The sequence below is a fragment of the Paramisgurnus dabryanus genome, chromosome 7 (assembly GCF_030506205.2).
Source record: "Paramisgurnus dabryanus chromosome 7, PD_genome_1.1, whole genome shotgun sequence".
Taxonomy (NCBI): Eukaryota; Metazoa; Chordata; class Actinopteri; order Cypriniformes; family Cobitidae; genus Paramisgurnus; species Paramisgurnus dabryanus.
In genome coordinates, this window is record NC_133343.1 from 30678792 (window position 1) to 30750880 (window position 72089).

The 72089-nt window shown below is 36.9% G+C and overlaps 3 protein-coding genes across 7 annotated transcripts; 1 reads left to right on the forward strand and 2 right to left on the reverse strand.

Annotated features, from left to right (window-relative positions):
• Nucleotides 1–989: 989 nt before the first annotated feature.
• Nucleotides 990–13234, reverse strand: tfap2c (transcription factor AP-2 gamma (activating enhancer binding protein 2 gamma)). 3 transcript variants are annotated; one of them, XM_065279453.2, is made up of 8 exons: nt 13079–13234; nt 8467–8916; nt 8342–8393; nt 6195–6242; nt 5596–5812; nt 3766–3884; nt 2511–2652; nt 990–2362 (listed from the first exon to the last, which is right to left on the reverse strand). In XM_065279453.2, the coding sequence occupies exons 1-8, from the start codon at nt 13106–13108 to the stop codon at nt 2068–2070; spliced, it is 1353 nt and encodes a 450-aa protein (XP_065135525.1). In that variant the 5' UTR covers nt 13109–13234; the 3' UTR covers nt 990–2067. The 3 variants fall into 3 exon arrangements, with proteins under 3 accessions (XP_065135525.1, XP_065135524.1, XP_065135526.1); XM_065279452.2 differs by lacking the exon at nt 13079–13234 and adding an exon at nt 10056–10332; XM_065279454.2 differs by lacking the exons at nt 6195–6242; nt 13079–13234 and adding an exon at nt 10056–10332.
• A 534-nt stretch (nt 13235–13768) lies between these two features.
• Nucleotides 13769–52856, reverse strand: rtf2 (replication termination factor 2). 2 transcript variants are annotated; one of them, XM_065279457.2, is made up of 9 exons: nt 52674–52856; nt 51998–52092; nt 50733–50826; nt 49644–49783; nt 43487–43565; nt 21731–21844; nt 21550–21601; nt 21200–21274; nt 13769–14608 (listed from the first exon to the last, which is right to left on the reverse strand). In XM_065279457.2, the coding sequence occupies exons 1-9, from the start codon at nt 52740–52742 to the stop codon at nt 14415–14417; spliced, it is 912 nt and encodes a 303-aa protein (XP_065135529.1). In that variant the 5' UTR covers nt 52743–52856; the 3' UTR covers nt 13769–14414. The 2 variants fall into 2 exon arrangements, with proteins under 2 accessions (XP_065135529.1, XP_065135528.1); XM_065279456.2 differs by having other exon boundaries at nt 13769–14611.
• On the forward strand, nt 29133–34826 carry gcnt7 (glucosaminyl (N-acetyl) transferase family member 7). Of its 2 annotated transcripts, none has more exons than XR_010542535.2 (4): nt 29133–29458; nt 31622–32615; nt 32700–32850; nt 33071–33209. XR_010542535.2 is itself a non-coding variant. In XM_065279455.2 (4 exons), exons 2-4 carry the CDS (start codon nt 31658–31660, stop codon nt 33304–33306), a joined length of 1290 nt encoding a protein of 429 aa, XP_065135527.2. In that variant the 5' UTR covers nt 29141–29458; nt 31622–31657; the 3' UTR covers nt 33307–34826. The 2 variants fall into 2 exon arrangements, 1 of the variants encoding a protein (XP_065135527.2); XM_065279455.2 differs by having other exon boundaries at nt 29141–29458; nt 32755–32850; nt 33071–34826.
• Nucleotides 52857–72089: the final 19233 nt, after the last annotated feature.

Here is a 72089-nt window from a genome sequence, read left to right on the forward strand (position 1 = left end):
ACCTTTCGTGAGTACCGTACATTACGGGACCGTCCGAAGAGCTCGATGACGTAGGCTTGTGTCTATTTGCATACGGGTCTCACGTCGATCGACAACAGAAGGAAATGTCGTAAATTACTACGAGAGCTACTGTGCCTCAGTTGACATCTGCGCACGGCAGACGATCCAGAGGACGCGCAGGCGGTTATAGGTAACTGTGGGCCATTGCCAAGTGACACATCTGGTTCAACAGGTTTTAAGGGAGATGCTTGCACTTGCGCGGCTGTCAGTTAAGTTGCATGAGTCAGTCACTCAACGCACACCTGCGATTTCATCTCGAATGCTATTTTCAGGGCCGTGGGATAGAGGAGAGTCGATGGTTTTGATAAGGAGACGAGATAGCCGTGCATCTGTAAACCGGTGAGGAGATATCAGCCAGCTGAGTCTGTTGGAAAACGCATGCTTACTTTACCAGCAACTATTGGTTTTGCAAGCGAACACATGTTGCATTAATAATGATGCGTGATGGTAACGTTGGGCCTGTATTCTGTCACGGCCAAATGTTTATCTTTAACTCAACAGTGCTGTCACTTCATTCAAAACCGCAGTGAAACATTTAAATATGAAAAGCGCTATGCGGAAACTGACGCATCTTTACTGTTGTGCTGTCACGCTAATTTGAGACGGTCATTGTATTGGAAAGAGGGGAACGAACAGCCTGCGTAGAACAAATAACAAAGATTGTTATTCAGGTATGACGGCTGTTTGCTTGATCGTTCAAGAAACGTTAGGGGATCAAAACCTTCAGTCTCCGTTTGGTTGTTGTTTATTCGACTTCAGTCGACCTACTTTTTTAACACATCTTATATTTAGCATAATGACGGACATTAGTAAGCATGAGAATTTCTGCCATTTATTTCTGAAAGGGATCTTTGTACACATGAATTGGCAGTGTTCAACATGAGCACGCGTGTAGTGAAGTGAACAACTCACAAATGGGGACTCTTGGCAATGAAAATAAAGACTGTTGTGTTTTATTCTGCATGTCATCTACAGCTTTTAACCAACATTACACATATCTATAAAGAATATCATTCCCGTAGCCTAACCACTATATGATAAAAAACAAACCCCTTTATAAAAGCTTAACACGCCTTTTTTAAAAGTTAAACCAAACACCAGAATTGTACCAATATTTACAATTATCCCATTAAATTACAACATAAATTAGAAAATATTTACATTAGGAGAAAGACAAAAGGAACATTTAACTTCTAGTCGGACTTAGAGGCATGAAAAAGACAAAACACGCAAACAAGGTCAATCTCTCGTACACATGCACACGCACACCCAACAGCGTGATATCCGATGCGCTCACGCTACTCGTAAATGTCTCAAATTGAAGGATTTACGTATGCAAACATTTTAGGGCAAACTCAAAGGATCCTCCAGGAAACGGCAAAAATCCAAGATGCTTTGTTGATCAGTGGAAGTGGGTTTGTTTATCGCAGACACCCATGCACACAGAGCGATCATTCACGCCAACAACACTCTCACAAACAGAAACTATAACACTGCATCCAATGAAGTCAAGCTTAGAACAAGTTATAATGTCTCAACGTAATCAAATCCTTGGTAAGTCCGATAGGAGGTGCAGCACCACGGAAAAATCAGACTTCCTCCTCCCAGACTTGTAGGAAAACATGGTTAAAATCCACATAAACTCTTGAAATGGTGTCTTTGGGAAACTCAACAGCTTCCTCTTTGCGGTTCCCCTCTGAGAAAACAACTTCCTGATGCTCATCAGAAACATTGCTCATGCTGCGGCCCGCAGGGATCGCTCGAGAAGGAACTTCGGCGTACGCCTCTCACGAAGGCTGAATATTGAAATGTGTTTACATCTTTGCGGAGAAGAAAGTGCTGGAAGACGCGAAAGAGGGCACTGAGTTTAAGCTTAACCTGGACGTTCGACAAACGAAGCGAAACGGAATCAACATCTACAATAACGACGAGTCAATTCTGGTAAATACGTAAAAACCGCAATAAAAACGGTTATTGCTTTCAAACGGTCCCGTCCGGTTCCAAGTCTTACTTTCTATGTTTGTCCATCTTGTCTACTTTGTTGGTGCCGTCGGAGGAGGCCTGCGAGGGGTCTCCGCTTGAACTCACGTACATTTTGTCCACCTGCTTGAGCGCCTCGTTGAGGTAGTTCTGCAGCGAGGTCATGGCCGCGCAGATGGCCGGGGAGCCGAAGCCGTGGGTGATGAGGCTGAAGTGAGTCAGGCAGCTCTGGATCCCGGGTTCAAGAATGGGAGCCGGCCGGGAGTTTCCCAGTGGCGAACGGTCCTGAGTCAGCAAATCCGTGAACTCCTTACAGATTTGCCTGAGAGATTAAGTGAGGGCGTATTAGAATACAGTATTAGAGTAATTGCATTTTTTTTCTCACAGGAGGCATCCTACAACTAGAGGACTTGTTGCTAGACGAAATTAGCTTCTGGTTTTGTGATTTGGGACAACGGATGGTTACTTACTTGGCTGCTAACAGCATGGTTTTACGAGAGTTGATCTCATTGCGTTCCAAGTGCGGTCGCCCGAGGTATTCGGCGATGGCCTTCGCTGGAAACTCTGTCTCACAGACGTACCCAAAGTCTCTGGCCAGGTGCACTGCCTCACCTGCAGACAGAATCAGATGTGAATCACATGACTCACGAAGCACATGACTAAGCAACAGAGATGACTCAGAACAGTATCACACAAGAAGTCTAGATGTTAAGGGGGCCACGGAGATAATTTGGATAAATAGATTCTCTCTTGCGGTCACACTGCACGTCTTTAATGAGACTCCGTAGCCGAGGGCGTCTAATGGCCCGACAGACTCTTATTGATAGACTAGCACATTATTCACAGTTGTCTTTTTTAAGGTCAGTCTCTCCTCTTGGCTAGCGAACATGTGATAACAAGCCCCGATTCAGGTCTGTAAATAACACAGCCTTCCAGCCATGTTCGTGTTAGTGTGACATTAAGAGAAAGCTGAAAGTATTCAACATGGCTTCTGGTGCTATTTCACTCGTGATCTTTGGGTTAATGACTCTGTGACTCATCCTTTACTGTACTCATGTTAAAGGTAAATCTGGAGATAAAATGTAAAGCATGCTTTCTCCGTCTCCGCTCTCTTTAAATCTCTTTTAAGACTCTTTAAGTACACTACATGGCCAAAACTATGTGTACACCCCCCTTCTCTTTAACTGGTTTGTCTAGGTTGACTAATTCCAGTAAAGACAAATCTTAATGCTACGGCATACAATGAGAATCAAGAGTATTGTGCGATTTCAACTTTGTGGTCAACAGTTTGGGGAAGGGTGTTTGCCTCTGACAATCCCTCTGTGCACAAGACAAAGTCAAAATTATTTAATGACTAACGGAAAGCTAACATGTAACAGATTAAAGTGGGTTTGAGTAATCAATCAAAAACACATTTTGATCAGTTAGCACAGTGATTTAATGCAAGGAGGATTATGGGATTGGTTTGCAGAGGAAATTTATCATGTCACTGCGTTTCTTAAAATGAAGTTAAGTTTAGATGCAGGCCCAAACCTATTTCTTTGTCTTACCCCTTACCCCTACCCCTTAGTTTTGCACGTTGATGTGAGAGTAAGGCCCAATTGGGATAGCCCTTACTCCCACATCAACGTGCAAAACTAAGGGGTAGGGGTAAGGGGTAAGACAGAGAAATGGGATTGGGTCTAAATCTCCGTTATGTAGCTGGTTGTAGAGTACTAGTCTTACCTTCCACCAGAGCTGTTAGTAAGGTGACATTAGCGGCCTTTCTTCGACCGGCCGGCAGGTTTAGCCCAATTTTATCCAGTTTCTCCCTCAGGGATCGGCCGCCATTCTTCGACTTTGCCCTGTACAACAACATTAACAACACTTTATAAGCCAACCGAATGCACTAATTATTTTTCGCTAAGCCCCACCTAAAAAAATACAGGGTTTTGATCTCTGAAGATTTTAATCTTGTTATTGCCTAATGTAATAATTTCTTTAAATAAAAAATAAAAAGCTAAAAATTGTGCAATAACGCAAAGTTCTGCAAAGTTTCAGTTAATTGTAAAAAGTACAATTTAATAAACATGACAGTATTTTTAAGTATTTTAAATCATTTAGATTTACTTTTAGACTTTTACAGTATTTATGCATCATTGTTGTGCTTGCATAAATGCTTTTATAGATTATGTAAAAAGTCCAATAAAATAAACATGACCGTATTTTTTATGTAATACAGATAATATCTTATAGTAAATCATTTAGGAAAATAATGTGATAAAAATAGACTTTAAATAGACATAAATACTTTATTCTGATGCTTCATTTACTTTATTTTCTTATTTATTTGTCGCTTTTATGATCTTTAATGTTTTTCTAAGGTTCCTCCAGATGGTGGATATTAAACTACTGAATATAATATGTGAATAAAATAAGAACTTTTGGACAATTTTTTATTTCTTTTCATTTTCGGCAAAATGTGACCTGGACATGCAACCATAACCGAAGGGGGCGGAGCTTAGCGAAGAGTCTGCCATAGCAGGTAAAACATGTGGATTTTATTGTTTTTATTTGTGTACAGAGGTATTGAATAAACAAGAATAAACAAGCACACGAAACAGAACAATATCAAAGTTCAAGTGTTTGAAATACAGATAAACAAACATGCTTATATATGCAGACGAAATCCTAACTTGTCTTTTTGGCCTTCGTCACATGCATGACTTGAGTTGCGTTCTGACATCACCCTTTACTTGTGGGGTAAGAATTGTTAGCAGAAGGCACAAATAAATGCACCCCCCACCCTTCGACATCCCCCTATCCCCCCTCAACGCTTGTGTTAGATGACCTACTTAACTAATATCTGTGTTTGCGTCAGGCACATGGAAAATTCAAAATATTCCCAGTAAAAGGGGGACGGAGATGACATCACCATAATATAATATAAGGTCATGAATCTGCTGGATAACACACACATCAATTAACTCGCTTTCATAATGCATGCTGCAAATGCATTTTAAGAAAGCATGTCCAGGTCACATTTCACACAAAATAAAAAATGAATAAATAGTCCAGACGTTTTTATCCACAAATTATATTCAGTAATTTAATATGCACCACTCATAAAAGTAATACATAAATAAAGCATTACCATATAATCCATAAAGTATTTTCTATTTTTAACCACATTAATTTCCAAAGTGTTTTACTATAAGATATTATCTGTTTTACATTAAAAATACTGTCATGTTTATTTTATTGTACTTATTTAACATAATCTATAAAAGCAGTAATGCAAGCACAACAATAAATACTGTAAAAGTCCAAAAGTAAATCTAAATTATCTGCGTTTTTATTACAGTATTAATAATAAAACTTTAGTGTCAAAAATGTAAAATAGTTTTATGCGTGACAAGTCTTCATTTCAAATATATAAGTAATATACTTATTTCTTTTGACTTTAGGGAGTAATCTGAAGCGGGTATGTTCTTGACAGGTTTCATTAGATTGCTATTTGTATTTGTTCAATTTCTGAATTGCCAAGTGTGCACGTATGTGTGCGAGCTTGCTCACCTGCGCAATACTCCTCCAAGTAGAGAAGCGTTGAGACACTCGGGTGGAGATAAACGTCTCTGAACTTCTGCTACGGTCACTTTGTACTTAGAGGTGGAGCTGAGAAGAGAGAGACGACCAGGAACGGAGCAGAAGACCTCAGCGGGATTGGACACCATTCCCAGCAGAGGCTCTTTCTGAAATGGCATTCCGAACCCACTTCCCTTCGGCAGGGACACTGAAACAGAAATGAAGACAAATTTTTAACAAACCTGCTGACTTATAGTAAATACAAAGTTTACAGAAAAAAACACTGTTAGATCCAATATGTATTTTTAAGGTCATATAAATATTTGATTAGTATTTAAGAGTGTGTTTACTAAAAGATTGAATATTATCCGTCTCTTTACAAACTGAAGGCTGACATGGCATAAATGGAAATGCTTCACAAATAAATTATGGGATAAATGTGAGCCAAGCATCTGACATAAATTTTGATCTAAACCAGAACGGCCAGCACATCATGCATGCTATAATCATGTCTACTAAAATATTGACAGAGACATTCATTCACAAAGACATTCTGGTGACTCGAAAGAAAATCTTAATTACTGACTTACTAAAATGCTTGCCAGAAACTGTCAATCTATTCCTCGGAGAAACCCACTCTACAGATAGCAAACAAACAAACCTAATTATACTGTGAAAGACCACCAAGCAATCACAAAAATACATCATGTAAAATACCAAGTCCATGAAAAACTACACATTTGCATTCATTTGATCTTTAATGCTTGCGTGCAATCCATGTACACCGTAGTGCCTTTCATATGCATTATGTTGTATTTATTTTCTGCTAGTTTGTCACGTTTGCTCTGCAAGAATATCCCATCTTAAAAGTTACAAGAGCAGAACTAGTAGTGATAAAAGTATGCTTTGCATGCTTAAGTAGTGGTGTGTCACGGGTTTGTTCAAACGGTGACAGAGAGTACGCTGAATGCAAATAAAAGCATGCAACAAACCTTATAATCATACACAATTAGGATAATGAAATAAACAAATACAAGCAAATGCAACCCATATCTAATTTTGTTCAAAGCAATGCATCTAAATAAATGACTCATCGCAGGTTGCGTGACAAGCCTACATCCTAATTGACCATGAACAAAACTATGCAAGGTAAAAATAAGGTTTGTTTTACCAAACACTGTAATGATACTGTTGCAAATGTAAGGACATTTTCTTCACTTTTAAATATTGTGTTGGGTCCCCAATTGATGTCCAAAGTAAAACCTGGGCCCTGAAGCCGAAGCAGTTGAGAAGATCTGATATAAAACATTCACTTCAACTATAGTGCCATCACAAAACCAACAGACTTACAAACTGTCTATCCATTTTGCTTATTCAAGACGCTTCATGTCACAGCATATGACTAAAGCAGACACACCCTGACTACAGTTCATTCTTGTTTTCCTTCGTTTTTGTGTGTGTGTGTGTGTGTGTGTGTGTGTGTATCTGTCCAACTCTAAACTGACAGTGTTCAAAAGAACCGAGCTCTCTGAGCAAACACGCCGTTTTAAAGATTGCCCAACATCCACAACTCCAGCAACATCGACAATTCCTGCTTTTGGCTTTCCATTCATGCTGAAAGAGCGACAGTATACGCAGCGGATCACTGCCAGATTAGCAAAACGGACCACATGACCTAAAGGATTAGAGATATATGTATGAACCATGAACTTCAGCCCTGCCCACCACGAACCGTCGTCTCAAAGAATCCACATAAACTTTTCTTTGTACACATCTTACATGTATCTACACTCTTAGAGGATGACTGTAGCAACATTAAAACACTTTTTTTATCATATAAAACTATATTTAGACGTAGACCACATGCACACTGGCAGGACAATACTTCAAAATGTACAGCATAGTCACCACTGCATTTCAAAAGAACCACTTTAATTTAAAAAACAAATGTGTGTAACAATGCAATTTTGAGAGTAAAAAATACAAATGTACACAACAGACACTAATGTTTAGATAAATACAGGCCAAATAAATTCCTGCTAGCCCAATGAAACTTTAGAGACAAATAAGGATGTCTGTTTATAACATCTCTAAACATTTTACTAACTCTGAACTGAACTGAACAAATCTGAATGTCATGTTTATTTATGTTATGTTTTGGAGTCTCAAAGGCGTGAATTGGTTTGTTCAGATTTGGTGAATTTTTAAAAGATCTTTTGTTGTGGTCACATGGCTGCAAACAGTGGCTGATAAACGCCTTTGTGAATGCATATGCTTCAGTGAAATCAAGTGTAACATTTAAAGTGATTCAGATCAGTTTTGACATTTGTGTTATATTCACACGTAGAGCATTTGAGTCTCCAAGACCCTGAACAAACACATTAACATTGTGAATTTCCGTTAAACAACACGCAGCATTTTTGTCAGATCAACATATATTTTTATGTTACCTTAACTTTAAAAATTATGTTAAACAATTTCAACTTGATTTTATAAGTTATGTCAACTTTTCACAAGCCAAAACTTAAAATAGTAGGTTGAATTGACTTGCAAAACCAAGTTGTTTTAACTTGCATTTTTATACAGTGTGGGAGTGACACATAAAATTTCAATAATCAATTTACAATTCAATGCATTAAAATTAGCAAATATACTCTGTAATGATGTAAGCGAAAAGTAGTACTTATTTTATCCATTTCAAATACATCCCATGTAAAAGTTTGTGCTTCCAACTAACCTTTCTTGATGACTGTATGATCCTGAATGGCAACATTGTGATCACCTTCATGCTGTAATGAAATAAATGTATTAGCATATGCATTGAATTGTAAATAAATAATGATCTCATAAGTATGCGCTCACCTGCACCTCATCTAACCCGTGGCCTAACTCGTGCAACCCAATGTTATCTGCTATAGACTCGATCCCGTGATGGGAGAGAAGCTCCGGTCTCCTGAAACCATCGCGCCGCATACCGGACGAGCCGCCCTCCAGGCCCAGTATCGGACTGCCGAGCCCGCTGCGTCCATGGGTTCCGAGGACCTCTTGACCTTGTCGCCCGGGCCATGACTGCTGCTGGTTAGATGCTGATTGGTGTATCGAGTTGATATTAAACGGGTCACCCAGGTGGGAGTACGGGTCGCTGGACTGGGCGTAAGGCAGGGGCTGGTAAGGGGGAGGGAAGTACGGTGGTTGGAAGTCCGAGCTGGCCGTGTGCGACAGGGATGGAGGCGGGCTGTAGAGGTGCTGGCTCACCGCAGGGATGTGAGGTAACCGGGAGTTCCCGTTGCTGCTAACATCATGTCTTTCTTGCTAAAACACAGAGAAAGCACGTCATGTTAACATAACTCAAAATAAACTCTTTTTATTGAGTACTGGAGGTTATTTGATTGGTGGCGAGGAGCGCGCATGAATCAATGTGAATAATTCGTTAATTCATTTATTTTAGCCAATTACCAAATGCTTAAATGTCAGTTTTGCCAAAAGCATAAATGTCAATCAGAAAGCATATTTTTTGTGATCCAAAACTGTAAAATAATTTTTGTTTTTGTTCGCTTTTACTGTTAAGTTGAAGCTGTGTACGATTGCAAAGAATGCAAATAATTTGGTTTTGGCGTTTCACACAAATTCCTGATAAAAAAATCTTAAAATATCAAAAGTTTGCCATGCAAATGGAAATACACATGTGGACAAAGATAATATTATATACAGGCCTAAATACACCACAATAAACAGCGTAAAAAATATTGCACTTTTAAATTAAGCTCCTATTTCTAAAGCAATGCTATTATTTTGATAAGCTGTTCAGGTAATGAGTGACATCAATGTCGGGGTGTCTGCTATTGTCTGACAAGTAGGCCCATTGTCAGTAAAAACAAAAAATGAATGTCAATGTAAGAGACGGCCCATTTATATACAGTTAAACAGAGGCCACGTGAAACGCGAATGTGAAAAATATATCAAATAATATTAATAAAGATGCAGTAGTTTTAGGAATAATTTTGCCCAGCTTTATTTAACAAAAACCTTCCATTTAATATCGTTTTTTTTGTTTTTATTAATTTCATATGATCAATATTAGCCTATTGATGTTGCTGTATTTATACATATATATGTAGCCTACATTATTTTAACATTAATTATTTGTAGAAAATGTGTTTTGGTCATGTTTTTATGTCAGCTCATAATTCCATTGAAAATCTTAAACAATTAAATTAAGGCGCAACGCATTTTCTCTTGAGTAAAAAGTTTCGTGCATCCCATGCGCTTTGCTCCAAAACTCTAAGTGCATGCTCTTCAAACAGCAAAAACTTTGAAAATTAATTCCTGATGTGTTTTAAATAATGATAAGACTACACGTGCGTGTTTAATTCTCCAGTAAAGCAAGCGAAAACTCCAACGGAGATTTCTGGTGGTCGAAAGCGCATTTTCTTTTCGTTTCTCTCACTTACCTCGCACTCATCCTCATACTTCACGTTATCTGCTAATTTCCACAACATTGTGCCTTTCACACGCTTGAATCGTGAATGTGTGGATCTGCTGAGATGTTTGCCTGTAGTTTAGGATTTAATCCAGAGAGCGCGACGCGTGTTGAGCAGAAGTGAAGCATCAACTCTGTTGTGAAGCAGCGGGACAGATGAAGAGAATCTACAACAGTGCCAATACTCGACTCCCTCTGACGGACAAAAGTGTTGCTCTGTCCCTACTCGCCAATACTCACTGCAGGTCTCACTACTATATTTGCATGAGCCGCAGATGGGCGTGGCCCTATTGTGATGGCTACGTCAGAGTCAAGCGGTACGCGCTGCTGATTGGTCACTGTCAGATAGCTAGACCAATCGCAGAGCTGTCCGTCTGTAAAGAGGGTAAACTGTTTTTGGTCGAAATGCGTTTTGACATCGATTAAAAACAAATATGTAAAACACATTTCGATTATAATTATAGAACTTCATTTTTTTTTTTTTTTATCTTAAATATTTTGTGTTTTTTACATAGAGTAATAATAAAAAATGCGCTGTTGTTTCGGATCAAATATGGAATTTTTCTAGGTTAATTAAACCCAGCGGGTTTGTCCATATTTTATCCGACTATAGACTGAATCAACACATCATTTATAAAATGATAATAATGTTATTCGTTTAATACTTGAGATTTACCATGTTTTCTACAACTGGATTTTTTTCCACTGAAGTATACAAATGCTTATTTTCACATTGTGCTGGATAACATCAGATTTTGGGATTCCTGCTTAATTAAGTGTAATTTATAGGCCTACATTAAATATTAATAACATATTTTGTAAAATAATAATAATAATAATCAAAATAATAATAATCATATTGGATTTTTTAAATAGCCATAATATACCTGCATCATTTTACGAATACCATCAAATTATACCTAATGATCATAATATTCTCAAAATCCCATGGCTGTGTCAAATATGGACATTTTCTGGGTTAATTTAAACCAACACTTGGGTTTGTCTATACTTGGGTTGAAACAACGCACCATTTTAAAGTGTATTTTCTACAAAACAACAAACAAATTAAAAACAGAAAAGAAAAACAATGGAAGACAGAAATAAAGACTGATACACAATAAGCGGTAATCCTAAAGGTAAAACTCACCTGCCTGTTAATCCCATTAATACTAGTGAATTAAATTTAATCCTGCGGCCATAGCGCTCGTGGCTATTTTCACGCTCGACTCGAGCTCATGAAAGGGATGTCGCCTTTTATTATATCCTAACAGTATGCAGGTAAAGCCTACCGGGAGATTTAAACGCCTGTGTTCCAGTTAAACCGCAAAAACGGATGGGTTTCTTCTCTGTTTTTGGCGATGCTATTTTCGTTTGGTGCAAATACAGCAACCCTGAGGGACATTTTGGGTGGAGAACAATCTACTTATGTAACCCGGTCTAATCGAGCGTAAAACATCCACTGAGGACATAAAGAGATTTGAATGAATTTATACAATTATTTACTCTGCACAAAATGCACAACATTTGAAAGTTTGCTAGAAATTTTTGTTTTGACAATGCTGAATTGAATTATCCATTGCAATACAATTTAATGACTGTTCGATAATGACTTGATCAATCATCAATATTTAGCCTATTTTAAGTAATTCATTCTGATTAACTGTTAAAATTATTTTAAAAGAAATACTTTCAATTATTTTTATTTAATTAAATAATTTTAAAATATTAAAATGATGCGCAAGGTAAAACCTTACACATAAAAAATGCAGCATTTTTGTCAAATAAACATAATTTTATGTTACTTTAATATGACAAATTAAGTTAAATAATTTCAACATGTTTTTCTAATTGACTTCAAAAACCAAAGTTGTTTCAAATGCTGCATGTTTTACAGTGTAGTTAATAAATGGGTTAATTTTTGTAAAATAATAATCTGTACAATAATAATAATAATAATTGAACTAATTTCTCTGAGCAAATCTAAAATGTGTTTTTCTCTGCAGGCCTCTACACGAGCGCATTAGAAAATTTAAACACTTTGTTTTTAAAGCGCTGGACAAATTTAATCAAATTAAATGATCCTGCCTGTGAAAACCCAAATAAAGTCATTTAATACCGTTGTCTACAAATACATCTTACATAAAGAACATTCTGTTTAAATATAACATTGATATCTTGAATATTGACCTAGTAAGATCATGTCAAAGATTGAAATCAATGATTGAAGTCAAACTTTAATACTCCAAATCTCATCATTAGATTATAAGACTACATGCTCACGTATAAACCTATATATTGCTTTTAAACTGCACAAAAAATAAAATGTATTATGTCGTTATAACTTTTTATTAGTTTCGATTATCGTAACAGAATATCACCTACGCATTGTAAATGTGCAGCTATTTTTCCTCATTTGTAATACCACACTGGATAAAAATCGTCTGCTAATTCAACAAAACGTACTGTATAGTTTCAATATCTGTTTGTATGTAATAATTACATGCATTTGTTTACACATGCATCCGTGGCATTCAGTAATTATAACATGGAGAGAGCAAACAGGTGGTTAACTAGTTAAAGTTGTTCACATCCAACGATACAGGAAATACGCACTTATTACGCGATTATTATTAGGGTATTATTATTATTATTATAACCATATATTTATTTTCTTTAGGCTACACGTTCAGGAAAAAAACTATTGATGCTCCATGACGTGTCATTTAATAGATTTAATCAGCGAGTTTTCTAAGATCAGACTTAATTAGGCTACCCAGATTTAGATTGAAAACTAAACACATAATGACGAACCAAACGGGTTGAAGCTTATCGATGGAAATCTACAGAGATTATGTGTACAGGGTGTGTTTGTGAATGTGATGCAGTAAGTGTTGGGTTTTGTGTGTATATAATCAATCAATATAATCAGTAAGTCGAAATCAATTTCTCTCCATTAACCAATAAAGATTAAAATAAAATAAAAAAACCTACCCGCCAATCTAGCCTCTCCAGCAACGACATCTGCTTTGGTAGCTGTTGACTCCCCACCGTGAAGCAGTGAATGCTCACATCACAAGCACTTTGAATAGCTGAGTACACCTGGACGAGGACGCCTGGCAAGTGCGCATGCGCGGAATGGTGTAACACCTGAGGGGGGTTTGGAGCATTCCTATCGATCAAAATGATTAGTTGTCACATCACACACGCTGTTGCACAATGTCACTGCAATTCAAAAAATCCCAACATGTCATTAAAATTCAAAACAAGACGACGCAACTTGTCATGTGATACAATTTAAACTATAAAAACATATTACTTTAAATATTAGAGTCACTGCAACACTTTCAATGTCTTTTGACCGTGGGAACCCTAAACCTAAATGTAAATTATTAAACCCCTACAGGAACAAAACATAAAAATATAAAAGGATATTTTGAAAGACTTGCAGCAGATCTTGGAACTAGGAAAAATGCACAAAAAACCCTGCAAACGTTTTGGTAAATACTTTCAACTAATTATAATGACCATCTTAAACAATGGCATTAATCTTCCACAGAATAAACGCATTACACAAAACCCAAAATAATGAGAAATAAAAGAAGTTTCAACAGTATTGCAAACATATTTTACATCAGCTTCTCAAGCATTAATAAAACAAACACACCAATAAAGATACATAGCTGAAGATGTAGATGTTTATTTCTCAAACTGTCAATGCTACACCATTCATAACATTGGAAGAAAAGGCAAAAAGTAAAGAAATAACTACAATAGTTTGAGTCGTGTTTCAGTGGTAAACTGTGGAGCTCTACTGCCACCCTGTGGTCAAAGATATGAAGTGAGCATTTATACTACAAACACACAGAAATAATGAGTTACAGATCAGGTGTGGCCATAAACTGCAAGACTATGTCTAAACCTGAATCAAAGCATCAACAGATGTTTAAAAACAAGACATTGCAAGCACTAATGAGAGTATAATATAGTTATTTAAAATAATGGCAAAAAACATTTACCTTACCCGGTTTTGTAACAACTATAAACCAAATAAAGACAAGGTGAATAATATCCATCAATAGATTAGCATGCAGCGAAAGCACCGCCATTAAATTATCAATTATATGCCATCCAGATGAGCAAAAAAAAAACATTAGGGTAAAATTAAGTTGAAAATGCAATGCAAAAAAGAAACAAGTTATAAAATATAATTAAGCAACACTGCCTCTATCAATCATGTTGTGTGGTGCAATTAGTTGCTCATTCAGAGCATGACCACTAGAGAGCGCTGTCACTGTATATAAATTGAGCCCTTCTCTGAAGGGTGCACTTAAAAGTGGTATGGGGTGTGGGTGACCCAGTTAGAGATCTGATCTTTGGTACGTTTGGCAGAGCTGTGAGAAGTGAAGAGGGATTTGTAGGTCTCAGATTTATCCTTCATGTCCTGGATGGACCTCTTGCTACCCGTGACAGGTCCAGTCAGCGTCTTTACTGCCTTTGAGCTCTCACCCGAGGTCGAGGGCCCTGCTGATGAGGAGAAAAATATTCTGGATTATTCACTGAAGTGTGCATCTGTTGGGTTACCAAATTAAATGATTGTTTGTAAACAGGTTTTCAAGTCTGCTTAAAAATTATACCCAGGTTTTTAAGAATTCATTTTTTTAGAGTAATTTGTTACACTTCTAACATAGCATTATGTAAATGGGAAAAGCACAGGTTAATTTATACTGAATCAAAGAAAAGTCCTGTTGTTACATTGAGATATTTTTCACGTTTTGAAGATTATATTTTATGACACTATGGGTGGGTTGCACCAACAAGGATTAGTCTTCGTTCCTCCTGAGGAACACCTGACTTTACTTCAATATTTTGGATGTAAATGTTTATCAAATCATGACAAACTATATATCTTTGGAAACTATATATCTAAGCCTCTAGAATACAGATATTTTAAGTGTTTTATAAAATAAATTATGTAGGGAAAGTAATTGATTCATTTATAATAAGAGTGCGCCTAAAACATTGATAATCCTGCTATATTTCCTGTTCCACCTACGAGACGCCTACTGTTGCTTCAGTTTTTTGCTTATGAATTCGTATCTCATCATGACAAACTATATATCATTTGAAAGCTCTAAGAGTTTAGTTGTAATTTATTATCATCCTTTTGGGGAAAGACTGACAAATTGCGAGTCATTTTCTAAAAGGTCATGGGCCCATAGGTGGGACCACAATGTTATATATAATTATAAATATATATATATAACACTAATATACCCTAGTCTAAGCATAAAAATCTTGACAAACTATATATCTTTGGAAACCTTTAAGAGTGTAGTTTTCCTATTTCATCACCATTTTTGGAAAATTATGACGTATTGACGTATTATGACGTATCATGGGACACAGGTGGGCCCAATTTGTTATTTCATATTTGGAACACTAATACCCCATGATAAATCTAAAAAACCTTGACAAACTATATATCACTGGAAAACAATAAAAGTGTAGATTTCATTTATCATCTTCATTTTGGGGAAAATGTATGTTGTGAGAGTCAGTTTGTAAAATGTCACAGGGCCACAGGTAGGCCTAATGTGTTTTTAAATATTTCTAACACTAAACCCCTACTCTAAATCTAAAAAATCTTGATAAACTATACATCACCGGAAAGCTCTCAGAATGTAGTTTTCATATTTTTAGGTCATTTGATGATAGAAATAATGCAGTGACAGTTTTTTGTTACATGACCCCCCCCCCATTGGAATACATATTAATTTTATATATTCATAACACTATATGCTAGAATAAATCTTCAAAATTTTTGACAAGTTATACATCATTGGAAAGCTCTAAGAATGTGGTTTTATTTTAGCAATAATAATAATAATGCAGTGAGAGTAATTGAATAATTTGTGACAAGAGTATGCTGCAAACCATTGACACCTAGTGGCCTTTGTTGGTAAAACGACTAAAAGAGAGACACAACGCAATTTTTTTGTGATTTTGACTTTAAATTTGGATCACAACTACTTGAGACTTATGGCTTCACATTTAACTTATTTATTTTGTGAAACATTGAATTTTTTTTTTAAATGAATATATACTGCATTATTTTTAATTATTAAAATACATTTAAACTGGTACAACATTTTTTTCTGTTTAATATTTTCACCTCCAGACACTTCAGTGAAAAACCTTAAATTGTCTTCTTTAAAACAAGACCAAGATTCTAGGCCAAAAAATTCCTCAAAAGGGTGGTGTGACAGTTATGGGGTTAATCTGGTTTAAATCAAGGCTTATTTAATAATTCTGCTGCACCAAACTTTAAATCTTGTTTAAAAATAAACTGGGTTACATTTAAACCCTCATTTTGATCCAGGTTTATATTTTACATTAAACATAGATTATCTTTAATCCTATTGCTCCATTACTTTAAACTCTGTTTTAAATCTCATAGATTTAGATCTCATATGCTGTATTGTAAAACATATCAGTGCTTGTATACTGCCAGATACAGATATGGCGAGTCGGTGACGCTTAATATTTGTCAATTTTTTTATTTGAATCAGCCCATTAGATTACAGATGTATGTAGGTAACTGATCTATATAAATGACTAGATTGTGCATGACGTCAGAATCGGGAAGCCACCGCGCCACCATATTGGTATTGGTATGATAAAAAATTACTTTATCAGTCTCCGTTTTTATATCTGAATTCTCCCAACACAAACGTCATAAGCATGTAGTTATTTATATAAAGTTGTACATTTTACTTTTTAAACAGTGATTATTCATTCATCTTCATAACAGTATCAGATCAGTAAACAGATTATTATTAATGACAAACATGCTCATTGTGAAATCGAAATGAGTAAAATCTTATACTGATATGTGTTGCTAAGAACTTCATTTGGACAACTTTAAAAGAAGATTTTCTTTTTTGCAGTCTCAGATTCCAGATCTTCAAATAATTGTATATCAGCCAAATCTTGTCATATCCTAACAAACATACATCACTGGAAACCTTATTTGTATAACAAAAATGGACCCTTATGATTGGTTTTGTGGTCACATATTGCACGTCATACAGTGGTTATGTAGGATTAACACAACACACTCTCTATTGCCATCTACTGTCTCGTCACTAAAATAACAACTTATAAATCTGATCAGAATTTGATTATACTGCAGGGTTTCCCACAGATATGAAATATACTTGTGGTGGTACCGACAAATAATGGTCTACTACACGTGTGACAAACAACTAGAAATTTGTGACACAACACAATACTAGGGCTGTGCAATTAATTATTTTTTTTAAATTATTTAATATAACAGGTACAAACGAAAGACAATCGAGGTCAAACAATTATTGTGCGATTCAAATATAAATTGCATGCTGCTGGATCCTGATGTGTTTGTAAGACACCACTGCCTTGACACTTGTAGTCTATTGCAACACTTGCTTAATAAAAAGATGAAATAAAAGCATGTTTTCAAAGTCACAGAGTAATCGTGTTAAATAGTCGTGATTATGATTTTGGCCATAATAGAGCCACCCTGTTTGTCAAAATCACTTTACTGTTTTTGCATTGCAATATAAAGCAATACTTGTGAAGATGATGCATCTGAAAGGATTTATTAACATTGTGAGAGGTGTAGAAAGAATACAGCAGTATGTATATTATATTAAAGATTATAAATGGGTCTAGAGATTATAAATGTGAGCGGTGTTATAATATTTTTTTGTAGCTTTCTTCACTTTCTATTAGATAAAGCAGAACTGCCTTTGTCTTTCTATTCCTCTGTTGCAGATAAAAAAAAAAAAAAACACTTAACCCACTTATTATTTTAGATTCAAAGTCTACTTGCTTTCCCGGTGATGGGTGACTTTACATTACAGCTTTGCGTTTTTTTTTATATCTTGAGTCAGCTTACATAATAAGGATTGTTTCCCATTTGAGCTATAATTGCTCATTCAGTGCAATGGGCTTAACATATATAAAATATATAATAACATATATAAAAAATGTAAGAAATAATGTGGTCGTGACTTTCAAAACAAAAGCCTGTTGTTATGGCCATATAAACTGGAAACTGCACATGAGCTTTAGTGCGTTTGTTCAAATCAGACCACAACGTTAATCAGAACTGAAGTAATTAAACTGGGACCGACCCAGACCCGACCGACCATTTCAAATATAGACAGAGGAGGATACGGGTCGGTCCTCCGTAAAGACCTCTAATCAGAGGTGGAAGTAACGAATTACAACTACTCACGTTACTGTAATTACGTTGTTTTTTTGTGTACTTGTACTTTTATGAGTTAATTTTTAAGTATGTAATTTTCCTTGTACTTAAGTACAAATTAAGGTAAGTAATGTACTTCACTACTTTGAAAATCACATTCGTTACTAAGTACTTGTAGAATTTGAATTAAATGAATATTCAAATCTTTGACAGCATATGGATATCCAATAGAAATAATTGATCGTGGGCGGGCCAATAAAAACCCTTGTATTTGGACCAAGAAAAAAGCCCAGTCTCTGGAGAGGTATTCAATCGATCCTTGCGCGTCCTTCACTGTGACGTTGTAGTTTTAATGTCAAAGAACTTTGGCGTTATGGACGCTGAATTAATTAAAAATTCCAAAGAAATACCGGATGATGAGTGCCCATGGCTGCACCTGGGAGTTGTTCAAACAGAGGAAGGAAATGAGACAGAGTGCAAATGTAATGCCAACTTTGTTTGCCATCTGCAGTGATTTCGGCTTACAATACTTCAGCCTCTAATCTCAAAAAGCACATTATGGTAAGAAGACTTATAACCATATTTATCTGATCGTTTTCGTTTTTAATGTTGGGTAGACCTCACGATAATGTGACTGAAAACATCACTTGAAACATGAGCTTCAGTTACCGTCCTAGGTGACGAGCACATAGACCGTAAAAAAAGACTTAGCATTGTAAAATGGCGCTCAAAGTTAAATTTCATGTCATTGTCAACATTGTATTATTCATATTGAATCAGTGTTGTAAGCTTATAATAATAAAAACAGTCTAATAAGGACTCTTTTATCAAATTCGTCTGTTGGCGCGTCCCACTGGCGTAGCAGTGTAACTGCACTGACAGCCTGTCTAAATTACACATATGTCAGTGCTAAATGCTGATAACTTTTGAAATATTAGTAGGGTACTTTTTCAAAGCTTTTTTGTCCAATAATATTTTTTAACTCTTTTACCTGCCATTGACGAGTTATCTTGTCAATTAAGAAAAAAACATTTATGTTATTGTGCAATACCGCGATTGTCCACTAGATAGCGGACTTACCCAATTTATGGATAAACTGAAGCCAAAACGTTATTTACTAATTTTATGTTTGATATTCGTTCTGAATCTGATCTCTAACTAAATTCCTTCACAAAAATGCAATTGTTTCAGCTTTTTGCTAAAAAAATGTGTATTTGTAAAGAAAAATACCAATATTTAAGAGTTTATAAGCAGGGAAAAAAATAGGATGAAACGGTTTTTCACTTTTTTATTGTTTGTTTGAAAGTAGAGGGTCTGTTCTTTCATTTGATATATTTGTATGTTTATATATTTTTAGAAGAAAATTTTCCTGGAAGACATTTTTTAAGACTTTTGTGAAAATCATAAAAAATGCTGGCGGGCAACTTTTCGAAAAATGGCTGGTGGGGAAAAAAAATCTGTTTTTAAATAAAATAACCCAACAAGCTTATTTATGTTGCATCATAATTCATTAATAATAATAACATTAGACCATTTTTATAACTTGATAAAAATTATATGAAGAAACAATATGAAATAATAATAATAATAATAATAGCTGCTGTTAAAATCATTTAACATTCTTTAAACAGACAAAATTCCTGTACTATGTGTTTACTCGTATAAGACACAAATTGCCTGTTTTTAATCCATTCATATTTCTGATTTCATTCAATGAATTTAATGTTTATTCAATAAATATCACCGGCTAAAAAGTAATTTGTACTTGAGTAGTTTTTAAGAAGGGTACTTTGTACTTTTACTTAAGTACATTTTTAACACCAGTACTTTTACTTGTAATTGAGTATTATTTTAGCAACTACTTGTACTTGTACTTGAGTACAAATTTTCAGTACTCTTTCCACCTCTGCCTCTAATGCATAAAACTCAGCTCAAGGAAGGACACAATGTGACACCGAGCTCGCTTTGTGATGCATCCAATTCATCGATGAATAAAAAGCACGCGTCGCGAATGCACTCCAAACTCATCAGCAGAGACATGACGTGCTTGCAAGCAAAATGTCATTATTATGAAAGAACAAAAAATAAAAATAAAATATTTGATGCCAAATATACCTGGGACAGTTTATAAAACAGTTGATTAATTTATGAATCAACAAGTAAGAATATCGCTTTCAGTTTATTTGCCTCAACAGACATAAAAGGTCAAAAGGAAAACTGCATTGTGGTCTGGTTGTATACTGCAAATGCAGTAATCATATACGTGTATCTAAAGCCTAGAAAATATGCATATAGTTTGCATAATGCACATGCTGCATACAATGTAAAAAAGATATATATGCCACTGGTAGAGTAACATATCACACAGGGTCACCAACATCATAACCTCAATACATCTTGCAAATTGTATTTAGCTTGTCTTATAAAAATTCATGTTTTTTTAAACTGTATCAGGATCACATCTTGAAATGCAAAGACTGCAATAAAAGAAAACCTTTTCTATGTTGTTCACATCTAGTTATACGTGTATACGTGGCTTTGTAAACTGTACTATCTTGATGTTGACAAAATATTGAATGCTCTAATGAAAACATCTGCTAAGTAAATGTAAACGATCCCCATATACACTTAGTAGTTTGATATAACATCAAATTTGTTTATGTTTAACTCGCACTTAATATCAATCATGTGACTATTAGATATGAGAGATAAAAATTGTGTAGTGCTTGTGGAAAATATGAATACGTGCTACACACTAGAGATGAGATACGGCTATAACCTGAAAGCCATTTACTTTAAAAATCTCTTTAAAATATAAAGCAGACCTCAATGGCACATGTTTTATTAACAGGCTGAGATACCTGCATCACTGTGGTTTCCATTTGTGCTCGCTGCATTGGATGCAGGTTTGGTCTCTGGGTTTTTCAGTAAGTTTCCTGATAATTGAAGAGAAATAGGAAAGTTTATAAAGTGTGAAATATGACACGGCTTTCTCCGTTACTGGAGGTGTTCAAAAACATAAACAGAACAGGTTAACCTGGTTTCTGAGAAACACATGACTCAAAAGAGCTTATCACCATCACAGTAGAAAACATTATACACCGCCTTATAATACATCACATCTTTAAAAGAAGACAGTGGTAAGAAATCTTTTTTTTTATATTGTATGTTCTCATACTGCGTTAGATATTAAAACTGTTGCGTTAGATACCTGTTGAATCATCTGGCTTGGAGGACTTTGCATCTTTACTTTTCTTTGATTTCTGATGGAGAAAAAGTATTATTATTACAAAAAAGTGTTTACAAACCACATCCGCTGGAAAACGACTTTTCAGATCATCGCTACAACACGACGGAAAGTGTTTTTGTGGTTTGATGTAGCATCTCTTTACCTTGGCTGATTTGGCTTTTAATCTGCGCTCCTCCAAAGCTTTCTGTAGCTTCTCCACTTCCTCTTTAGATCCATTCAGCACCACAATATCATCTTCTTGGAAAGGATCACCACACTATAAACAACCACAAGAACATCAGGGACTGACAGAGAACATAATAACAGAAGCGAAAGGCTTTACTTATGTCGCTTTATGCGCTCAACTGAGATGGATCTTATTTCTTTGTAAAAGTAACTTGGATGTAAAAACAAAATTTAAAAAGCAAAGTGTTTATTATTAATCAAATGGGTGATTTTGTCATTTTCAAAAAATTTTCGCTGTTAACCTAGGTCAGGGTTTCCTAAACTTGGTTTGCGAACCACCTTGCGATGGGTTCATGAGTTGATGAAAAAAACAATTAAATCATAAAATGTAAATACTTTATTTTAAATAAATAAAAAACTAAACACATGAACACTTACTGTTTTAAATATGCGGTTTGACAATTATTTCAAAAGAACATTAAACAAAATGAATGTCACAGATTATAGTAAAAAACTAAATTATTACTTAAATTATAAATTAAGCATCTAACAGAAGAGAGATTTTTATTTTGTTTTCTTGCTGAAGTATCCTAAGAAGATTGAGTGTGTAGATAAAATAAAAGGAAGTGGTTTTAAGCTGTGCCAAACCCTAGCTTAAAAAAAGCACATGGCACACGGCTCTTATAAACTTATATGAACCGAGAGATGATATAAAATATTTTTAATTATTATTTATTTTTAAATATACATATATAATATAGTGCTGTTTTCGAATAAGGATTTTTATAGTCGAATCTGATTCGTTAAGCTTTGCCATAGTCGACTGATAGTCGAAGCATTATTATTTTTTTTTGATATCAGCTAGGGCTGTAGTGGTGAAGTAATTTCCCCTGTGATGATTTTGCGTGACTCATTAACGCTATGCGGTTTAATCACCTTCATTTACTAAAATAAAATAATTATTTAAATCCAGAACAACAAGGTGCACCGGTGTAGAAGCAGGGTTGGCTACATGTCTTTCCCCTTATGAGAAAAAGATTAACAAGCTATACTACAGCTTTAATATATATATATATATATATATATATATATATATATATATATATATATATATATATATATATATATATATATATATATATATATATATATATATACATATACATATATATATATATATATATATATACATATATACATACATATACATATATATACATATACATATATATATATATATATATATTAGGGCTGTGTATCGCCAACAATTCCCCAATACGATACGTATCCCGATACAAGGGTCCCGATACGATGCGCATCACGATACAAGGCCATTTTGAATTAAATTTTTGTTCAGAATTTAGTAACATTATTTTTATTATTATTTGTTTATTGTACATTGAATAAGCAGTGTTGAAAAGTTGTGTTTTTGCCATTCATTTATTAGCTATTAGAAATATTTAAAATCCCAGAGTTAGTACTTAACTTATGTTTTTTTAAAAGCAGTTTTACAAAGAGGGTGCCTTACTCTTGTCTCTCATTATTCTACATCTATGAATATATCTATAAACATGCAGTCAGACTTAATACTATTTAATAGAAATCAGATTATCAATGTGACAGTTATAGTTTGAAGTAGCTCTGTATCTCTTCTCTAGATATACACTTTTCACATGCAAATCTTTGTCGCGTTTCTTCTCAAATGCGTTAGTACCGTTTTATAAGAGCATGGCTAATAAAGCCCTTTGCAGTAGTATAGGCTAAGATATCTGCGCTTTCATACGGAACTCATTGACTTTAATGCGTGCGCGTGAGAGAGACCGCAAGTACGCGGCTCACTATGCAGACACGTGCGCCAGCGAGACAGATGGACTCGCAAAGTGAAAGTATACCCCGCCACCATTAACTCTACGTACTCCGCGGGACACATGCGTCCTTTCCATATGGATCACGGATCAACAGCAATTCGTCACGTTACTTTCAAAAGTACATCCGAATCGATACGGAAGGTGCTGTATCGATGCGCGCATCGTCAGGCGTCCATGACGATGTATCGTCATATCGATATTTTGAACACAGCACTAATATATATATATATATATATATATATATATATATATATATATATATATATATATATATATATATATATATATATATATATATATATATATATATATATATATATATATGTATATATATATATATATATATGTATATATTTTAAGTGGCTTTAATACTGATAAGCAATCAGTTATATTATGCCGCTTTGTATTTGTGTTGATCAGTTAAAGTCATTTTAATCTTTAAAAACTTTACTCTAGATGCAGACGAAGTTACAGTTATTCTGTCATCTTAGTTTCAGTTTTGCATAGTATTACATTGTGAATAGAAATGTACGAAAAACAAGTTACTCTCTTAACTCCTGACAATCTATTTTGCCTTTATTATACATATGATGAGAAAAACAAGAAGGGCATAGCTATATATGAATTTAACATGAAAAGCGCGGTTGTTGCGGTTAATTGTGATCCATGCGGTTTAGCTTCTCAGTGTTGCTGCTCATTGGTTACATAACACTTCCCTACTATTCGACTATGAGGTTCATAGTCGAATCAGACCTCTCCGAATCGAATCTTCGAATCCTCGACTATAAGAAGTCAGCCCTAATATAACATATTTATTATTATTTTTATATTATTTGAAGAGGTTTTTTTATTAGTTACTGCCAAAATCAGTATTGTATCAGGTCAGGATTAAAAAGTATATTCTTCATTTTATGCAAAATCCGATATACGACGTTATTTTGTCGTGTTCTCCCTTTTTTTCCAAAACGCGATAAACGCCAGTCCTCCTTAACCATAAAAAATCTGCTTAACCAATCACAGCGCACCATTACAGGCATCGTAAACAACAATGGTGGCGCACTGAATACACACAGAATCAAATTTTTCTCATCTACTTTGTTCTTCATGATGTTCGTGTGAACAATCTAAAACACCCTAGCAAAAGAATGATAATGCATTCAAAACGACTCTGGTAACCCGAGCAATCCTGTAACATTGTGGTGAAGATTTGTGAATTTCCTTAGATTTTCAATTGAAAAGTTTGTGTGGCTTTCCCATTCGTTCACTTCCCCTTTATCAGAGATCATTAGTGTCAGAAAACATTACTTGAGATTATCTATTAACTATCATACACTTGAATGCCTGAAATCTAAGTGTGCAAACAAAAGGAGAATTAGGTAACTGATTAGTACAAAAGTCAAATCACAAAACGAGGGAACGACACACAGACGAGTCTCAGAGCAAAACACACAAAAAATGACTCCAAAACCATCGAGTTACAGAAGCTTTGTCATAAAGAGAAACAGTCCTGCAAATACACAAGAGTGTTAATCTTCCTCACTGCTCACATACAGCAAACCCAGAAATAAAAACTGATTTGATCATATTTAAAACTGGCTGCAGGTTCAATAATAATCTACATAAAATGTTCGACATTAAAGAAATAGTTTACCGCACAATTAAAATAAGCCCATGTTTAGTTGTATGAGAGTTATTCCTTATTAGAGTTATTTGTATATTAAATAATACCCTATTATTAAAGAGATACTCCAGCCAAATATTAATAATTACCCCAAATTGTTCGCCTGAACACAGAAAATTAGTTTTTTCTATTTTCGGCAGAATAATTTCGATTGCAGAACATTTGGTGCATCCCTAGCATTACTGGTGTACATGTATACAAAGCCATTGTTACAACTTTCATATCAATCCCACCCAGATTGAAGAGCACCAATTTTCTGATTCACGATTTTACATCTCTTTGATGTGTAAGAGTGTATTAGTACATGTATGCAAAAGTTAAACAAACGATATACAAACCCCAAAGATCTACATTATCATAATTCCTCCTGCTTTGAGTAAGCAACCGAATCTTTCAAACACGGTAAGGAGCGCCACATTTCCGGCTGACGTCAGAGGTATTCAGACCAATTACAACGTACAGATTAGCTGGTCAATCAGGGACAGTTTTGTACAAAATCAATGCATTTCAGGAATCTGGAGCTACAAAAATGCACTGTATGTGGAAAATAATGTGTTTTTTTAACCTTAAACCACACGGACACATTGTTTTATATCAAATAAACAAAATAAGATTGTTTTTTAGTAATGAAATAGGTGCTCTTTAAATCTTCATGTTGTGTGTGTCATGTGATGTCAGCAGCAAGCTAAAGCATAAAAGATGGAGATGTTCAGTGTGTTTGACTTCATTCAGCACGTCAATAGCGTTCATGACGATAGTTGGCAATAGCTATCATCATAGTTTCACATTAACGTGCACATTGCATGCTTTTCCTCGCATGAGAGGGTTTGTGGGCTTTACTTTACGCGAGAGAGCTTGTAATGTGCGCAGATTCCTTCTCACATGCACGTGGACTCAATGCGCACAAAATGCATGTTGGACTCTTGAATGCGCGCGGTATCGACTCCTTCTAGCACCTGAACTTGCAATGCGCATGACGCGGCTCTGCCATTTCCTTGCACTAGAGAGGTTGTTAGGCGCGCAGAGGGTTAAAACCAGCGAGTTTGTTGTTCCCACTCCCTGGCACGCAGGAAATTTTAGACTTAATAACGCTGATGGACTAATGGCATCCGTTTTAAGAAGGTTGCGGTTATGACAGTGTTGCCCTTGCTTCTTTTTGGTCCACCAATCAAATGACTTGTCAAATGAGTAAAAAAATGAACAAATAAATAAATGAGGAGTAAACTACTGCCCCAATCCCCAATACTATTGTGTATCGCGATCTCAAAGACTGACAATAGGACGATCTCAAAATAGGGCATATCACCCAACACTACTGGACAGTACAGCTTTAAAATCGCTCTCGTGAAGCTTTAATGCTGATCGGTCTGTGCAGCACTGCATCATGCCGAAAACACTTGATTAGGTGAGAGGTGGCGTTTAAAAGATTGTGTCATCATCAGTAAAATTAACGGAAACGTAATATATCGAGAAGTGTAATGAATTACTGATGCAAAGTTCGGCATTAGGTCCGATCAAGGTATTTTTAAACAGATTGGGATCGGTCGTGTATCGGCCCGATCCTTTATTTACATCAGCTGTTACACAGCGTCGTTAACGGAGAGCACACGGCTGAATAAACGGTTAAACTGTCTGTTTTGTAGAAAACTGAAAGCATCACAACAGATACTTTTAATGTCTGCAATGCACGCATTTCATGAGGCAGCGTCTTTATAGCAACAAAGCAGTGTCTAGTGCCTAATTAATAAGATACCTCGAAAATTATTTACTCTGGCATCTCAAAATAAAGCAGACGCTTTCTAGGGTGTCTGTCGTAGAGACAGGTTCATGCAAGTCTTCTGTGTCTCAACATTACGTTTAATAATCTGCTATAGAGCTCCGGACATCACACGACCCAATCGCCACAGCCGGGAGCGAATATGAAATGAATGGTGCCAGCATGTGTTTCAAAGCAAATGTGCACTTTAATTCAAAAGACAAAGACATGTACATAGCGAAACTTAATGGATTAAACATAACATATCCCTACAATGCCCCGGGGTGCTTTTACCGTGTATCAATAAAAGAACGGATGACTGCCCTGACCTGCAGTACCTAATATCAAATTTCCCTCGTCCAACTCTGGAGACTCTTTAAAGCCTACAAAACATGGGGAGGCCGGGGGCACGGCAATCAAAGAGGATTGATGATGAAAATGAAAATATTTTTTTTATTTAAAAAACGTAATTTTGAATATATATATATTAGAGCTGGGCATAGATTAATCTAGATTAATCTCATACAAAATAAAAGTAATTTTTTGCATAACACATGAGTTTGTGCTGTGTGTAATTATTATGTATATATAAATACACACACATTCATCTATGTATTTAAGAAACATTTACATGTGTATATATATTTATTTATATTTGTATATATTCTAAATTATATATAAATAAAAATACGATGTTTAAATAAAACATTTCTTAAATGTATATATATGTATATGTGTGTGTTTAAATATACATAATATTTACACACATCACAAACTCATATATTATGCAAACAATTACTTTTATTTTGTATGAGATTAATCTAGATTAATCTATGCCCAGCCCTAATATATATATATTAGGGATGCACCGAATCCAGATTTTTTAGGTTCGGCCGAATCCCGAATCCACCATTTAAGATTCGTCCGAAACCGAATACCGAATCCTACTCGCATCCTTATTCCATTAACACAGTAAAACACATTAATGAAGTAAACAACGTCCACAGCAGTGTATTTTTCATTTTATTTAATTTTAACTGTACATTATGCCAGGATGACAAGTTGGAAAACTATTTTGACAATTACCATAAGCCTATGCATAATGAAAGCGATGCGTTGCGACACGCTCATTTTTACAATAAGCAAGCAGCTCCGCGCTGAAAACAATATATTTTACTTTGAGTGAGAAGCTCCGCTCGTCAATGTAAGATTTCACACGGCCGTCCAATTACAGTGGAGGAGGGGCGGGAGATTACCACAGCAACCAACCGGCTCACATCTGAAGCATCACAGCTACCAAGCGCTCGGCTGAAAAACAGCTGGAATTTGGCGTCCTCAAGGTGTTTTCAGCCGTGTTTAAAAGTTTTGGTGTGTCCAGCCCCTAAGGCTCACCGAAAGAAAAAGCTCATCTCCACGTCAGCACCCGATGTGTGTAATCAACAGCCGCGTGACGTCGACCAGCGTAGCGCAAGCCTAGGGTTCGGTTCGGTGGGAAAAAAAATCTAGGATTCAGCCGAATCCGAACCCCGTCAAAAAGCCCAGTATTCGGCCGAATCCGAATCCTGGATTCGGTGTATCCCTAATATATATATATATATTTGGACGACCTAGTTAAGGCGGTAGGGTTTCCCAGCTAAGGCGGGCCGCCCAAACTGCAAAGTGCTGTGGTAAACCCTGATTGTGTATACTGAAAATTCTTGTATAGCGTATATCAGCCCAGTTATTTAACAACTTTCACCATTGCAGTCTATGGCAACTGTATGTAAGTTATGAAATTTGGCACACTGATAAAGACTCACACACATTTAACACAAAGAGTTAACAGTTACAGTCATTAAAGATCTTATATATTAGCTTGAAAAATCAGTATCAGGCATTGGTATAGTCCGAGTATGACTACAAGAAATCAGTACTCGGTATCGGCTGCAAAAATCTTGATCGGAGCATCCCTAGTAATATTACTGTTAAATAAAGTAATGAGTAATAAATAAACCTTTTTATTTACTAACCCAATACTGCACTACAAATAAACAGACCAACAAACAAATCTAACCATTTTTAAAAACAACTGGTGAATATTAGTAGGAATCAGTAGGAATATCCTATAAAACAGGGGTGGCTTCTATGTTAAACAGCAAAAGAAGTGCAAATAAAGGCATGGGTTGGATCAAACCCATGTAAACTCCTCCTCTCCTGGGAAGTGTAGCTGAGTAACCGAGTCCCCATGAGAGCTGCGCACATGACAATAGAAACCACTGCTTCACACCCAGCACAGTTTCTCTGACAGCGAGCGCTAACGGTCCTGCTCAGGCTGTGTTGAAAGTGACATACCAATGGGTGCGTTTGTGAATGTTTAATCTCATCCCCACATGCACGAGTGGACACGGCTTCAACTAAAAGGTAGGCGCACTTTAAATGGATTTATCTGGAAGCGTCTAAATGGATTCAAGTGCTCATGCCAGTTACCACTTTGTGAGCGTGTCTGAGCGAACCGAAAGTCATAGGAGAGCTAGGCATGTGTTTTCGGTTAAATTTTTATTTATTAATTCGAATATTTAATAATGTTAATAACACAGTATAGCTGTGACAATTTAGCATGTACAGAAAACATTAGTTATGTTGCATATTGTTTAAGTTATATACTTACTGTCACAATGTCATCTACCTAATCTTTCTGTTGCGCTCATTCACTACCTAAAACCTCACGCAACCTAAAAACCTTTCCATTATTAGCAAAGTTAAAGCATGAATAATACACTGATAATCTGACTCATCAAACAGAAAGAAAAATGTAACGCAATACTTTTATAATAGATGAACAAAGGTTTCGAAACGATCATACAATCACTACACCGGTAATTTTATCTAATGAATTTTCCACTCTGACCACTTAGCAATCATTCTCTTCAACAAATATTGTTTTAGTATTGTTTTTATTTATGGAGGGGATTTGTGCAAAAGGGTAAAGGGAAGGAGAGATGTCAAGTGTAACATGACTTTGGTCTGTTCCTCACGCAACACTATAGATAACATGAAATTTAGCTAAAGCTAAAGAATAACCAACAAATCAGGCATAAAACCTCAAGACGAAGACAGAACAGCATGTGCTTTTCTATGTTCAAAGAGACAATAGACAAAGTAAGGAACTACGTGAACCCCTGCGGCTTCATTAAACAACTTTCATTGCCAACACAAATCTGACTCCCAAAGCTCTTCTGTGTCTCACGACCAGCATCCAAGACTTCTACTATGGTTATCGAATCTCTCTAGTGTGCTATTAAGAAGAACCCTGAAATGTGTCCAAAGGGAAAAGACATTTATCACCTTATAGACATATGAAAACAAGTGTCATCACTTGTTGGTTATCATCATGCCAGCCACACAGGAGATGCAAATGACCCTCGAGTAATCGAGACAACCGAAAATAGTGAAGATGTTTGCCCTGTACTTCATAATTTCATAAAACACTCGGTTTGATTTACCTATATATCAAAAGCTGAATGACTAAAATAAGAGTAGTGTTACAACTAATGATTATTTTCATTATATATATATATATATATATATATATATATATATATATATATATATATATATATATATATATATATATATATATATATATATATATATATATATATATATATATATATATATATAGTTTTTATCCGATTAGTCGATTAATCGGAAAAATAATCATCGACTAGTCGGATAAAAAAGCTACATTTTCAGAATTTTTTACTAATTAAAGCTAAATAAGGAAGCTTTAATAATATAAGTTTTAATAATATAAATTTTGACCTGGACTTTGATTTTAAGCTTTAAATAAAAACATTTGTAAACAGTAAAACATCTATAAAAAGTAAGAAGAGAAAATTAACGTAAATATGTCTAAACTGTTAAAAAACAGAGGTGACACGACTACGAAAAGTAGGTGTGGCAACAAAATGAGCAACACAAATAAAATGTCATCTGACAACATAACCATAACAATCTGATGTGTATTATAAACATAATCAGATTAAGACTCGACAAAAGCAATAAACCATGTGAAGGTGGGATTCACACTAAACAATGACTATAAGACTTTTAAATTTAAATATTTATTTCTTTTTTAAATATTTAAAATATTATTTTATTATTTATATTAATATTTTTCATCTGAATATTCTTAAAAGTTTAAGTTGTGTTCTCAGAAGGGATGTACTTGCATTATAATGCTATTTTATTGTCATATGTAATCAGTGAAATACTATCAACTATTGCCATTATTTCTGGGGCAATTAACTGACTTATGAAAATTAGTTATTGTGACAGGCCTAAATGAACTCATTTTAATCTTCAACATTAAACCTTGATGAGTATTAACATTATTCGTTATCAACAAATTAAATAAGCCATGTGACATAAAAGTAATATAGCCAACATTGTTGCATTGTTACCTGGATCCTTTAAAAAGATTAGTTTGTGCAAAAAGTCATTAATTGTTGTTAAATTAATAGTTATTTGATTAAAATGCACTTTATGTTTATAATTTGTGATGTTTTTGTCTCTGTGTTTTAGGAGATCTATAAGTTGCTCTTCTAATGCTGGACTATTATGGTCCAGCTTGAGAGTGCCAAGTGCAGTTTCCTTTTCTGCCTTGGAATCTGTATCCTTATCTGTTCGACCATCTACCTAAAGGCCAATATATCTAACGCACCCCAAGCTTCTGCCTCTCCAAACGACTTTATCTGCCAAGCCCCGGAGGAAGACTGTCCGATTCTTCCGTCGCCAACGCCGGGCTTCCGATGGGAACGAAAAGACTGTACGAGACTGACGAGCTACGTCGCCGACCCCAAAGCGAACTGCAACCAGTTGCAATCGAAACTTCACTTTATCATGGTGCCATTGAGCAAAGAAGAAGAAGACTTTCCTTTAGCCTTCATCATTACTATACACAAAGAGCTTGAAACATTTCTTCGACTTCTGAGAGCCATCTACGCGCCGCAGAACGTCTACTGCATTCATGTGGACGCTAAAGCGTCGGAGGACTACAAGGCGAGCGTTCGGAACCTAGCCAGGTGCTTTCCGAATGTCTTTCTGGCTAGTGTCAGCGAAAGGGTGACCTACGCTGGTTTCTCCCGTCTGAAGGCGGACATCAACTGTATGGAAGACCTTGTGAGGTCTCCCACGAACTGGAAAAGAGTTATCAATTTGTGCGGCCAGGACTTTCCCATCCAGACCAACTTGGAGTTGGTTCGTTACATGCAGGAATCTAGATGGAAAGATAAGAACATGACACCGGGAGTCAAGCAGCCATCTTACATCCAGTACAGGACTCAGTTTCAATACAAGGAGGTCAAGGACTCCCATGTGGCACCAGTAGGCAAAGGCCACAAGAAGGGACCACCTCCACATAACCTGACCATCTACTTCGGGACTGCCTATTACTCCTTGACAAGGCAGTTTGTACAGTATGCACTCAACAGCCCGGTAGCCAAAGACTTGTTGAGTTGGTCTAGAGATACCTTCAGTCCAGATGAGCATTACTGGGTGACGCTGAATCATGTGCCGGGTAAGCGAGAAATCACTGAATGTGTTCATGAGAAATTTGGGAAGTTGTTGGAATTTCACCTATTGTTCCGCTTAATACTTTCAGATTTAGTGAGGATGTTGGTGATTCAGTATGTGGTTTTTAATGTTCATTTATCCAGAAGCCCCTGGGAGTTATCCTGAGAGTGGATGGGAAGGCAACGTTCGTGCTATCAAATGGAAAGAACAGGAGGGAATATCACACCAGGGTTGTCAAGGTATAGGAGCATCTTACTACTGATTATTGCATTCAAATGCTGTGTTTATTTCAGGACAAGCTAGTCAAGAATTTTCTATGCGATCATAACATTACAATTGTAATAACAGATTGCGCAATATCACATGTGACTAATTGTGCAATATCTCACATGAGATAACGCAACTCAAGTATTCTTGTGTGTCATCACCGAGATCACTGTTGTGTGTTTGTTTCCACAGGACGATATGTCAGGGATATCTGCATATACGGGACTAGAGACTTGCCATGGGTTGTGGAAAAATACAGCATGTTTGCTAATAAATTTGAGACTGCGGGCTTCCCTAAAGCTTTGGACTGTCTGGAACTGTGGCACAGACACAAACTTCTACAGCAAAGTATGGTTCCTATACAACCATCATGGCATCTTATCACAGAAGTCCTGAAAGGCACTCCAAATTCAACAGCAGGGGGGTGAACGTAAAGACAAACACCACGGCACTTTATCGTTTCTTAAATCGAGTCTCTCTTGGCACAGCAGGAAAAGGACAAAAACCTCTGAGGTTCACTTGCTGCTGATGCTACATTGCAGCTGTAAAGACTTGATCGTAACTGTTGTATTGTTAATAGAAATGTTAGCCAACTTTATGTTACAATGAAGATATAATGCATTGTCCAAGCATCCATAAAGCTGACATATAAATGGTCTCTGACACATAGATCTAACAAATACTGCTACAGAGTTCATCATGTTGAATATTAACGTACATTGGAGTTGACAAATTATATTTAAGTAATATATGTGAAATATGCAATTGAATCCTATGGTTTTACATACTGTTGTTTTACTTTAAACATTATTATTCTTACGATTATTATTAACCATTTCTATTGAATTTGGGTATTACATTGCAAGTTCAGTCCGGCCCTACTTAGTTAGCGCCTAGATAGCCTGAAAAACCACCTCATGCGAGCATAAAAACTTTTTTGCGATATATGGGACTTTATACAAAATTGACGTGTTTCCATTGGCTGTATTTTCTAGGGCTGCAAAACGATTAATCGCAACTAATAGTACTTATAAACTAATAAACTTTTGAATATATGTGGGTGTACTGTGTATAATAATTGTGTATGTATAAATACAAACACGTGCATGTATAATTTTAAGAAAAAACATTTGATTAAATATTAAGTATTTAAAATTAAATATAATATTTATTGTATATAAATATAAAAATCTATATCCACGTAAATATTTCTTAAATACATGGTTGCATCCGTGTGTATTTATATATACATATTTATTATACACAGTACACACATATATATTTGATGTAAACAAAACAAAAATTAGTCGCGATTAATCGTTTTGAAGCCCTAGTATTTTCAATTCTCAATGTCAATTTGCGCAATTTGAAGGGTAATGGACATAAAGCTACTGTCAGTCTTTCTCGCTAACCCCTCTAGCAATTTAAACTAGGGCTGTAATGATTAATCGTGCAAATGCACGTTTTCTCAATGAATGAATTTGAATGAATTACGGCGAAATCCCGACACATCCCAAAGCCTGGGGGTGCTCTCGTGCAGAAACTCCCTTTGTGCCACAGAAGTAGCATTACTATCCCAGGAAATGTCTACAGGAATATTTATATCGCCGTTCTTAAGATTGTTTCAGGTATTTTCATGATAACAAAGAATATTTTAAATGATTTTGTTTAACAAGTGTTGCTTTTTTAAATGCACGTTATAAACGACTCTGACTTATAATGATTTTAGACTGATAAGGACTTCCTTCTGACCAAATGCCGTAGTACACGCACAAGCTGTGCATGTAACACTGAATCGATTTCAGAAAGGCATTTTTAATGGGACACACGATTAATCGTTACAGCCCTACTTTAAACTTAAAGACTGTTAGATTGAATGAATTTTACTGCAGATTTAAAGAAAACACTTTAGTAGTCAACTAAAAACAGAGAGAAAACTTTAATTATGTTTTGAATTTATGAATAACGTTAAGAAACATATGTATTTTTTACAATATATTTGTTTCATTAAATAAATTAATAAATAAAGACTTTCATGGCGCACACACACAGACTGACTGATCTGTGCATATCAAACTCTGGGCAAATGCCTACTGTAGGCACACATTTAAATATAACCACTATGGCATGATGTAAGATTGACATTTAATTTATCACTCCCTATTACCATTTTCCAACCTCATATTTTTCATATGAAAATCCAAATGCAAAAAAACATCTGCTATGAAGAGGTTAATGATTTTGACTCTCTATGCTTCACTCTATAATGCCCAGTTGTGCCCATTAATAAAACCTCAGCCAAACCTAATGCAAGGCCTGAGCACTTATGCCCTCAGATGAGACGAGGTTGATTGGTTTACCCAGAAAACCCAATAGAGGAAGACATCACATCCATTAATAATTATACATCACAACCACGCTCAGACATCGGAGTCAAATGCATCACCACAAAGTAGCACAGCTTTAATCTTTTGAGTGTCTCTCCTCCACTTATAGCCATGAACCCAAATATTGGCACCCTTGCTAAAAATGTGTTTCCTTTTTATCTTTAATTTAAAAAATGTAAAAAATCCAATGTTTCATTGATAAAAAATATTTAAAAGTAGGGGGAAATTACATAATAAATACGTTTTTTTTTCTAAAATACACGTTGGCCACAAATATGCCCCCCCCCTTCATTTGCTTCCTCCATTTGCAAAGATAACAGCACAGAGTCTTCTAATGATGACTGATGTTTGTTTTGAACCAATTTCTTGAAGGAAGATTAACCACAACCCATTATAAGATTTCTAGCAGCAGAGCAATCTTTTTATTATCAGTTTGTAGTAGATATAATCTAATATATGATGCCATGTATATGATTAAGATGTCCAGAACCTCTGGTACAAAAGTAGGTTCATAATAATAAAGATCTAGCAGTATTTAATCATTATTTATATGTTTTCTGACAGCAAGATTTAACTGATTATAGAAGTTCTCAATCTGTGATCCTTTGAGAGTCTTTGGACACTAAAATTATTCTCCTTGCTGAGCATTTAAGGTGCAGTGTGTAATTTTTAGAAGGACCTCTTGACAGAAATGCAAAATAAAATTATCAGGGTTGTATAAAGACCTTTTCATAATGAACCGTTATGTTTTAATTACCTTAAAATGAGATGTTCACTGAGGGTCCCCTTACATGGAAGTCGTCATTTTGTGCCAGCATGTTTCTGCAAAACCCCTTAACGTACAAACTTTTTTTACTAAGCTGTCTCCGACGATGACATGTTTGTCTGGTGGGGGCTACAATAGCTTCTCTATGCGTTTCAAAAGTGAGGGCTGAGCTGTGGACTAAGCTGTTGGTTGCAATTCGCAACCTCATCACTAGATGCCGCTAAAATCTACACACTGCACCTTTAAAGCCACTTTCTACACTGTAAAACCCAACAAGTTCAGAATATTCAATAGTTTTAAAGTAATCAGTTAAACAAAAATATAAGTCAACCGTCTAAAAATGTAAGTAAAGAAAATGTATTAAAAGTTTAAATTTGATTTAATTTAATATTTATTTAAGTACAATATACCTAAAACTACTGTTTACAATTTTTTGTATACAGTACTCAAATTACTTACCATTACTTACTACTTACATACTACTGCTTGCTACTTGACCATTTATTTTTTGTTCACAAATCACGGAAAGTGTGAAGAGACTGAGCTCAGTGCTGACTTTTGCAGATTTTTTATATGATAAAATACCACATATCTGTCCTACAGTATAAGCACAGGAACTTCACTTCTGAACAATGTTAACCTCAAAACTAGCAAACTCTTCTAAATATCCAACATAAATGACTGTTCAACACTATTGAGTCTTTCTCTTTACTGAAAACCACATAAAATATGCAAAGCATACTAGGAACGGGAAATCCTCCTCAACCAATCGTGTTGATTTAACTTTAAACTCAAGTAAATTTGCATTGCCAGACTCCTTTTTAGAATGCCATAAAACTCATCTCAACCTCCAAAAGATTGCAATTATTTGCAGTATGTGTTAAAATAATGCTGTGGTATTGAAATGCTTGGAAGTTATAAATAAATACATTTCAGTTAGCTAAGATCTTTGACTCAATTTATTAGAGTTTACGGAACTCAAAACTGTGAACTCATTGAACACATATAAAACCTTTAAATTTTATAAACTTTTTCACAGGTTTGAGTACAGTTTACTCATTTTAAATGAGTACATTTGTATTGTTCAAGTTTACGGTGTATTTTGTGCAGCTCCACAATCTTTCCCTGCACATCAGAACTATAGCCTTTGGTTTTACCCATTGTGATAAATCATTAAGGGGATTTGGGGTTTGTGTTACTTAAAGGTGCCAAAGAATGCATTGATCCAATATGTTACATTGTTCTCTGATGTCTACACAGAATGTTTGTGGCTTTATTAAGTGCAAAAATTCTCCAGAAACGGTTTTACATGTCCATTTACAACTAGGGATGGGCATTCGATTAAGTTTTCTTTGTCGATCGTCGGGAGAATTAACGATCGACTATCGATTAATAATTAATATTTTTATAAAAAAATTTGTTATTTAACTTTTATACTTTAAAAAATGCAATGAATACAAATATACAGCGTGTTTTTCCTCGATGAGACCTTTATTACAAGATCAACTTGTGGCAGACAGTTAAACTATGTTTCAAACATATATGTGAGTGCATGTGCGGTGCTCTAAAGCAGCGGAACCTGCAGCTGCGAGCCAGCGTTCTTAAACAGAGACCTCATTATTTCCAAAATAAAAAAAAAAAACAGATTCATGTTTAACATTAAATTAAACAAAAAACATAATACTTAGATCTGAAAGGTTTTGTCAAAATGTAACTCAAAATTATTCAAGCCAAAAGAAAGTGCAAGATATTAGCCTTCCTAACATTAGGCTATAACAAATTACTTAAAGCCTCGTGAAAAATAACTAACTTAAGTAACTCGCATAAAACTTCTGCACCAGTCTACTGATTTTTTTTTGAGAAATAAAAGCATTTTTTGGGGTCAGACGCGACCGCAACCCATGGTGACCGTCAGTCCAGCGGCCGCCGAAAACAGCCGCTCCGAGGAGACTGACCGGGATGCACAGGTACCTCAGCGCTAACTTGGCTTATTCCGCATACAGAGTATGTGTGAAACAGTGTGCGTTTTGTGAGCCCCATTCACCATTGTTTAATTATACTAACATAGTCTTTTAGTTTTTATTTGTTGTAAAACAACAGTAGACACAAATTTACTATGGTCTCCAACTCCACAATATACCATAACCATGGTATTTGTTGTAAAATTGCGGAAATACAAATCGTTTTAATCTGCAAAAAAAAAAAAAAAAAAAATTTTCACAATGATAAAATCATGGCTAATTTTCCTAAGGTAGTAATTACAAAATTATATATGTTTTAAAGACGGAGATGCGCACCTGTCAATCTATTACATAACAGAGCGAGGCCAGAGACAAACGTGCTCATAAACGGGAGTAATATGGAATAATGTGTGCATCTTTGAATAACTGTAAGTATATATTTCTTTTAAATATATTTTGTCATATAAAGTTTTGAGACATGGCCTAATAATGCTTTTTTCACTTTAATTGCTCATTTAGACTTATTGTGCGGGTAACAGCGTTTTTGACGCATTTACCTCAGAGATTATTTTAGCAATATTGCTTTTTTCCGGTAATAATAATACAATTTATATTTCAATCCTGTTTCATTGTCTGTTTATTCATTTCATTATGCTGTTATGTTAATGTGAGGATATTTATTTGCCATATGAAACGTGCCGTTATATGAATACTTTTGTATAATATTCAGATATATGCGGAATAATGTGTGCGTCTTTGAATAACTGTATGAATACAGTTGCTTATTTTTGTCATAAAGTTTTGAGAAATAATAACATTGTGAGGATTTATTTCCATATGAGACGCTTTTTGTCGTTGAATACTCTCGTTTATTATTTGGAAATCATATACATACATAGTAGGAAATATATAATGTGGAAGGCTAGACTTGCAAAGTTACTCTGCTTATTTTTATTTATGATATATGTGGAGATAAATAAAGCATTGCAAAACTGCTGATTTGATCCATTCAGATCCTGACCACCAGGCTAGAGATTTTAAACATCCTTAATCCACATTTACTAGTCTGTCAAATAATATCTAAAATATATTGTTTTGTGAAAAAAAAAATGATGCTTTGTTCTATTGTTTATGCGGAAAAGTGTTCACAGAAAGTGTCAATCACATGAATGTTTTATTCAAGTCAGCAGCGCACTACAACGGGTGCTTGACGGATTCGCCGCACACATACGCAAACGCACTGCATACGGAGTATTTGTGAAACAGGAGTTAGATAAAAAAAATGCATTCAATTAATTGATAACAAATTAACGTGATCGACGAAATTCTTAACAATCAATTATCGATCGTCGATTAATTATGCCCATCCCTATTTACAACACTAGGATTTGACTTTAGAATGAAATGGTCTATTATTACCTTATTTGAAAGGGTCATGAATAGAGCTGCAACTAACGACTATTTCTTCTGTCGACTAATCTAGCGATTATTTTTCCGATTAGTCGACTACTCTAACGAATATTTTTTATTATTAATACAGCTATTCTTTTTTTGATTAGCTATTTAATCTGTTGGATAATCTGTTTTTCTACTCTCTGTCTAATCTGACAGTCATTGTTTTTTTTTATTGTATTTTAACACAACTGAATGCTATTTTCACATATTATCTGTTCTGTTGTCAGACAAATAGGGGCAGTTTCCCAGACAGGGATTAGACTAGTTCTAGACTAAAATAAATATAAGAGCTGTCCAAACTGAAAACATCTCTCACTGACATATCTTTAAATCCATCAGTGCCCTTAGTTTGGCCTCAAAATGCACACAAGTAATGTTTTTAGTATGGCATGTTTGTTTAAACTAATTATATTTCCTAATTAAACTAAGGTCTAGTCCTGGCATAAGCTAATCTCTGTCCAGAAAACCACCCCAAAGACTATTAAAATAGTGACTAAACATGACCCAATAACCTTGTGTTTAATCCAACCAGCTGTTACTTTAACTACTAAGTTACTAAAATCTTGATATATAAACGCGACATCGCAGACAATTCGGCGCAAATTAAAAAATTGCCATTACACAGAGTTACTACAGAAGGCATGCGCGGGCATAGGAGAGAGAGAGCTCGCGCACAAGCACATAGAGAACCAGTGTGTGTGGGAAAACACCGCTAACCTTTCATGATAAACTCGAATCAGTCGTCTTCTCTGCCAGTAACATCTGACATTTACGTGAAAATGCAAGTACACAGAGGAATCCGCATGGAAAACACAGCCAACTTTAAATTCTTTCACTCAGTGTCATGTATGAGAGGCGCTGTCTAGGGGCTTCACGCAGAGAAAGAGAGAGAGAGAGAGAGAGAGAGAGAGAGAGAGAGAGAGAGCGCGCGTGCACAAGAGAGGCACCACCGAGCGCTCACAACAATAAATGAAGCCGTTTTAAATGAAAATAAAAATGTAAATGTTGCGGCCATTGTTGATTTTGTGGCGCACACAAACAAATCAATGTATGGATAACACTGCCAGGAGCAGAAGCCGCCATTACGCAAAATGAACAGCGACGCGTCGTTGCAGCACTAGTCATGAATAATAATGTTGAGCTCTGCTCTGATTGGCTGTTTCTCAGAGCAGCTCCTTCAGTAGCTCTGTGTGTATGTAAACAGATCTTATGTTTGAGTCTGTATCAGATGAAGATACAGATTTTGAGGAATAATCAATTGTTTGGAGATTGTTAATGGACGTTTCGGAGTGGTAAGTTTGTGTTTTTTTCAGTATGGACCTGCAAAACGTAACTGTAACGTCAATAATAGAACTTCAGAATAAACACTAGCATATAGCATTAACTAGCATATAGCATTAACTAGCATATAGCTAAACTAACATATAGCGCTAACTCAGCAGTCACAACTTTGTTTTAGCATTTTAACAACATTGAACTTAATTTAATGTGTAATTTAATGTCGTGGTGTACATCTCATCTGTAACAGTCTGTGTTATGTTGAGATTGGTCTGTTTTCCAGTGATCTTTTGCATGCATGAGATAAAAACAGCTTAGATAAATACAGTTTTACATTCTATGGCACCTTTAATATTTCTTCTTTGTGAAACAGGGAGTCATGACTGGACAACATCATGTCTCTAGTCACCTTGAAAATGTTAATATCAATGGGAATATTCTGAAATATTTTACTCCTAAAAATGTCTAGGGGTGCCAATAATTGTGTCCAGTGTGTATTAAAGAAAACATTTATTTCATAATAAGTAATTTCTCTCCTCACTTTCAATTGTTTTACTTTAATAAAACTTTGTAATTTTTATGTTTTTAATCTTAAAATGAGAAACATTAGTAGATTTATTTTCACAGCTTTCTTTGCTTATATTTACCAATGGTGCCAATATTTTTTTCCACAACTGTAAAGAGGAAAATAACATAACTAGACCTACATAGAGATCTGACCATCAGTTATCTGTTAAAACAGTTTTCAAATCAAGATATTGCAATAGAAAAGGCTTTTATTGTCCAGTCATGAGTTCTGTGAAGTAAAACAGAGACCTGGCTGATCAATCAAAAACCGGAAAAGGCATGTAACACAATACATAACCACAGGTTATGATTAACAGCACCAAGAATAGTTAAAATTTGCTTCTAGAATGAATAGCCTACAGGTGTTTATACACGGTATTCAAATTTTGCCGAGTGTTTGTCCAAGCGCAGTGCAGACAGAGCAGTACCTTTAATCTCGACTTGTCTATACTGACTTCAAAAGATGGCGACTCTGAGATGCAATCTCCTTATTTCCATCTTAATTTTTGTATTAATTAAGACAAATGCCATAAAGAAATGTCTGCTCGCTCAGCATGAAACCAATAATAATGAAGCAGGGCACAGAGAGGTTAATGATTCACTACTGAGAGCACACTACAGAGTCGACACTTATTAGCCACGGTTCAAATACAACCACACACAATACACACAGCAGAATGTACACACATTAAGAGCGTGCACACAGATGTTCAATCGCAGCCGGCATCTCATCTTCATGTTTATCATAGTCCAATAATGATCACAGACTAGGGCTGCTACAACTTATCAATAAAAAAAACACGATAAAAAAAAAAGTGACATCACATGCTTGTGCATCACCGTCGAACAGTGCGGACATGGTATGCACAAACTGTGCACTTATAATTAAAGACAGGCACTGTTTATACATACAGTCATTTTACAGGACAAACGCAAGCTGCACGTTTATCAGGTGCTTCTTCTTCGCAGCGTGCAACCGGCTTGTTTAAAAGCAAGGTAGCGTTGCCAGAGCCTCTGCCTTTTGGCGGAGTTGTGAATTGGGCTACTTATAAACTGTTTCTGATGGTTCATTTTTTTTCGGGTTAGAGATTGAAGGATTTGGTTCATTAGTTGTTGGTATTTGGGATGGGAAATAGTCATTCGGATGCCTTATTATTGGACTAATATTAAATAACAATTTGGCTGGTTTTGTTCCGCGGATCTGGCAACCCTGACAGGACAATGACAAAAGCAAAAGTGCAAACAAATGCAGGTTAATTGAGGTTCAGTTTCATCGCTATATGCAGCATTTACTAGCATATAGCACTAACTCAGTCAAATCTTGGTTTTTAGCATTGTAACAACATTGTAATTAATTTAATGTGTAATTAAATTATAATTAAATTATAAAACACTGGTAAATAAAGGTTTAATTTCATCCTTTAATATAAGTGAGTTTGTATTTATTTAATTGTTGTAGGGCTTTCATAAAAATACTATTGAACCACAAACTAAAGTAAAGGGGAAATCCAGGTTAATCACTTTCATATTATATAGCTTATTTATTTTGTTAATAATGAATAATGTTATTTCTCATCAAGGTCTGAAGTTAAAGATTAAAATGAGTTTATTAATCTGTGGCTAAATTTCCTCACCAGCACGTCCCTGAAGACTGAAATAATTTTGTTTTGTTTATTTATGTTTTGATATTTAAAGATGTTTTACTATTTAAAAGTTGCACAAATGTTTTTTATTTAAGGCTTATACAGCAAAATCAAAACAATTATATTAGTAAATCTCTGTAGTAGTGTGTGGCTTTTGCATTTTAAGTACACATCTACAGGTGAATACCCTAATTACTGCCTTTTTTAACTATAATAATTGAAAATGGAGTGATATTTATGTTTTATCCGATTAGTCGATTAATCGAAAAAATAATCGCCTGATTAAACAATTATAAAAATAATCATTAGTTGCAGCCCTATCACAGACAAAATATTTCAATGTAAATGATCAAACACACTTAAGAGTAAATGTGCCGATAGGTAACCCAAAACTAAAGGCTCAAATACTTTGAAAACAAACCTCTGAAAACTTACAGGATGTACACAATGTAAAAAATAACACAGATTTAACCAAAACACAGTCTTTTGTCCTTTAAAATGCTGTTCAAAAACAGATACAGCATCTACACAGGAAATTTATTTTATCTCACCTTGTGGCAGATCTCCGTCTTAACCTCTTTGAGCGCTCGTTCTGAGAAAACACATCCACACGTCTGCAAGTAACAAAACCTGATAACACAAAACCACACACACATATATCAACATTAAAACAACATGTAAAGTAACACTCATATCAACACAAATGTTTCAGGAGAAGACGACGTATTGAAAACAATTATTTATGGATAAATGATATGTTTTAATATGGAATCATTTTCACTCATCCATAAGATTATATAAATAAAAAGAAATATGGGAAAACGCTTAGGTTACTCACGTAACCCCGGTTCCCTGAAATAACGGGAACGAAGCATTGCGTCAGTTAGCTGACGCTATGGGGGAAACTCCTGTTTACTCCGTGACTGAAGCCTATTGGTTAACGTCTGTACAAAGTACAGACCAATGACGTTTGAACCCGCGCGCGGGAGGAACGCGTCCTTATATAAGCGCGGTTCAATCGTCAGGAGCTCATTATATTCGACTGAAGCGCGCAGCCGAATAACACTCGCTGCGTAGACGTTTGTAGCACGGCAAGAGACGCAATGCTTCGTTCCCGTTATTTCAGGGAACCGGGGTTACGTGAGTAACCTAAGCGTTCCCTTTCAATACGGTTCACTTCGCATTGCGTCAGTTAGCTGACGCTATGGGGGAACGTAATCCCATCACGCCGTGCATACACAACGTACTGAAGTGCCTTACCGGAGAGACACTGCGTGTGGCCCTATACCCGGCATATTCACAGCTTAAAAAGCAAATGTGTAAGCACCATATAAATTGTTGACGCGCACACGGTGGGGTTTTAAACGCACCGGGGGCACATAACATAGCACAAGACGGCGAGGTACCGAGCGCGCCGCGGCTGTGCGAGATAAGTAAATTCAGAGTCACGTTGGTGAGCTCGCTGAGCGCACCGTGGTGTACACATAAAACGCATGAGCGTGCATGATTGAGCCGAGAGAACCTGCGCTCGTAGGGCAGGGACGTCTAAGCTGTACAATCTGACAACGTAGACGGCGAAGACCAGCCGGCCGCGTAGCAGATATCAAATATAGATATAGATACCCCTGTAGACCAAGTTCATGAAGAAGCCAAACTCGCAGAGAGTGGGCTCTATATAGGACATAGCTCATAGAGGGGCGTGAGCCAGTGCGATGGTTTCAACGATCCATCTAAATAACCACTGTTAGCAACAGACATACGTAGTGAGTGATCTGCGAAGCTCACGAACGGCCGATCTGACTATAATATGCGGCAGAACGGTTCGTAGCGTGGGATTATACAGATACCACAATAGTGTGAACCCAGGTGCACCCTCGAGCGCATCGGGATGCATATAGGTAGTATTATAGTGCACAGATCGGTGAGCTTTCCAAGCGCGCCGTAAATGTGTATTGACTATAAATTGCACGGGCACAGGTGAACACTTGAATACATCGTGAATGCATATAGATGAATCAGAGTGTTATAATGCACAGGCCGGCAAGATTCTCGAGCGCGCCGTCATGTGTTCTGATAATAAATTGTGCGCACACGGGTGAACTCTTCAGTGCACCGTGAATGCGTATAGATAAATCAGTGCACAGAACGCGCCGTGAATGTGTACAAATATGATTGATGAACGTAACGGTGGGCACCCAACGCACCGTGAACGTACACAGATGAACAACAATGTATGTGTCACAAATCATAACACAGCTGTGTATACAGGTGAGCTTTCCCAAGCGCATCTTATTGTATACCAAAATGTTATAGCGTGTACATGTGAGCTTCTCTAAGCGCACGGTGGACGCATATAATTAAAAACCATATCGTGCATACAGGTGAGCTAATGGGCGCACCTTTAATGCAACAAACCACAGTAGTGCGAAGCAGGGATGTCGAAGCTGTAAACTGACAACGTGGACGGCGGGGACCAGCCGGCCGTGTCACAATTGTCAAATGAGAAACCTCTAAGACCATGCCCATGCTCTAAGACAAGTGAGCATAATTGTCACGGGAGGTGATAACGTCAACGATCCATAAATAGCCTGTATTGACAGGTGCTCTAGTGAGTGATCTGTGACGCAGATGAACAGCTGATCGTCTGATGTACGTCAGACGTATGTGTCATCCAGGACCTTGGACAGTTCCAGAGCGCTGTGCCTCGGGCACCGTCCGCATCTGAGAAATGACAGGCTTATGAATAAAGTGAATGGCCAGCCGTAAAAGCATGGTTCGCTGTTACCGCCGCCGTCCGCATCTGAGAGATGACAGGCTTGTGAATTAAATGAATGGTCGGTCGTAAAAGCGTGGTTCGCTGTTATCACGGCCACATAGATATAGGTAGGGGAGAGAGCCGCCGTGCCTCTGTAGTGAGGAGAAAAGTGTTCCACCCACGATTCGCGGGGGGTATTGACTCTCAAATGTCACTAGACAGAATTGATCAGACTTTGCATAAGGACGCCTCGTGAAAGGGGTCCTAGCAGCTTGTGTCAATGTGTCATAAGGCACGTAATGTAGGTCGTGTCCCACGGATGCCATCTCCGCACGCCCATCGTAATGGGTTAATATTGGTAGTTTAAGCATGAGATGCGTATCACTCTGATTGAACATAGCTTATAAAGCGATGCAATGAGTTTATAAAGGAGATGACTCGTCAGCTTGTTCAGGGGGCGAGATCTCAGTCTGGTTCGGTAAATAATGAAACCACCGTAGATTGCCCGACCGCATTATCACAATAACACGGTCGACAGTGCTGCAGTGCTAAATCATCCTCTTAATGTACCGTATTCACAGTACAAGGTGATTTATATGAGACAAACGGCGTTCCACGCGCCGAAGGCTGATTGCCGTCGTAAAGCGTGTTCAACCCACAGCAAATGCTGTGCTAGCTCGTGATGACAGCACTTCATGCAGCAGTGTGTAACTTAAGCAAGCTTCCCGGCCGTCAGCTCGGGGCGGGACCTTTGCTTAGTCAAACTGAAGTGGACTTATGAACAATGCCACGATGTTCAGCTTTCTGAAGCTCGTTAGAGGGGTACGTGCGCCCGTCTTAAACGAGATGCCGCGCGCGTCTGACTGTGCGCGCGCTTTAAGCTTTGAAACTTATTGTGGCGGGTAGCAAGCTCACTTGAGGTTGATATTACCCTTAATATCTCCGAGTATTGGAGCGGAGGTGTGAGCGTCTTCGGACCGCTAATATAAATCAGCTATATGGCCGAAAAACGTCATAAACCGCTTGGCTGTAAGCCTTTGAGTGGCCGTCCGGAGAGGGCGCGATTCAAACGCTTGGAGCCATGCAAAAGTCTGAGGCTGTCCTTCCTCTAGGAAGAGAGAATAACAGCCGTAAGACCGTGCTCGTTTGCGCCATCAGCATCGTAGCGGAGAAACTGAGGTGGGCTGCGAGCGAATTTGGCAGAAAGGTGTTAGAGACACCGTACAGTCGTGGGGTGTCAATACACAGTATATGGCCAAACCGGGGTTTCTTCGGCTAGCGTCGATAGAATTATGGACAGCGGGCCGTGTGTGCGTATTACTAATTGCTTGTCAGTAAGGCGATAAAGTGTTTAGAGACACCGTACAACCGTGGGTGTCAATACACAGTATAGTAAGCACGGAAATTACTCTTTTTAGAGGAATTAAATACCGTTCGCCACTATAGTGAGGTCGCATAGCCGACAGTATTACACAGTATGTTTGGATAAACAGCACACAGAAAACATTTCAGGGCAGTCCAGCCGAGGCGCGACATAACCCCTTTTTCCCAGACAGTTGCGTTCTCTGTTGATGCAGCTATGCTGCGGAGACCAGAGCTCAGCCGTTCAGGTGCACAAGCCTCAGTAGTGACGGTGACCGAACGGCTCACGGAGCAGGGTAGTATGTCTAGGTAGTTTAATGTCAGACTGAACCCATCGCAGAGAGGAAGTCTGCCGCGAGGCCCGCGGTTTTGCCGTTTATTAAAAGGGCAGAAAAACCGGGTATATATATATAAGAATGTACCAATATTCAGCGCACTGATATAGGACGGGACTGAATAAAGGGAGGTATTCGGGCCTCAGTATATTATAAACAAATTCGTTCTGCCTCTGATTCCGTCTAAACCAGAGAGAAATGACCAGGCAGACGAAAAATGAGCTATCTGAAGTGAGATCGGCTCAGGCCAGTAAAGCTCTATAATAAGTGTTTTAGCGCTCCAATAGAGGCGTGTCCGCCTTATCGAGCAGACGAATGAGATCGTGCCGCTCCAGGAGGGGAGGGGCATGAAGCTCTCTTATAATGAGTGTTCTTGGTGCTCCAATAGCGGCGAATCGGCCCTATCGAGCAGACGAATGAGATCGCGCCGCTCCAGGAGGGGAGGGGCATGAAGCTCTCTTATAATGAGTGTTCTTGGTGCTCCAATAGCGGCGAATCGGCCCTATCGAGCAGACGAATGAGATCGCGCCGCTCCAGGAGGGGAGGGGCATGAAGCTCTGTAATCGTTGAACACTGGACAGCTGCATTTAGAGGCAGCGAGCCGTAATACCGCGTGCTAGCTAAGCCGTTAAGAGACCTCACCACTGTGGGGAAAGGAGCGAGGGACTCCGCGAGCGTGGAGCACGAGTGGCTGTGCTATGACAGAGACAGGGGCAGACCGCCCGTGTTTGCTTGTCGTATGCATCTATCCAGGTCTACGGTTCCCCGCTTGTTCATTTCAACAAGAGAGGAACGGCAGAGGGGAGCAGCAACACAGACAGAACAGCCATGCGTCGTGACGGTATCACCCGATGCACTCGGGGGATTAATATATGTGCCAGAGATCTCGCCACTGAATGTGAAAGGAGCGAAGGGACTCTGTAAGCATGAACGGTTGCGGTGTGACAGAACACAGGGGGGGTTAGTCCGTGTGTGCTTGTCTATGCATCCATCTAGTCTCATGGCTCGCCGTGTGTTCATCCCGGCGAGAGAGGAACAGCAGGGGGAGCACGAAACATGGATAAGACAACCAAAGCATAAGCGCGGTCCCGGCGTGGGAGGTGCCAGACCGGTAACGCGCTCGGAGGAAATTCATAGCAGAGAGGCTCACCGAGCCGCTGTGCTGGACGCTATTACAACAGCGCCTGCTCTTTTAGCTTATAGCTTTATATTAAAAATATTGATCTTACCGGGCGGCCGCAGGGGAGACCTCTCAGGTGTGTGTCCGCTGCACAGGGCTCGAACCACGGCAAGCGAAGGCTATCTTCGGTTCTCGGCCGGAAAGCGGCAGGGGAAGACGCTAGACCTGGACTCTGCTATCTTCGGTTCTCAGCCGGAAAACGGCAGGGGAAGACGCTAGGCCTGGACTCCGCTGCAGGGCTTTTGTCAACGGCGAGGTAAGGCTTCTTCTTTTTCTTCGGAGCAGCGAGAGGTTCGCGCTGAAGGAGAAAATAATGAGCTCCTGACGATTGAACCGCGCTTATATAAGGACGCGTTCCTCCCGCGCGCGGGTTCAAACGTCATTGGTCTGTACTTTGTACAGACGTTAACCAATAGGCTTCAGTCACGGAGTAAACAGGAGTTTCCCCCATAGCGTCAGCTAACTGACGCAATGCGAAGTGAACCGTATTGAAAGGGAACAGTAATGAAGTGCCGCAGAGGTTTAAAAGCAGAAATGTAACGCTTGTATTTTTGTTTTATTTTCACATGAACAGTGCTATAAACATCCTGATAATCTCACATAAATACCAAACCAATGCAGCTGGGTTTGTGTTATTGTTGGAAATTTGGCCCATATTGCATTGTTTTTTGAGATCTTTATTCATGATGACGTTGTAAGTCACGTCTATAGTGCCATGAAGCAACTTGTTAGCAACCGGCTTTTTTAAAGACACGTTAAAGCTTTAAAATTAAAAAGTCATGAGTAAGGGTATTACTAGTGTTTTTCAGTTAAACATGAAAACATCTTGAGCTTATGTTACCCAAGAACTTATTTAAGGAGTTTAACCTTATTTGAACAAACAAGACTATGAAACCAGGTGGCATAAAAATGCTATCTTGCTTACAGTTTTTACCTACAAACATACACTGATGCACTATTTTACATTTTGTGGAAAAGTCTAAATTGCTTGACCGATATCATGTTGTATGTCACTCATCTCAGGCATTGTATGCATATGTTAATATTATATCTGAAGTTCATAACATTGTGCTTACTTGTGCTTTCCATTCATCTCCAGACCTACGACAGGACAGATGAACATGGCGCAGTGCATGTCTTCATAACAATCACCCTTAATGTTGTGACTTTCACCTTCCCATGCTGGATTATCGGTCAGATTCAGCTCCTTCACATCCTAAAAAACAGATCAAAACACACAAACATTATGAGGCAGTTTCCCAGACAGGGCTTATCCTAGTTTGAGCTGCCTTCATTTAAAAACACCTTGTACTGACATATCTTAACATATATCAGTGGTCATTCTTGTGTCTTAAGATGCACACCAGTATTGTTTTTTGTAAACTGTATACAAAAAAATTAAAAGTATGTTTCTTTATGTGTATACTGTAGTATGCTAGTATCTAATATATCATTATGTAGCTTGCTATGCAATTACAATTAGAGCTTTAATATGAATTTCTGTGTCCAACTATCTTGTGTAACATTAAATAGCCTACTACCATTTAAAAGTTTTAGGGTCACTTTCACTTCGGCTATTTATTCATTTTCTTTTAATCAAATTGATCAAAACTATGAAACTATACAAGTTAATACTGTGACTGAAGAATTAGTTATTAGAATTATCCATTAGTTTGAAAGCCCTGCATTACAGACATTCAGGTGAACTTTTTTAATATGAAAGGTGAGCCTTAAAGTCTGTTTATTTGACAGTGAGTTTACATTTATTTTTGTAAGAAGGCTAAATACAAATTAAAGATGAACATCAATTTATTTGTACCATTATTCTTTTTTTAAACATATGCTGTTTTATAGGAGGAGGCTTCATAGACAAACTTCAGAAGTTTGTAGGTAAAGACATTAAGTGTGGACATTCTTTGCAGTTATTTTTAAAATCATACCTTTATCGGATTGATACCGTATCGACCAAAATTTTGAATTATACCAGTGATAGAAATTTTGGCCATATCGTCCAGCCCTAAATAATGCCTAGTCCTGGATTAAACTAAACCCTGCCCCTATGTAAACATCTTTAATGCAGTAGTTTCATTTCATGCCATGTTGATAACATCTACACAGTGAAATTGAAAGCAAATGGCAATCATTTGTCAGGATCGTGTGCTTACCTTGATGCTACGGATGTGAGCCACAACCTCGGTGTTTGGTCTCTCTGCAGATTTGTCCAGCAGATATTCAATGATGGCATCTTTATTATACAGCCTGATAGAAAAAAAATGACACAGATGCTTTAAACAAGAGCTCAAAAAAAACAAAACAATGCTTTCCCACTCTAGTAACACTGACCAAAATAATTATCATTCAATTCCATGAATTTTCAAGGCTGGAAGCGTTCCATCGGAATAAACAGGGAATTTTAAAAAAATTGCAACATTGCCTATAACAGAGAACTAAAATGTAGTTAAAAATCTTTTAAACCTGCACATTTCTCAGTCACATGAACACAGCACAATGTTTACTGAAGGGCCATTGAGGCCACACCCCCTTCCATAACATTAACAGATCATTTCTTAAATCCTGCACACAAAATGATGTCATAATGTCCATCTTGGCATGCATTCACGTAATTACATAACTTTGTTTAAAACTTCCTTCAGGGTGCCCACACCTTAGTTAACTTCAAATTCAAGGACCTTGCAAGGATCTTCCAGGTCCAATACCCTCAAATTCAAGGACTAAATGTGGGGACACATTTCAAGTGAGAGCAAGGTTACATTGTGTTATCTTTTAAGATACATTGTTACAGTTCCCTTTCGAGGAAACTCGAGCGGCGTCACTGTGGCGACACTTTGGGGACGCCTCCAGGGGTAAGTGCGTCTGAATGTATATATGAAATTCAACCAATGGTGAGGCTTAACGACAAAGACAGGGTGACGCGGGAGTCAGGAAGTATATCGCTATCTGAAATATTGCCAAAGATGGCGTTACAGGGACGCAGGAAGTATGGCAAGGGAGACGCAGCGTCTCGTTCCCTTCTCAGGGAACAACAGTTACATACGTAACCCGAGACATTTTCATGTGTCAAACACAACTATGCAAAAAAGCATTTTGGTATGAATCAACATTCACATACAGAAGATATAAACATTTAAGGATTTCAAGGACCCATGGGAACCCTGCTCCTTGAGCTGTGTGTTTATATTGAATTATTTCTGTGGGGTTTTTGATGAGCGTAAAATTTGTATTACCTTGCATGGATGTCTGCCTATGACCAAACTAAATATTTATTTATGTTTGTATATGACATAGTTTAGATACATTTCCAAATAATTCCCATACATTTTTTTGTTAAGTTTCCAAAATTCCCCAGATTAAGTTTCCATGGAAAGTTTCCAGAAATTTACCATATTACACAGTATATAAACCAGCTCACCTGCCCAGTTCACAGGCAACAATGGGTCGTTTTAATTTCTCTTGACTCAGTGCACAATATTTCCATTTGGCAGCTAACTCTGCATTTTTATCAACCTGCAAAGAAAAAAGTCTAATTAATAACAAAACCCTACTCCCAGAAATGATTTCTATCTGCCTAGCAGGTGACTGGTGTCCCAAACTGAAATAAGCACGCGTTTTTCTTTAATAGTTATTTGTAAACCTCTCATGTTTGGTGCAGTAATTGTATAAATTGCCAATGCCTATTTAATATATAATACTACAATAATGTATTTAATTACATCACTTACAAAAAATATTGTCTACGAAGTACGTCAGAGAATAACACTAAAATAACACAGTACTTCTCATTAAAGAGATTCTCCAGAGTACCATCCTAAAAACAGAGTAATACCATGGTACATTTGTGTGCCGGTATAAACATAACAACTAAACCAAGCCATTGCATTTGAAGCGAGCTTTGCAATATCTAGTTAATATTTCATGAAATATTATGCATGTAAAATATATAACACTAAAAGATTTGTAAAATTCCATTGTAGTTTGACAAATTAAAATATAACATTTATTGCAATCATTAAGCTAAACTCGCGTTAAGATGCTACAAGCTAACTTCCGGTCTGACAAACCATACATAAATATCCACGTTTCATTACCTTCTCCACTTTTTTCGGTCCTTTGACAAGTTCGTGTCTTTTCGGTATGGTTCCACCATCACATCCCATGTTGAAATTAAGATTTTAAAGGGTTTAGCTCTGAGAGAAAATCTGGCGAAGCTAAAGGAGAAAATCTGTAAACAACCGAAGAGTTTGAGTAAAGAGCGTCAGCGGTGAGTTTGATTGTTCAGACGGCGCCGCCTAGCGGACGATTGAAGATATACAACTCATGTACACACCACAAGATGGCGCCACAGTCTTTAAATTAAGAAATTGCATGAAATAACAAACTTAACAGATCTGAAAATTAATAACAGTGGCATTTAATAATAGATCACTACGGAAAAGTATACAAAATATCACTTTTTTGAACATGCACTCTAAAAAATATCGGGTTGTTTTTAACACCGGGATGGGTAACTATAGGACAGAACACATTTCTGGGTTAAAATGACCCAAATAATGGGTTGTTTTAACCCAACTGCTGGGTTGTTTTAACATGGTTGATTAACAATAACCCAGCAGTTGGGTTAATAACAACCCAATATTTTTTAGAGTGTGGTACAGTCCCTCAAATGTTTATAAATTGAAAGTTCACCCCGAATTTGTCATAATTTACTCACTCTCATTTTGTTACAAGCCTGTATATGTCTTTGTTCTAATGAACACGAAGTAAGATATTTAAAAAAGTTTGTAACTGTTCATGAGCCCCATTCACTTCCATAGTATTATTTTTTTCTACTATGGAAGTGAATCAGTTTGGTTACAAACTTTCTCAAAATATCTTTCTTCATGTTCTTTAAAATAAAGAAATGTATACATGCTTGTAACAATATGAGAGTCAGAAAATGATGACAGAATTTTCATTTTCCAGTAAACTATACAGTAAATAAATATAGTAATTATTTAGCAGAATAATAATTTAATAAAGGAATAATGAATATCTAGCTAGACATTGGATGTGAAAAATCTGAAATCATTTATTAGCTCGTTTGTAATCAATTCAAACCTGGCATAAGTTAAAAGTGGAGTCATTCATTACTGGTTGGCAGTGCCCCGGATGAGAGGTGTTATCAGTTCTAGTGGTTGTTATATGAAGATACAGACCTTGCAATGTCACGACTGACCAATCAGAATCAAGTAGCTTACTCCAGAAAGGCGTGTGATAGGCCTACAGTAAATCACGGTATTATCATCTGCCACATTCTATTTAGAAAGTCATATTACAACAAGAGGCGAGCATCAATTCATGTTAAGTCTATCTTTTGACCCTTCTTGGCCTTTTATCTAATTTGCGTCTTTTGGGAACGGCTCCATCAACACCTGATATTCTGAGGTCACTGTACAGTCAGGCCCATCAATGCTGAAGATATTCAACGCTTTCATGGTAATTCTGACGCCATCGACGATGAATAAGAATCACAACTGTTAGTGACAGGCCACTTAGTCTAATTCTTTAGGTGAGAGCTGAAAGTTGTCTTAGGAGATGAGGTGAGTGCTGCTAAAGTCGATTTGCTCTGCCTTCAGGAACAACTGATTGATTTAACATTGATGTGAACGTCAGAGAGGCCATTATGTAAAGAAGCTCTGCAGCTAGATCATTTATTAAAGTCTATTCATGCGTATGTGCTGCTTTTAAAAAAAGAACAAAGGTATTATCACAGCTGTGAGTTTCTTAAGCATCTTTTTTATTATTGTTCGACATGATCACAGACAACTATATAGCTCATCTCCATTATCTGTTTGCTCTATACCAGTAATTCAGAAATTGTGTTATGCATCTTATTAGATTACGAATGGCTCTCTCATGGCTAAATGTTTTGCAATATGGATTTTCATTAGATCAAGAAGTGCTCTAAAATGTTAGTACACTCTTTCAAATACTTAAAGTGTCTTTCAACACACGTTTGCAGGTCTTTGAATCCATAAGTGTTTTCTTTCTCTCTGATAAACACCATCTCACCGTCAGCTTTGAAGCCATTTATCTGAAATGTAACTGAGTTCAGCTTTAATGCACATTGCTGGGTGTATTTTGCGTGTGTAAAAAAAAATACAAATTTGGTCACTTTCAATGCACAGATGGTGTAGTTAAGTTGTGTACCACCAGGGGCTAACAATGACCGAAGGGACAAAACCCACGACCTCCTGTTTCACTCCAACCACCTGGATTCATTCAATCCAATCAATTCCTGATGCATAAAATCAAATCCCGCCCTAATTTTTAGTTCTCATTCAATATCCGGAAATCCGACACAGTAATATGTGTGGAAAGCTGTTTCATGTTGTCACATTCATAAAAGTAAAACAACCTTCAGGGTACCGAGCCGTGCATTAGCTTCGACGAATGTGCAGTCAGGTTCATCTGGAGCGCGTAGATGAGGCGTGCTTTAATTGAACACATCGGGTTCACAAGGCAATGAATCAAATGAATTTAGCGTGTCTAATTGGGCAGGCATCTCTGTGTTTGTACTGGCTGGGTCCCATTCCAACTAGACCAGCCTTCTGCTACTTAAAGCAGGCCAAATTTTGGAAACCAAAGGAATGTTGATTTTTTTCATGCCGAAGCAGGAAGCATAGCATACCGAGGAAATTTTGGCTGGCAGACATGGTTCAGACATCATACGGCGCATTCGGGGTTAAAATAATAATGTTAATAATGCATTCGGGGACGGGAAAGCACATCTTGATTAGGTTTTAAAAAGCAGTCCGTCAAAATATGGAAAGCCATGTGCACTGAAAGTCAGACACTTTGAATACGAGAAGCTTTTGTGCCTGATTTCTTCTGAACGCACCTGGATAATTTAAGATCTGAGCCAATGCAACAGTGATTATGGCAATTGTTTGAATATTTGTGGATTTCAAAGAGGAATCATTAAACTTTAGTGACTACGATTTGCGCCAGAAAGGGATCTTTACTAAGTTCTTTCCTTGAACTTTTTAATCATTATTGTTATCTCGACTTTGTGACATAAAACCTGAGAGATGGGGAGGTGGACTCCTTTGACTCATTTGTCATTTTATAACATCAAAGCAACACATTAAAAACACTCAGATCACATTTGAATGAGATTAATTGGCTCCACATTTTCAGCCAATAAACACATACTGTTCATTCAGGGTTTACATTTTATTGGTTTGTGTGTTCTTTGAGAATTGAACTTATCACTTTGGCATTGCAAACACGTGCTACCAGTTCAGAGTTTTTTTGTAAATGTTGCGGGCAAAAATCCTTGATCTTGCAGCCCATTTTCTTTAAAAAATCCAACGCATTTATGCTATGAAATTGCGGGAACTTGCAAAAACTGCGGGAACTTGCAAAATCTTTTCCAGCTTTTCAAAGAATATTCAGGTCACTTCATAACGTTCCCATGGCAACAGGACACATGGCTGCGCTTGTGGGAGTTAAATGCAACATTTTTAAACTTTCTCCTAAAATATATGTGATTTTTGCTACGAAAATGCGGGGATTATGAAATCATGCAAGCCCGCATATTTTGCGCATGGAAATCTGCAATTTATGCTGCGAAAGTGCGGTGTATATGAAAAATGCGACTCTGCATAAATATGCAGACTTTGGCTGATTATGCGTTAAATCATGCGATCGCATAGCCTAATCGCGTTTTTTTGGAGGGACTGGCAACATGAATTGCTCATCCTATATTGCTATGTTTACATGACAACAATGTAGTAAAAAAAACCTATTAATCGCGATATACGTATTAACTCTTTCCCCGCCATTGACGAGATATCTCGTCAATTAAGAGAAAATGCTTCCCCGCCAATGACGAGATTTTCCGTCTTTCCGCAATACCGCTATAATTCCGCAACTTTTTAAAACCGGAAGTATTGCCCTATGGCAAGCTGCTGCATGTCCGTGTCTGTTTTAAAGATCGCTCTGAATCGGATCTCTATGAAAAGTCTGTCACAAAAATGGAAAATATGGTGCAGAAACCTACCCATATTCAAAAGCTGATTGCAAAAGAGAAGGTAGGATGAAACGGGTTTTTTTGTTTGAAAGCAGAGGGTCTGTTCTTTCATTTGATATATTGTATGTTTATATATTTAAAGAAGAACATTTTCTGGAAGGCATTAAACTTTGGTGAAAATCATGAAAAACGCTGGCGCTGGCTGGCAACTTTTTTTAAAAACGCTGGCGGTGAAAGAGTTAAATATATTTTATAAGTAATTTCAGATTAATTATATTCATAATTGTAGCTAAACTATTTTGAGTAGAATTTACACATTTTTTTAAGTTAAATTTACTAAAGCACATAGTCCTTGTTCTTCTTACAGAAAGATCAGCTTCTCATTGTTTGATAGACTTTCAAATGTCTTGTTTATGCAGTTTGTGTGAAATAAAAAATGAAATGAAAGTGCAGCTCGATTTGTTTTTAGTCACATAGATCTTCAGCTGCTGGTAATCTTTCTCATGTGAGCTGCTCTCAGCTCAGCTGGCAAATTTATTGACAGCTTTTAAAAAATATTTACCCCTACACTTCCTCTAGGCGCCTGGCTCATAATCCTCCTGACCCTTCATTAGATCATTTGTCAAACCCCAGAGCTTTTAACTTCTGTTCACTTTCTCTCTGGCCACGCCCCCTTTTCCTATCTTCGCTCTGAGAGTGATTGTGCAATGAGCATAGAGAAGAAAGAAAGAAAGATCTTTCAGTGTATGTTTTCTTGTATAAAAGATACATGTGTGTTTTACACCAAAAGTAAACCACATTTGCACCTTTCAAAACCACAAGTGTAAATGTTTTCTATGTCCATCCATCTGGCAAACTTGTAGGCGCCCAAAGAATCTGAATATCAAGCTGTTTTTCTCTTAGACTGAGATTGTTGTAAGTATTTCATCTCATTGATATGCAGAGGCAGGCAGAGCCGCCGTCGGTTCTGTTATTATTGGGGTACAGCGAGAGGCGGTCTGGCTCAGGCCTCTGCATGCGCGGCAGCGTCTCTGCGCATGCCTGGGCAGCACACAAACACGTACACACTCACCCCAGCCACAGGTATGTCCTCGGCCCGGTGGGTAACCCGTGCCCAGCCAACGAGCTGTCAGGAGCCGTCATCTCTCACATCAGCCTAACAAGAGTCGAAAAGGCCCAAGCAGCCGGTGATGAGTTTGGTGGAGTTGGGGGTTGCACAACGATGCACTTTTAAGAGTTTTGGGTTTTCCCTCAGTATTCCAGGCTTCAGGCATCCTTTATTAGGAACATCGCCTCTGCCAATGATGGGTTCTTTGCCATGGTGGAAACAGTCTAGAGTACATTTGCAAAGACAGACTAAATAATTAGGATAGACGTCTCGATGACGAGAAATTTGAAAAAGCATGCATCGATCGAAAATATTTGTCGGAATGCTCCGGTTGGTTGTTCCCAATTTGCTAGGAAACTACATTACCCAGAACACACCAGGGCTTGGAAAGCTCATGGACCAAACAGACCCCAATGGAGATGCTGGGGAAGTTTCTTTAGCCCCAGAGAAAATATGAAGCTTTGAGGATAACTCCAGATTATAGGAGAAATTACTATCCGTGTGTCTCAATCAGCTCCCTTGTTCAGTAGTCAGGGCACTGATCAGGGAGTCGGCCATTTTAAGGGCTGTCTCAATCGCAAAATCCGTTCAGTGCACTGGAACGTTCGTTCCCTAAAAATTCCCACAATGCAACGCAAAAACCAGTGAGCATCGATGTTCCCTATGTTCCCTAACCGGAAATCACGTGACCTTTTCTGACGCTCGCCACCCGAACATCACGTGATCCAACTCAATAAACTTTATGAAATGTAACAGAACTTTTATAAAGACAAACGTTTGTTTTAGTTGTAAATATAAACACACATTGCTACACAGTAAGGGACCACAATCTACTCAATATTTAAAATAATAATATTTATTTAAAATTGTAAATATATTTATTACATTTAAAATGTAATTATATGCCTCCAATTTTATGCACAGATATGTAAGAGAATAATGACAGCATTTTCCACAATGTACTGTTTTTTAAAATTAAGTCAGATAGATGTTGGTTTTGCCGGTTGTTGATGAGTAACAGCTGTGAATAATCACAACGCGCTTAAGCAGCCACGTGACAGAAAAATAAGTGAACATTGTCCCAATGTGAAGTGAGCTAGGGTCCTTACCAGTGCCCAAACCTGTGTACACGATATACTGATTCACGACCTCGGGAGCTAGGGAACGAATTGAGACACACGGTGTGTCTTAGTGAGACACTTTTTACTCTTGTCCTGCTAATTCAGAGCTCTTGTCATTTTGTAAAGTGATTCATTGTGATCATTTCCACCTTATGATCTACTCCACTTTTTTTTAAAAGCAACTCAAATATTAATGTTTACATGTATAAAGTAATCCGTTACTTTACTCGTTACTTCAGAAAAGTAATATTATTTTGTAATGCACGTTACTTGTAATGTGTTACCCCCAACACTGGTTATATCTAGGTTCTATTTACACACCAAGTTTCCAACCAAAACGTGAAACTTTTTGCTGTTTGTTTACACAACAATGGCATTTTCGGTTCCTGAAAATGGAAACTTTTGTAAATGCCTATCAAAAATGCATTTTTTTTTAAAATGATGCTTTCATGTAAAAACGCATTCTGTGACAACAGTGATGTCATAAGCATACACATTGCGTGTTCACTATACAAGTATAATAACAATAACGGCTTACAGGACTGTGTTTGCGGTACTCAAGATACTATTTTTATCAACAAAGTTTACAAAATGTGCCGTAATAAACCTCCATTGTACATTTTAACAAAGTTGCTTAATACTTTCGCTGTCTTGATTGTTTGTATTTATTGCTCTGTAAAATAATGTGTATGTGTGCAGGTGCGTAGTGTTAACATCGCCACCTACTGGCCTACAAGCATAATACAGCGCTTTTAGTTGTTTTCACGGATCCATGTAAATGCAGATCTTTTCATAAAATTGTCGTGTTTTTTCAATGCAATTACATTTTATTTAGGGCTGTCAAAAAATGTATTGTGATACAAAATAAAAGTTTGTGTTTGCATAAGATATTTGTGTGTAATTATTATGTATATATAAATACACACAAATTTAGGAAAATATTATTTAGGTATTTTTATTTATTTACATATAGTGCTTATATATAAACATGTAAATGTTTCTTAAATACATACATGCATGTGTGTGCATTTATATAAAAAAAATTACACACAGTGCACACACATATATTATGCAAAAACAAACTTATTTGTTACGCAATATGCCTGTCCATGACATCACTGATGTTGTCACAGAATGGGTTTTTACATGAAAGCATCATTTAAAAAATTTATGCAGTTTGATATGCATTTACAAATGTTTGAATTTTCAGGAACTGAAAACACCACTGTTGTGTTAACGGATAGCCGAAAGTTTTCCCATTTTGATTGAATGTATAAGTACCAGTTTTTGTCATGACAATAAAGCACAAAATTGAGAAACAGAGAGCGACAGACTGAAGCCTTTCATACAGAGATTACGGAAAATACACGGAAAATGCCTCCGGTATTTGTCCTGGGATCGTTTGATTTTTGGTTCATTAACACTGCCAATGATTTTTCGAAACTATGGCATTAACACACATACCGTAAAGATCCCGTAAACATGTTTTTAAAGTCCTGCACTTTGGTAGTTTTTTCCACAACGTCTGAAGTTTGCTAATTATCCGTGGCGCTGATAGTGACGAGCTCCCTGATCTCCACTTCAGTCCAGTTTGCCGACATTTCTCGTTGTGAATGTTGATCTGCATTTGCGTCAAAGAGCTGAATCATAACTTTTGGTTGCGATGACACGTGCGTCCTCACTACGGCACGCTCCTTATGGCATTATTTCTGTCTCTTGTTCACAAAGAATGCTTTCCGTGTGACACAATGTGTAAGCTTACGGGAATGATCCCAGAACATTTACGGGACGTGTTTGTGTTCGCACAGAAGCCTCTCTGTCAATTTTCAGAGAAATTGTCTGGGACCAAAGTGCTGTGTGAATGGGATTAGAGAGAGAGAGAGGGAGTGAGAGCAGTCTATACACGTATAGGCGTACACTATATGTCTATATGGTAGATGTACTGTTAACAGCTTTATGCGTCTTTCATTCAACCCTTATGCTCTGACATTTACTTTTGGAAATAATCTTTCAAGTAAGTTTATATAATAATAATAATGCTTTGATCTGTTGTCAAAATTAAAGGAATGAAATTATGAACACAAGGTTCATAAACAAACGCCCACATTTTGAGTTGAAATGTTGGAAAAAGCACCAAATTTAGGCGTCCATGTTGCCAAAACACCATTGCTCATTCTTTTCTCATTTGACAATAACGTTTGTAGAGTTGTCAATATTAATATGAATCTGAATCTGAATGATTGTACAGATTAATTCTCCATGTAAGGATATTAATGTGAACTCAAATGTCACCTTTCCAAATGTTTACATTAATATTAAATGATTACATGTTTCAAGAGTTGACTCTCGTGGGTTTCTTTTAATTTAAGGATATTTACAAGCATAGACCAAGTTAACCAAACATTTTAATCTCATGTGCTATGAGGAAGCATCCACTGAACAATAAAAGCCTCATCACAAGCACAACCTGTACAACGACTGTAGGTTTTTAACTGCGCCCATAAAAAGTGTTTAGCATTTCTCTCACAGGTTTCCACTTCGCCCCCCTCCTCTGCTTTCTGTTTTGTTTCTCAAGAGCTCGGCCCTTTGAACCTATAAATGTCACGTCTCACTTTCCCACACCACGCATTCATCTGGGCTGGTTAGTCATCAGTCTGTTAAAGGTGATTTAAACAGTTCACCTGCGCTGGCCAGGGGCCGGTTGTTTCCCAAACCCTTAATGAGGTGAGAAGAGATCGCTTTGGGTCGGGCCTGTGTACACTTGTCCCACACAGCGGTTGATTCGAAAAGATAAGGAGGGTGGGATAAATAAGACCTGCTGGAGAGAGGCTGGAAGTTTATTTACTCTGACATGCTGTTACTTCTGTCATATATGAATGTAAATAAAGCCATGACATGGGAGAACAATTTTTGGTTCCCCAAAGGTTTTTTTGGAGGAAAGGTCCTTTTAAAAACCTTTAACAAGACCTTTATTTGTATATGCATTGCAGTGAATGTTTCAGCATATACTGTACAATGTTGCTTTGTTTTTTCAAGTTTGAAAATCAAAATAAACACATTTCTCTATTGGGTGTTAACTCTGACACATTTCATGAAATAAAAACAACAAATACAACTAGAGATTCAATTTGAAGACCTCCCTGGATTCACTGTTGAACAAGAAAATATTACATCTTAAAATCTGACTTCATCGCCAAAAAATGATTTAAATATAATAAAGTTAAAATGACAATATACGCATTACTGAGTTGGGTGTTAACAATTTTTGTTTTACAAATTAAGAAAAAATATGTCAAACTCATGTCCAGACTTGAAATATAGCTAAGGCTGCAGACAATGACTGTTTGTGTGTTAGAAAGCTAAAGGCATTGAGTTAAATGTATAAGAGCTCCTATAATCTAAACAATGTTGAGCCCACACACACCATGCAAACTTAAATGGGTCATATGTGTGACGTAATGTGTGAATTACTGTATAAATCTGCCACACACACACACACACACACACACACACATATATGCACACGCACACACTTCTTCATCAGAGCGTTATGGTGCCAGAGTAAAAAGTAAGACCTTACTGAGCGCGTGCAGCCGCTCTTCCTCTATAATCTGACATTGACTCTCTGTAGATCACATTATGAAATCTCTTTAGGCCAAATTCAACTGATGTGTTTTAAAGTTCAGCTACACACTAACATAAGTGTGAAAAGTTTGTTTGCCTTATATGACCTTTCACCTGTGATCTTTAGGTTGTGACTTTTGACCCAGGGGGAACATATTTTATTTTAAAAGGTCATTTACAAGTTTTAACAAAAGACTTTTGAAGACCTTATGTGTGAACTTGTGATAAACCAACAGAAGATTATTTCTTATGTCTATATTTTCAAATAAATAATTTGCTGGTAAATTAGCATTTTATATAAATTCTGTCCTTAAATATGGGAGTAATTTTAAGCATTACTTAATTTAAATCCATTAATCTTAGTAAAATATGCATGTGTAATCCACTAGGCAAGAAATGTTTTTCACTTTTTAGCAAGGAACAAATGATATAACACCTTACCACCTTGTCATTTTCTTAGCCTTATCTTTTTTTAAGATTAAAATAAGTCTTTGGTATTCCCAGAGTGCGTATGTGAAGTTTTATCTCAAATATCCCATACAAATACTGTTTAATGTAACGAAATCTACACCACAGTGTGACTACACTAAATACATATATTTAATATCACTGTAAAAAGCAGCATCTTTATCAAATCAACATATATTTTTATACTTTAACTTAAAAACACATTAAAATGGACACTTTGTAGGTGTGAGCAAAAAGTGCTGTTATGGGTGTGTCCTTTAAAATGCGAATGAGTTGATCTCTGCACTAAATGGCAGTGCCGTGGTGGGATAGTGCAGATTAAGGGGTGGTATTATCCCCTTCTGACATCACAAGGGGAGCCACATTTCAATGAGCTATTTTTTTCACATGCTTGCAGAGAATGGCTTACCAAAACACAGTTACTGGGTTGATCTTTTTCACATTTTCTAGGTTGATAGAAGGGGACTCAATTATAGCACTTAAACATGGAAATAGTCTTGATATGTCCCCTTTAACTTTATGCTGCAATTATTTCCAATAATTAAGATTATAAATACACTGTAAAAAATATTTGCTGCCTTCAATTTTTTTTGTTTATTCAATTCGAAATAAATCAACTTCATTTTATAAGTTGTAGTAACTCATCTCTTGTCAATATAAATACTAGTAAGTTGAAATGACTTGTAATTGATTAAATAAAAGAATTTAAGGCAGCAAATTTTTTTTTTACTGTGGAATAATTGCAGATTTTAAAACTAGGATTGACTATGAAAGTGTAATGCATGTAATATCATTCATGAATGATTGAAGCTCATAAAGGGTTAATTTCGGGCAGAAGCTGAAGAGACTCACGCTACTGTAGATTTGAGGAAATGCGTCAAGCTCTCTCAATGATTTGCCAAAACCGCTGCAGACGAGCACAACTCACGCTGAACATTTCTCTGACATGTAGTGAGATGAATGAAGGTGAATTAAACTGGATTTCTGCCCTAACAGAGCTAAATATCACCAGCCGTATCTCACCTGAGCATTACATTCATTATTCACTGTTTTTGCCTTTTGGGTTAAAAAAAAATTATTGTCGTTAATTGACCTAGACAGAAATATGATTAAATGCAAAAACAAAACAAAAAATTCAGTATGTCTGTGAGCTTGTACAGTATGTTGCTCTCTCTTTATTTTTAGGTATGACCATCAATGCTATTTTATACATTTGAAATAATGAATCATCTCAGATTGTGAGCAGCTCAGACTTTGAGAAAGTGATAAAAATTGCACAAATCAAGACCATTCTTCATGTTCTCCTCCTCCTCGTAGCCTGCACACATTCTCCGTTTACTCGAGCATACATTAACCACAAACTAAAGCCAAACACAAGGAACACATACCAACCAAACACATGACTGAAGCGAGCACACAACACAGCCCAACACCTCACTGAATCAAACATCTGTCTTAACCAATTATCATCAACTTTCTCCGTGAGCCCCGCTGGAGGAAATCCAACGTCTGGAGTTTCAAACTTACCATCGGGCTGCACTTTTCTTAAATCTCCAATCCGCTCGAATGCTCTTCTGCAGAACGATGTCATTGTGGAACAAGACAGCATGCGAAATGATTGTTTGTAAAAGATTTGATGGCCTGTTCATTTGAGTGAGGATGTTGGCCATCCATCTCTTGCTTTTTCCAAACAGTCTCTGCCGTTATTCTCTTTGGCAGTCCTCACGGGTTTGCGGTTTATGGATATTGAGGCTCTCGTGGCATCGGTGCTGTGCCATCTCACCGAGAAAACTTCTGAGATGAGAAATATTCCCTTATTTCAACGTCTTAAAACATTTACCTACCACACAAACAAGGTGTCATTATAAAAAATATAAAGGGAAACTCAACATTAAAAAAAAGCATAAAAAGACATTTTTACCACATTTACATTTATGCATATTGCAAATGCTTGCGACATACAGTGCATTTAAGTTATGCAAATACATTTAAATTTACCTGGGAATAAAACCCATGACCTTTGCATTACACTCAAAAAAATTATTCATTGGATTAACTCAATAAAATTGTGGGCAGGATTTCCATCCAATATGAATGTGTACCCCTAACTCATAAAAACTGCTTTACCCAATGAAAATATATTGAGTTGGTCCAACTCAATTTAAAGTAAATTGCAATAGTCAATTAGTTGCCTCAACTCAATTTAGTGTAGTCTGAATAACTCAATTTAGCATAGTTTGAATAACTCACTGTAGTGTAGTCTGAAGAACTCAATTCTGTTATTTTATATAAAACGTTTTTATATCATACTAATTAGCATTAGCACATGTTAGCATGCTACTAATAATAACATTTGATACTTTGGATGAGCATGTGAGAAGAGACTGATCTCCAAACAGGCATTAACACGGTCAGTGCTCATTGAGAGAAATATGTCCCATCCACAACCTAACCACAAGCGCCACTCTTCTGCATGATGGTAACCAAACAATTTGAAAAAAAATTACACAAACACTTCTAAATCAATAAGATAAACGGACATTAAACACTATTAAGTCTTTCTCTTTACCTAAAAATGCATAAAATAACACTTAATTAAAAAAATGACTCACCAAAAGCAGGGAAATTATTTTTCCAGAACCCAGACTCAAACTAATTGTGTTAACGCAATTAAAAAGAAATCAATAAATTATAGTACATATTTATTTTGTGTTATACTAATTAAATATATATACTTATTGCTCTTAATGAGTTATTTTACATTTATTGAACACAATTTTAATGTGTCATTTCTAAGAAGGGCTTGAATCATTTTTTTTGAGTGTACTAACACAATGCTTTGCTAATTGAGCTACTGTGGAAGATCATTTCATTTGAATGCATCTATCTTTCCACACATATTGTTTACATGAACAGTCACCATTTAGATTTTTGCATATCTAGTTAACTTTACTAAACTAATCATGAGTTATTTTAAAGGAAGAGAAAGTTGAAAAGTTAATAAAACAGTGCACTGCAATCGTGCATTTATTAAGAAAAGTAAATCATTTTGGTTTTAAGTTGTCCTTTGACATTTACATTCATGCATTCATGCTTTTAACTAAAGGGACTTACAGTGCTTTATTCGGTATACCTTTTTTATCAGTATGTGTATTCCTTGGCTCGAACCCATGACTTTTTGCATTGGTAATGCAATTCTCCATCACTGAGCTATATAGGAGCACCTTTGAGGTTCATCAGACAGTGTATTATTATGGCACAATTTTATTTTCGCCGTTGCCGGCAGACCATCATCATTAATGTCTGTGATGTGCATTCAATAGTTTCGCTAAAGTTTGAGGGTGTTAGTTTTCATTGCTGGCGAGGCAGAAGTACCCTTCAGTTTCCACTCCACCCTCCCCACATCTCCTGTAAAAATGAGCTTCATTCTGTCAGTTGGCACTGAGGGTCTTTACCTCGCGTTTTTCGATTAATGACCCCATTAGTTATTCAAAAACAAACAACGGCAGCTTCCCCTGGTATTCCAGTCAAAACAAGCCCAGCCCGGCAAGGTCCACAGCACCCCGGCCAAATCAAGTCCAGATGTCCCTTAACTGTTTTTGTCTTCTCCTCCCCTCTTCCTTGCCTCTCTTTCCTGTCTGGAATTCCACATTCCGAGTGGACGGCGATCCGAGATTTGCTCAGCCCAGAGGCGTATACTTTTGACTATTAGATGGGAGTTTAAGCATCTTTCAAATCTAATACATACTGAAGGTGTGAAACTTTGAATGGGGGCCGATGTATTTTAGGCATGCAAGCACCGATGCAAGACTTGCATGCATGCAAACAATGCACAATAAACACAGTACAAAACCACCAACATAAAGAAAGTCATGAGGAGGCTGTGCACAGTCGCACCGAACATTTACTACCTTCATGCATGGGTGCAACGCGGCTCTTTGAAGCCAAACCCGTCTCAATGAGGGCTGACAGCGTGCGTAAGCCCCTGCCAAAGAGACTGCAAATCGGCCCATTAGCCCACCCAAAGCCGCTCAACAGCCAGCCTGTCGACACACACCATTCACACATTTCTCTCAGCCGGGAGCGAAGACTAATTTACTTTTCCACTTCAGTGCAATAGGAAAACAACAGTCCTGCAGTGCCCAAACAAAAGAGCCACTCCAAAGGTGATTGCAGCCTCTCTAGAAATGTCCCTGCTCTCAGAGAAAACCTATTTAGCAGGAGGGTAAACACACATATAGTCTCTCTCTCTCTCTCTTTCTCTCTTTCTCTCTGTGTTTGTAGCGATCTGTGTGATAGTGTGCAAACAACACTCAGTGTTGTTTCTAGAGCTCAGGAGAACCTCAAGGCTGTCACAAAGACACAAAGAGGGTGAATCGGAGTGTTTGAAGTGCGAGATGGGTCGATGAATTGATAGGTTTCTCGATCCTTCTCACTGCCATTACAAATCTTCTGTGTAGACATATAGAATAATAGATACTACACATATTGTGGTACGTTGATGAAACAGGTAACACAACCATAGTATTTTGAGGTATACCGTGGTACTGAAACTTATGTACTGCAGTATTTACATGGTATTTCAAGACCATGGTACAGTACATGTTTACAGTACAGTACAATAAATATCATGGTGGGTAACTTTTGTTCTAGTTATTATTATTTTTAGGGATGCACCAATATTTAAAAAGATGAGCCGGTATCGATATTCTATTACTTCACATGACACCTACCAATACATATATATAGAGATGCACTGAGAAATATTACTGTATGATAATCGGCATCAGTCGAAAATAATTGATATCAGTCGAAAATAACCGGTATCCGTCTAAAATAACCAGTATCCGTCAAAGATAACCGGTATAGGTGGAAAATAATCGTTGTCAGTCGCAAATAACCGATATCTGTTGAAAATAACTGATGACAGTCGAAAATAAACTGAATAAGTCGGTCGAGGCCAATTGTTGTTAGTCGAAAATAAACGGTATCGGCCGAAAACAAACGGTATCGGTTAAATGATAATAATCGGTATCTGTCGGCAATAATCGGTGTTGGCCAAAGATAACCGGTATCAGTCGGAAATCAGCTGATAGTTTAAAACTATGCATTTGTGTATAGAAAATGTAAATAAACATCACTAGTAATACTTACTAGCAATATTAATAGTCATTATATGAATGAATAACATTCAGAAAATTAATCCAAGTTATTATCCACCAAACAATCGGTATCGAAATAGTTACCGGCAGATATCAGCCTGATTTATCGATATAATTCATTTCTGTGCATCTCTAATAGATACCAATAGTTTTGTTTCTAATTATTATGTCATGAATATATAGAAGTGCATAGCGGACAAACTGCAATACTGTTGTCATTATCACACGAATTTAAAGGGACACTTTACCCATTTGCATAAAGCTTTGTAAAGTTAGAACCCCAGTCATGTTTTTGAATGGTCATGCATCATTTCCTCAGATGCCACTGAGACAGGAGAAATACAGATTTCAGTGTTGCACTTCCTTCTTTCAATGATGTAAAAATCATCATTTTGCATCATTGAAAGAAGGAAGTCCAATATCTTTGTTGAGGGAGTGAGACTACAAACACCCCTTTTCTCGGTCAAATAGGCAACAAATTCGAAATGTATGTTGCATTTCGACTACAAATATGACACACTTTCAATAAAGATTAATGTTTCTACGGGTGAAATGCTCCTTTATATACGTAAACACACAGTTTTGAGTTCTGTTGTGTTTTTCCACCCATCTGCCTTGATCAACAGCTGTTTTTAAACAACCAGCCGATGTTCGATAGTGGGTCACATTTCTTTTATCTGCCCATTCCGATGTTTATATAATAAAATAATATTGATTTGTGCCCAAAATTGATGAACTATGTTTGATTGCATATTGCAATCGTCAATAATATTGACTTTTGTGAGCTCAGTTTGTTACATTGTTGAGATCTCTGAGATTTCTGGGTCTTCCTCTCTGAAGCAACATCTGAGATGCAAGAGGCTAAAAGTTTGCTCTCTATTAATCACCAATAAGATGTCTAAGAGAAATAATTAATATATTAAAGAGATCTCATCTGTGTTTCTTATGGGTTGATTATAAAAGAGTAAATGTCTTCAGGATGAAATTATTATTTAAAATTTTACATGTAACAAGTGCAATGTTGTGCAATTTTAGGCCTTATAAAAAATGCATTGAAGAACTTAGTACAAGCAATATTTGATCAAAACTGTGTTTATATAGGTATAACATACCTTTATCTGTAACGCCCTTCATTCCCGCACACCCGTGTCACAATCACAAACTGAGAGAGACTGTGGACGCTTGCAGTGGGGTGCTGGGGAATCCTGTGGGAAGGAAAAGCTCTCATTGCTTTGGATCTGCTTGTGTAAACAATCGGGTTAATGAAGCTCACCGGTCCTAATCCCTCCTCCCCCTTCCCTGACCCCCCCACCCCTGGCTCAGCTTAATCCCACCACAGAACCCCAACCTGTCAATCAAACGGCCCCGGGGCAGGGCCACGAGTCTGTGTGTGTGCGTGGATCAAGGTGAATTTCAGAGTCTGAATTATACTGAAGCCAGATGAGGCCACAGAGGTGCACAAGTTTAATCAGATCCATATGATGGTGGTTCCAGCCGACCGAGGCTCTTCTGCACACTTACATCATGACCCGATGCTCTGCCTTTTAAAATCACAGCATTTATGGGACTATTATGGTCATGTGAGGACGGTACACACCACCCAAGATTTGCCAATTTGTCACAAGATTTGATATTGAAATTCTTGGTGTACTACGGTAAAAGTTTCATTATATTTATGTGAATCACCACCATTGAGAATAATAAGAAAATTTTAAATCCAGACACATTATTTTCATTAAATGGTTATTAAATACAAATATATCATGTAATATAAATATAATTTTTATCCCCATTTTGTGATTTTTTTTTGAGGTGTTAAACATTCATTTGTATCTGCGGTTGAGAAGAACTAAAGGAATTTCTCCCGCTGTAAGCTCAAGCAAAGCTGTTGTTATATAAATATACATTATATATCCTGTGCTTTCAATTACCTCAGGGGTGTAAGAAGGGTGTCAACCAACAACACTGTCTCTTCCTCAGGAAATGTTTACAAATCTGTTCATTACTCCTTAAGAGATGACAAAGCTGTGAACTTTGAGAGTGAATACAAATCCTAAGTGTTTTTATTTTGTGCCCAAGAGGAGCAGCGGATCTTAAAATCAGACGTATCCATTACACCATCATCACTTTCATCTTTACACCCCGACTAGATTCACATGTAACATGTTCATAGACCAAAGTAAACATTAATGTTAAAAATAAGAATTATACACCATGCTGTATAATAAACTAGTGCATAAGTTCAGATGAACTTATAACGAAGGAAAATATGAATTAAAATGCTACCGTGTTGAGTCACTCTCGATTATATATACAGACAGATACAACAAGAGACAGAAAGAGAGAAATCAGATGGATAAATGAGAAAATATCAGTCGTGGTTTGGCATTGAATGTAATGGAGTGAGGAAGGTTTTCCGTGCCAATCCTGTGCCCAGATTTCAGATCGTTGAGTCGCTGACTCCGATGGCAAGATGCCAAAATCAGCAGGACTTTATCCCGAGTTGTGCATTTGGCAGAATCCTAGTGAACATATCCCATCATCCCCTCTGTCTGGGTGGTGACACGGGCCGTCTGGAGCCTGAATTCAGGGGGCCCTTACAAAACTGAAGCTTACAACCAGAGGCGGCTTTATGGAAGACCCTGCCGGTTATTATTTCTATTAGCGAGCATTTATTTTCTCCCTAGATGCCAGCACTCACTCGTCACAGATGGTTTTGCTCAGACACACCGTGTTTGCTTAACTTAAGAGGTGCTTTGCAAAATACCCTCCTGATATTTTCCTTCAGCATCAGGCGCTCTTCAATAACCTGTGAGCTTTAGAGTTTGTGGAAGTAATGCCTGTTTTATGTTCTTTATAGGGTTTAGTTAGCCGTTAGTGTGACATCTACAACTACAATAGTGCATTGATGTAAAATCTCTTTAAAATAAAGATGCTTAAAAGGTTCTTAGCAATGCCATGGAAGAACTATGTCTTTTTAGGGCTGGAACAGAACATTCAATTATTCGAATATTTGAATATTCATTTGGTGAGTTGACATTCAAGTTTCAATTTTAAGATTCAAATATAATTTTTATTACAGCATTATTAGCGTTAATGCCTCTGCCAAGCAGGAAGTGCACTTTACGCTCCCACTCTATAGGGGGCGCTGAGAAGCTTGGCAGAGGCTCTGCATTAATGCTAATAATGTTGTAAATACATTGATAAATCAATATGTCAACAGGAGTCATTGGGATAACTTCTGTATTGGATACGTCTGCTCTTGAACTGGTTCTTGTATGACATCATGAAGCACCCAATTTGCATTATAAAACAATCATGTTTCTTACTAAATATATTTTGTTAAATGTAAAATAATATAAAATAGATTAAAACTGTTTGAAACAAGATGGCAGTACTGCACAGGAATCAGATGGTAATATCAAGGAATGCTCCGATCGGCCTATCAGTATCGATTGATCATCACAATAAATGTGACTGCTGAATGCGGGTGCAATTTGAGACAATTTTTACGCAGTGCAAGCATTGTTACAACCTGTTGCTCATGTGCAACCTGCAGTTTTCTTTCTTTGATTTTACAGAGATCTGTGTATTTTCTATGAGGGCGTGCTCCATTCCTAACATGCAGAGTGACACATCTTCACATCCCCATCAAACAGCATACACAACATATTTAACTATCATCGACATGCTGAAAGTTTGTTATTTGTATGCGTTTTTAAGTTTGGCAGTTTAAACTTTCATTTAACTTAAAGCTGCTCTTGTCCACAGCACGTATACCCAACACACGGACATAGTCTTTCATTCAGCATGAGTACAGAGCAAAGAACTCGCTCACGTCTTAAAGCTACAGTAACCTGATTAATCTCTCAATAATATTAAAGAAAAAAATCACTCTCTGCTCTTGACTGAAGAACTGATTTACTTTATAAGAATGCATCTTTTTTAATTCATACACTGAAGAATGTGTAGTGTTTTATTTTCAGTACTTTTAACAGACATAAGAC

Coding starts and splice junctions, on each gene's coding strand:
- tfap2c (XM_065279452.2), bottom strand. CDS start 10,103: ATGTTGTGGAAATTAGCAGATAACGTGAAGTATGAGGATGAGTGCGAG. Junction 5,813..6,194: donor AGTTTCTGGCAAGCATTTTA/GTAAGTCAGTAA, acceptor TTTCTGTTTCAG/TGTCCCTGCCGAAGGGAAGT. Junction 3,885..5,595: donor CTTGGAGGAGTATTGCGCAG/GTGAGCAAGCTC, acceptor GTTGTTGTACAG/GGCAAAGTCGAAGAATGGCG.
- gcnt7 (XM_065279455.2), top strand. CDS start 31,658: ATGGTCCAGCTTGAGAGTGCCAAGTGCAGTTTCCTTTTCTGCCTTGGA. Junction 32,616..32,754: donor GACGCTGAATCATGTGCCGG/GTAAGCGAGAAA, acceptor TCATTTATCCAG/AAGCCCCTGGGAGTTATCCT. Junction 32,851..33,070: donor ATCACACCAGGGTTGTCAAG/GTATAGGAGCAT, acceptor TTGTTTCCACAG/GACGATATGTCAGGGATATC.
- rtf2 (XM_065279456.2), bottom strand. CDS start 52,742: ATGGGATGTGATGGTGGAACCATACCGAAAAGACACGAACTTGTCAAA. Junction 49,784..50,732: donor CTCACATCCGTAGCATCAAG/GTAAGCACACGA, acceptor TCTGTTTTTTAG/GATGTGAAGGAGCTGAATCT. Junction 21,602..21,730: donor TAAAAGCCAAATCAGCCAAG/GTAAAGAGATGC, acceptor TTTCTCCATCAG/AAATCAAAGAAAAGTAAAGA.